Source organism: Lactuca sativa, chromosome 6 (assembly GCF_002870075.4).
Source record: "Lactuca sativa cultivar Salinas chromosome 6, Lsat_Salinas_v11, whole genome shotgun sequence".
NCBI lineage: Eukaryota > Viridiplantae > Streptophyta > Magnoliopsida > Asterales > Asteraceae > Lactuca > Lactuca sativa.
This window is the reverse complement of record NC_056628.2, coordinates 180604519-180676607: the sequence shown is the minus strand read 5'-3', so window position 1 is coordinate 180676607 and position 72089 is coordinate 180604519. Positions and strand designations below refer to the sequence as shown.

Below are 72089 nucleotides of genomic sequence, written 5' to 3'. Positions count from 1 at the left end.
ACTAGTGATTTGAGTTTGAGGTTATCCGGTTTCTTACGAGGTGAGTCTTCTCACTATACTTGCCTAGAGTGGTAACCTTTGTGTGACTGGAGGGTCTTATATGCTTATATTGAGTATTGTGATATCCTCCATTATGTTTTTGTGATTTATGTTGTGTGTTATTTTGAGCTTACTGAGTTAGGACCGGAGGGTCCACCCGAGTTATGGGACTGGAGGGTTCCACTGAGACACATTGACCGGAGGGTCTTATTCGAGTATAGCCATGAGAAGCTAATGAGATGTATATGGTATTTTGGGGAACTCACCAAGCTTCGTGCTTACCATGTTATGTGTTTCAGGTACTTCTCACGATCACGGAAAGGCACCAGCTTGATTGTACACACACGAGTTGGAGATATGTTTAGGAGGATGTTGTATTGTCTTTTAAACAATTAATGAACATGTATTTTTGATAACTCGATATTGGGGGATTTTTTTATGGTTGTGTTAATGAAATTAATGTGTTTTTTAAATGAAAATTTTGTTTGGAAATTTACGGTGTTACACAATTGAATATGATAACTGTTAGAGAAAGAAGAATGATTTATTAATTTATTACTTGGTTAATAAATTAATTAGAAATCAATATAAATGATTTATAAATGTATTATGAAAATAATATATTAATTAGAAATCATATTGTTTAATTAATATTTAATTAAAAATTAATTTGGAATTAATTTTGGGATTAAAGGAATTTTTTGAAATTGTAGGGGACTAAAGGTGACAATATTCAATAGTTAAACATTAGGCAATTCTAGAACCCCCTATATAGTAGGGGGAATGAATTCTAGAAGCTCCTAGGGTTTTCTTGGGCTTTAAGGGTGCCTTCGATGCCGTAAGGAGGAAGTTAGAGGATTAGGGTTATCTTCGATACATCTGCCTTTTTCAATACCTTCCTAACACCTATATAAACCCTCATTGGAGTTTAACTTTGACTATGACTCCTACAAGAGCCTAAGGGCCGATATTTCTCTTCCAATACTCTCTCTCTCTCTATAGTATTCCTTGGTAGCTTGAGTTTGTTTGTAAACCATTAGAGGCACAACACTTGTGGCGCTTGCTACCAAAGGTTTTTCAAGCAAGGGTTCAATATTGTTTACAAAAAATAATCTTAAAGGTATGCTTCATAACCCTTTATTATGCGAATTTTTATTATACACTAAGTATCTAGGGTTTACACTTTGTTGTTCATTATTATATGCTCAATTAGAGAAGACGTAGATCTATTAGGGCTGCATGCACACATAGGATTGTATGTTTTGCTTAAAACTCATCGATAGTATCAGATAAATTAAAAGTATCATTAACCAAGACATGGTGTACATTAAAAAATCTACGTGAAATATAATTATACTACTATTATATGACGGAATTTTAAGTACCTTGTTATCAATAAAAAAATATAACGAGTTACTCTTATTGGAATGGAATGAAAATAGATTGATAATAATGGTAAAGTAATAGAGATGCCAACTATATCAACAATCTACAACTTATGATTAATGCATTTCATGACTATGGATTAATTTAACTAGTTCCATACAACGGAAATAACAACCAAAAGACCATTACTTGACGATCCATAAAATGGACTTGATAATTCTTTATGGATTTGGAGAGTAGCCAACATTATCCCTGCGAAAAAACGCTCAATTTCAAATGTAACTCATGATTTGGGGACATACCAATAAAAAAACCCTTTAATCCTTAATCATTTTACTTGCACTTCCCAACATGGTATTTTAGTATATTAGTCAATCTCGGGAGTTGCAAACTTCATCGATGCATGCATCTTCATTAAGCCCATATCTAGAAAGAAAAATAAGAGGTTTCACAAAAAAATTTAGGAGTTTCACTAATAGAAAAAAACTTGTGTCCGACGGTAGTTTTTGCACTTTGCTAAACGGTTTTACCGACGGATTTACACTTGATTTAAATTTATGTGATGGATTTCCAACGGATTTGTGAGCAATTTTCTATGGATTCGTGACATATTTCTAACGGATTTGTAATGGATTTACACTTTTTACAATTTTAGGACTAAATTGAGTAGTTTTCTATGTCACCCCGTGACACTAACTGTGTCCGTCCATGAACCCATGCATATTTTTGATAAAAACTTTGTATCAAGCCATATGATGCAATAAAGTTATATCTCCTAAATTATTAAAATACTATATTTATGTGTGTGAAATCTGAATGTTATAAATATATACTTAAAACCATAACAAATATAAAAGTTATTAGGCTATTGACATTAACATTAAAGTGACATTTCTTATACTAAATTGTTGTATATATTTACAACTCTTTTGAACAATATTATTTAACACCTCTACATGAGGCTTGCACATGAAAAGAGTTATCTATAATTATTGATTATTTCTACTTTTAACTATTGTTAAAATGAATGGTAAATTACATGAATGGTTCTTGTGGTTTCGGAAAATCTGCGCGCTAAGTCCATAACTATTTTTTTATTGTTTGATTTTGTTGCACATTTGGTCCCTATTAATCTTAAAAACATTACTTTGTCATCTACGACAAGACTATCGCTCTGCCCCTCCATATTACTACAAATACATAAATCTTCATTTTACTAACAAATCATGAACAAGAATCCAAAACTCAATGAAAACAATATAAAACTTTTGTCAGAAGAAAAACCTAGATCATAGTATCATATATAGCTACTTGAAAATATATAACGTCCCAATTTAACAACTAATTTTTCATTTTTAAATTAGGTAAAAACATTGTTTAAATAAAACCAAGTCAAGAAAACAATAAGTATCAGAATACAATCATCCCAAAATCAGAGTATCATAATAATGCGGAATCGCAAAAATTACCGATGGGTGTGTACAGTCAAGCCTTTGCCTCCCCACGATCATCTGAAGTACCTGAAACATATAAATCTAAAAATATTCGCACAAAGCTTAGTGATTTCCCTAAAATATCACATAAAACACAACATAATAAACAACTATGGGTTATCAGCATCCTTAAGACTATCAGTAGTCTTGATGACTATCAACAGTCCTATTAGCTCACGACAACCCTATAGGTTAGCAAACCTATGGATTATCAGTAACCCTGCAGGCCATCAACAGTCTTAGAATTATCATCAACTCAATAAATACACATAACATCAATCAAAAAATAAGACTAAGCCAGTCTAGCATGCACACTCCTATGACATATGTAATATAGTAAAAAGACTCACCTCGAAAATAACAGACTAACACAAAAGCTCTTTGAAAATGAAGATTGTTACTAAGAATCACCTAATCATTAATATATAAATACCCTCTAAGCCTACACCCTAAAATCCTCAAGTTGACAAAAAGTTAATTTGGTCAAAAAGTCAACCCCAATTGACCTCCAAGTCATGGCCACCCATAGGCCACATCGTCGTAGGTACAATACAAAATAGTTGGGTGACACCAGCTACCATGTCGTGGAAAGCATACTATCACGTTTTGGGAACTGGTCATCCACAACTTAATAGATTAAGCTCTTAACCATTAACCCAATGAGCTAAAAATCTCATATATGAATCTTCCCAAGGCCTTGCTGGATAAAGTTTCCAACTTTATCCATTAAGACATCCCAATAAGCCAATATCTCAAATGCTAAGTTGTTAATCGTTACAACCGTTGAATGGACACCAAACTAATTCATGAAAATCCCATTCTAACCACTACCATGTGAAATATTTTTGTCCATTCCAGACTTGTTTTTCCCATATTAAAACTTATGGATTGCAGAACTGTTTATATGCAAGTATCTCAGATCTATACCTTTTCAGGAACTACCCACACATGTTCATACGATCTTTGTAGAATTTATTACGATTTTTACAAAATTACATATTATTGTACTCCTTTTCATACCAGTATGTAAAAACGGTTATTTTCACCTTAGTTAGGGTTCATATTAGGTCAAGGAAAAATTAAGGACAAATTAGACTCAATTTCCAAACCTTGAGAGATTATGGATCCTAACTCCGACTCCCGATGAGTTTTCTTGAAGTTGTCTAAACCATGGATAGAATCCACATTTTAGATTAATTTTCCCATTTTGTCTTTATATATATATATATATATATATATATATATATATATATATATATGTGTGTGTGTGTGTGTGTGTGTATGATATGTGACATTACCACCTTTGTAGTATTTCACGAATCAAACTCATTCAATGCATGTATATATATACACGCATACACACATGTATACAAGTTAAAAAATTTATAACATAGAACATATAAATGTACTTATGATCACTACTTTGAAACATACATCTTTTTAAAAGTGAGTAAATTACACTTTTACGTATATACCAAACATACTCGACTTTTATAAACTCTATGCAAATCATTTTGCCTAGTGACTTATCCATATATATGTTAGGGCTGAGAGCTATTCACATACCTTAGTTAAGGGCTTTATAGTGAGACACTATTCATTAACTAAGTCTAAGCACTTAGCATACCCACACTATTGTAATCGTTAATCTTTGGAGCGAGATATGTATGTATAGATCTTTACGTAGTTGATATCCCCACTTGCGGTTCCTAGCTACAACCTTGACCGATCAATCGAAGTATGTGATACGTATCTATAATAATTACTACGATGTATAATGAAGAACTGTAGGGGGGCTACATTCAGTCACATAGCTCGGGTAAAGGATTCACTATAAACATTAATTGGAATCTCTCTCTCACTACAAACCATGGACTTTGTTTCTCTCAAAACAGTTTTAAGTATGAATTTTGTTATGCAAAGACACCTTTTGGTTTTCAAAGACTCTTAAAAACATAGTTTTATGTATGGATTTACTTATGCAAAAACACATTTTGGTTATCAAAGCTTATTCAAAGACTCTTTACAAAACAGTTTTAAGTATGGATTAAATTATCCAAAGACACCTTTTAGTTTTCAAAGCTTATTCAAAGAATCTTTATAAACACAGTCTTAAGTATCGTTTTACTTACAAAAAAGTACTTTTTGAATGTTTATAAAAAGTATAATTATTGTCAATAGTAGAAAACTATAACTCTCACCAACCTTGTGTTAACCCTGAAAACTACATGTATTCTCAGGAAATCAATAATCAAACTTTTAGAAGACATAATGTAAGTCCCTAATTTGCATGTGTATCAATCAAATCCGTTTGATGGTGCGGAATCCCAATCAAACGGATGAGGTCAGATCAAGTAGAAGAGAAGGAGAAGAAGAATAATATGAATCTTGATTGAATAGATTAGAATGAAGTTCCCTTACAAGATTCACACACAACACACACTTGTTCTTCTCTGGACGTGAACTCTTTATTTTTCATCAATCTGTTCCTCACACCCTAACACCTATATTTATACAAGGGCACATGGGCTTGGTGAACATGGGCCGTAAATGGGTTTACGGCCGTAAGGTGTTTACGGCCGTAAACTCAACCGTAAACATGACCGTAAACTCCACAAATATTACAGAAAAATACAATTGCCCAGAAAAGCAAAGTATAAACCATATTTTGACCCAACAATCTCCCCCTTGGTTTATAGATTTCTTTTCTTTTCTTAAATGACCCAACAAGCTCCCCCTAAAAAGTAGCTGGCTTTTCTTGTTAATCTTCATCGAGAGCTTGGCTTCAACATTTATCTTCAATGAATGACTTCATCTTGAGCAGTTCGGCATTTCTTTAGAGTTTGGCCTTGAACGCACGTCAGGTGAGGAGGCTTGACGTACTGATTCTTGAAAGATAATGCTTTCAGCTTGAGAATCTTCAGAGATAACAAATCTTCTAGATCATTTCAGCAGGTTTAAGATAGCAGCAGACTGATTGACGAGGCTTCAATGCAATCCGTCACATATTCTTGAAGTCAGCTTGACCTTTCTTCTGGGGTTGAAGGATTGAATGTTGAAAGAATAATCTTCATTTCTTGCTCCTTCGAATGCGAATTCTTCGATGCTTACGGACGAGGCTTTGGCTCAGAAATCTCCAACACAAACTCCATGAGTCTTATCCATACCTGAAATCACTTTTCAAGACAAAACAAAACTAAAAGAAAACTTAGCACACAAATTAAAACAGAAACAAAAATATTTTTTGGATTTTTTTTATTTTTCTGAACAAGAAATAAAACACAAATAACACTATTTTTGGATTTTTAATTTTTCTAATTTTTCTTTGATTTTGATTTTTTTTTGAATTTTTTTTAATTCTCCCCTAATATTTAAATTAGCAGAAACTATGAAAAATTTAACAAAAATAAAAATGATATCTAACTTTAAGAATGATTTGGGATCAAAGTTTTTAGACAACCTTTATCCACTTGTCGGTGCCTTTCATATTCACATCTTTGTCTGGTCGATCGTCGGTATTGTGGTCCACTTAAACACGAAAAATTATGACAGATTTATGACATACTATTTGTTACAAGATAGGGTGAACTAAAAATCCTAAATTTTATATCTGATCCTAATTCCTTACATACTATATCTTAAGGTCCATTCATCTGACGACGACCAGGGATATTGTTGTCCACCTAAATTGAGCAGCGAGATCTATAGACAATATGTATGTGTTCAATTTTAAGTGTACTAGAACGTGTTTCCCGCTTCCTGATATGCCCCAGCCATCAAGAACTTCCAGAGTACTCCTTACACCGGGTGAGCAGACAACCATTCAGAGAGAGGATAGATTCAGAATTCTATTACTTATTACTTCAGAGGGGTTGAGAAGTAGAAGGTTGCATATGCTGTGTACCAGGTCGGATTAGAAGTCGCACAAAGGAGACAACATATGGCTAACAGATAAGAAGTATTTCACATATATAACATACAGAGAAATAGAGTTGCATATGTCGTGTACCAGGTCGGATTGGAAGTCACGCAAAGGAGACAACATATGGATAACAGACGGAAAGAAAGAAAATGATATTCTACAACCCCAATTTATCGGAATTTACCAGTCGCCCCATCCAGCCGGAATTAAGGACAGAATCCACACATCGAGGAAAAGTTAAACCACGGTTCTATGTACGGGTTCAATTGATGTGACGAGTAGATTTCCATATATATCTCCCTGCTCAACCTATCCGAGCGTCGTATTGTCAGGCTGAACGTATCTAACTAGGCCAAGACTTGTCAAGTCTATAAACTTCCTAAGTTCATCTCTCCCTAGTCAAGTCCATTTAAAATTTTTCATGCCTACCGACGCATCAAACCAGAGCATAGACCCTTCAACTTCGTGTACGTTACACAGACTCGGGTTGCCTGTTATCACTTGATAATATCATTTCCCAAAACATCTCCCTCAAGCACATTTCATAACCAACATAATTTTTTTTATTTTTTGATTTTCTAATGTTTTTATTTCTCCCCCTAAATTTGTGCATAGGAGAGAAACAAAGGTTAATGCACAAATTTAAACTATCCTAAAACAAAAATTTGTCTTTAAAGTGAATCAGCTTAAGAAAAACTCAGGAGTATAGAGAAGAAAACTCAAACCGTAAGTCACCGATTGAATTTGCCTCCAGAAGGTCTGAGAACAGCAAGCATTATCTCAGAACAGATCCGAAAATTCTTCATATCATTAAGCACTAACCCCATGAGTGATCCCTTCCTTTCTTCCCTTCCCGCAAAGGACACATACTCTCAAACAATGTTCTGAGTGTTATACAGTTGAGAGATGTCCCCAATCATATGCCAGGAGCAGCCACTACCAACGAACCGAAGTCTAATGATATGCCTCCATAGCTGCTCCAACACAGAGCGGGATCAGTTGGTCTTTGGAACCCAGTCCATTTTGAAACTGGGTCAACCTTTGTCATCAATGCACAATACTCTCTCCCATGACATATCCTGCTTATCACAAACAGAAGATGTAGAAATATTTGAGTCGTTAGTTGATTTGGGAGATTGAACCTTTGCAACCCATTTGTATTCGGGTTTAACCCATTTCTTGCTCGATCCGATGGGTGGCTCAGTACTTTCTTTTGATATTGATGTCGGCCGTTGAGATGACTTTGATTTTGGCTTCACGGGAGCATCTCTTGGATTTGGCTTCTTGGCCGACATTCTCTTCTTGCCCTTGGGATTTTGATTATTGTCCTTTGAGGTTTGATTCTTGGCCTTGGGAGTTGAATTCTTGGCCTTGGGAGTTACATTCTTGGCCTTCTTGGCATTCCGGTCATCAATGTCTGATCGTGATCTCGAGAGGTATCTTTTGGAGTATCTCCCTCTTGGCGCGTTCTGCCAGCCTTGTGCGTAGTAAGGAACGTATGTGCAATTTGGACAATTTCGGGCAATGTGACCAGGTGTTCCATAGTGAAAACAAGTCTTTTGAGTTTAAAAAGTTAAACTCAAAAGTCAAACTTGAAAAGTCAAACTTAAAAGTCAAATTTAAAAAGTTAAACTTAAAAGTCAAATTTAAAAAATTAAACTCAAAAGTCAAACTTAAAAGTGAAACCGAAAAGCTAAATTTGAAAGTTTAAAAGTCAAACGAGAAAGTCAAAGTTTAAAGTCAAAGGTCAAACTTGGAAGTCAAAGTCAAAATTTAAGGTCAAAAGTTTAAAATAAATAAATAAATAAATAAAAGTAAAAAATTAAAATATAATTTTATTTATTTATTTATTTATTTATTTATTTATTATTATTATTATTATTATTATTATTATTATTATTATTATTAATTTTTTTATGAAAAAGGAATTTAAAATAAAAAAAATTTAATTTTGGGCTAAAAATGACAATTGTGCGAAACTTGGAACCGAAAAGGAGTCTTTTTGAATTAAGTTTCGAAGGTTCATTCTATCTAGTAATCGAGATCAGCTGGTAAGTCACCTGGTATGGGAGCTGGAGGCCGCGGTTTCGATCCCCGGCACCTCCGATGCGCGTCTTATTTTTAATGCGAGGCGAGAAGTTGCTTGCGAGGACGAAGCTGCTGAGCGAGGCTGCTACTTGCGAGGCCGAGAACTCAGAAGCCGGAAACGTGTGAGACCAAGCCGCAAACTGCTGAGCCGTATACTCCGAGTCGAGGCCGCAAACTCCTTGCCGCAAACCTCGGGTCGTGAACTCCTCGGAAACCCTAGTTGCTGGTCGCCACCCCCTCGCAGGTTACGACCAAAAACAATGATTTTTGCCCTTTTTTGCTCCAAAACTCGATCAAAAACCATTTTTTATGAAAAACACGAAGAACAAACCCCCCTTATTTTTCAGAGATCTATCCAAAAACGCAAGAATATTTCGAAAATAAGATAAAATAATGCTCCAAATCTAACAAAATTGACTAATACAACTTGGCTCTGATACCAATTATAAGTCCCTAATTTGCCTGTATATCAATCAAATCCGTTTGATGGTGCGGAATCACAATCAAAAGGATGATGTCAGATCAAGTAGAAGAGAAGCAGAAGAAGAATAATATGAATCTTGATTGAATTAATTAGAATGAAGTTCCCTTACAAGATTCACACACAACACACACTTGTTCTTCTCTGGTCGTAAACTCTCTATTTTTCAACAATCTGTTCCTCACACCCTAACACCTATATTTATACAAGGGGACATGGGCTTGGTGAACATGAGTCGTAAATGGGTTTACGGCCGTAAACTCAACCATAAACATGACCATAAACTCCACAAATATTACAGAAAAATACAATTGCCCAGAAAAGCAAAGTATAAACCATATTTTGACCCAACACATAATAGTCATGGATTTCAGACAACCTAGTTTACTAGCTTTTGTTATATTTTCCTAGATGTTTAAGGCAGTTCATGTAGTATACTATTATCTATAAGAACCTTGTATTCAAACATCCAGATGGAATACAAATGTTGTTTTTTTTTATTTTGTACTTTTGCTATATATTTAGTTTACCCGTGATCCATGAACTAAGTCGCACAGCCCGGCATGTTTCCGTCGCCTCAGCCGTGAGTGTGACAGATTGGTATCAAAGCTAAATTGGCTACAAAGAGCTCGTATCCTCTAAAGTGGAATACAACTACAACAATAGTCTCCTAATAAAAGTATTATTATTAATTACCCTACTTGAATATTTATGAGAGAGGTAACTGATTTAAAGGGCCTCTTGGGTTGTTGGGTTTCAGAACAACTATATGCTAAGATGAACCTGCCCTCCAGTGCTTCTTTTCTGGTCCTTATATGTACTAGATAGTCTTGGAGTACAAAAGAAAAACTAATAATACTACAAACATCACAAACAGTAATATATAAGAGTTATGTATATACTCTGACCTACGATGAGAACACGTAATAAAATTCTAACATACCTTCAACTAAAACTACCAACTTTACCCTTTAGTTCAAATGCCTAGACTAAGGTTAGTACCATATATAATACATACCACAATTAAACTTGGAACGCACGCCTATGTTATTTATGGTTGGACCGGTGCATACAATGGTTGAAAGTTTTAGAGATTGAAGGATGTTCTCAAGATTCGTTGCAGATACGTATTACCCTCATTAGGATCCACATATCAACTCCAAAACAACACATACAATTTAAAAATAAAAAATAATACTTAAAAATCTGGGATAACGTACAGATTTTCCTAATTTACCTAAATCCATATAAGAACAATGAACCAATGGCTTAACTACCCTCATAAGCAGAGAAACCCATAGTTTCTAGTCGATCGTTTAATAGTCTCCAAACTTCTCTCCCCTATCTTCCAAAGATGACAAGGATACTTCCGATGACAAACCATCTAAAGAAGCCACTAAAGGGGAGGAATCTAAAGAAGAAAAAGGAATGGTCAAAGAGAAGAAACTAGTTAGAGAAATTAGAAGAATTTCCGGTATCTCCCTGTCATCTAAAAACAGCATGATTTCAGTTCTCTCCCTCTCATTTGAAATCAGTAGGATTTTAATTATCTCTCTATCATCTGTAATTAGAATGATTTTAGTTATGTTTCTATCATTTGAAATCAGTAGGATTTCAATTCTCTCCCTATCATTTGAAATTAGTAGAATTGTAATTCTCTCTCTCTCTCTATCATCTGTAATCATTAGGATTTCAATTCTCTTTCTATCATCTGTAATCAGTAGGATTTCAGTTCCCACTTTATCATCTATACGATTTGAAAAATCAATTGCTCTCTTTATAATTTGGAAATCTATAGGATTTTAGGAACAAGTTAAACTAATGCAGTATCATAGCATATGATTCATACTTCTTGTTTATGACTAAGTTGTTATGTGTACGTTTCCTATCAACAAAATTTATTCTTCTGTATTATCGATACTGGTGCCGATAGAAACTTTATTTTTCCTATAACTTTAGAAGTATCATAACCCATAAATCATTCAAACTTAGCAACGATTACATGGTAGAAATAACAAACGACCATTTAGAAAACACTTTATAAATACTCACCAATTACCTTCTCGCCCTAAATAACCATGTCTTTCATGTCAACCTAATGCCTATGACTATTGGAAGTTTCGATGTAATCATCAAAATGGACTAGTTATCATTCCATCGAGTGGATATTTTATGTTACAAAAAAAACCATTCGACTATCTTTACCCAACAACGAAGCTCTTCTAATTTACGGAGATAAATCAATAAATAATCTAAAAGTCATATATTGCATAAAGGCAATAAATTATTTTCAGAAGAGATGCTTTACTTTCATGGCCCACGTAGTGGATATGCAAGGCAAGGGTAAGGAAATCAAAGACATTCCGCAAGTATGTGACTACCCGGACATATTTCTAGAGGATCTACCTGGAGTACTTCCAGTCCGACAGGTCAAATTCCAAATTGACCTAATCCCGGGTGCAACACCAGTGGCAAGATCTGCTTATCGTTTGGCTCCATTAGAAATGAAATAATTATCCAATCAAATCCAAGAACTTCTTGATGAAGGGTTTATTCAGCCAATATTCTCTCCATGGGAGCTCCGATATTGGATGTTAAAAAGAAGGATGGATTGTTCAGAATGTGCATCGATTATCGAGAGTTGAACAAAATTACCCTCGAAAATCGATATCCACTCCCGAGGATCGATGGTGTGTTCGATCTGCTACAAGGATCATGCTACTACTTGATGATCAATATAAGATCTGACTATCATCAACTCATAGTCCAAGAAAAAGATATCCCAAGAAGGCTTTCAGGACTCAGTACGGTCACTATGAGTTTCTGGTTATGCCATTCAGACTCACCTATGCACCAACCATGTTCATGGACCTTATGAATCGGGTGTGTAAATGTTATTTGAATAAATTTATGATTGTGTTCATGGATGACATATTAATATATTCATGAACTAAGGAAGAAAATGGCCAACACTTGAAATTAATTCTATAACTATTAAGAAAGGAGAAACTGATGGGTTTTATGCATAAGAACAATCCTATGTGCTCATACAAACCCTAATGCTTGGATCTAGGTTTCTCTATTGTACATGCAATGAATCCAAGACTAATAAACTTAGATCTATCATATTATAAAATGAATTAGGGTTTAGAGAATTACCTTTGATTGTTATATAGCAATAACAATCAATTCCTTGCTTGGATTGGCTTCAAAAGCTTAGTGCCTCAAGTGTTGCACCTCTAATGGAGTCACAAACACCTTATGCAACTTAGATGAAGAGGAGAAGAAAGGAGGCTGCCCAAAAAACGACTAGAAACCATAGAGAATCATTTGTCCACATTTTTGGGGCCTAAGGGGTCCTTTATATACTTGTGTGGGCTGCTAGGGTTTCAGTCAAAACCCTAATGGACAGCTTAAACTCTAAGCAGCCCATGGAACCTTCTGGATAAGGCCATGGACGAAAATATGATGGGCTCCCATCATAATTTCGTTCACCCCTTGTTCCTTTAGCATTCCTTAGCCCAATAACTCAATTATCCAATAATTGCAGTCTACTCCCCTAAATTTAATTAATCTCTTTTAGCCACAAAATTAATTATCAATTAATTCTTGACTAATATTAATTAAACAATATGATTTCTCCTTTAATATATTATTCTCATAATATATTAATAAATCATATTTAAACCTTTCTCTCCTTAAATCATCCTACATATTGCTATGGTGAAGGCAACCCAAAAGGACCATGCTCATAATCGGTTCAAGTACATACCAAAATAGTTATGGACTTAGACACTAATCCAACAGTCTCCCACTTGGATAAGTCTAATAACTATTTTCCGTATGACTTCAGAACCTGATCAGCAATCGTAGCTTTTAAAAGCCGCCGTCAACTCTGATCTTATCAGATAGCATGTCCTCTAGATAAGGGATTATATATTCCTCCATTCTCAAGATATCGTATAGACAAAAGACATGAATTTTAATCATTCTCTCCATACTGTTTCCCGACTTCCGATTTATGACGACAGACAACAGACTACAATTGAACACATCAACTTAGTCCCGGCTTGGCCAAGCGCTTAGGTATCATCACTAAATCATCGAGAGGCCCATAAATATCGCTTTTATCCCACTTTCGATAAAATGAATGGATAAACTTTGACTCATATGCTTGCTTGCATTCACTGATCGAATTACAAACAACAATAAGTTTTATAACACCAAGTTACTAGTGCGTTTACTTATCATCAATGTGCAACCGACCAACAAATAATAAATCACACGTCTCGGTTTCAAGAATAGATAATATTATCGTCTCACTAATCACTTGTGATAAAACCATGAAGTGATCCAAGTGAGCGTGGGTTTAATCCAATACTCTAATCTTATCAAAGCACTCATGAACTCTGCAGCAAACTTGTGCTATGTCTAAACCTTTCAGATAATCTACAGACTCTTCATGACAGTCTTCCTTCATACTTACTTCCAACATATGACTGACTGTGGATGTTTGAATAACCTAGTTATTCTGGAAGTCAAAACATGCAAACTGAAACATAACAATAATACTTAATCCTATATGGCCCCAAACTTGTGAGAGTAAATAAAACACTTCTATTTATCCACCATATTGATCACTCATTATTTATCATTTAATGTTTCGGATAATCAACTCATTACTTGAATTACAACAACAATTGTCCCATGCTCTAAGCATGAACACTTTGTTTCCTATGGTCCATGCTTTGTGAAATAGATCAATTGAAAAACTTTTTCAACGATGCTCATTTCACAATTCCTTAATCCCTATTGTTAGTGTAAGAACACAAGGTTCTTGCCACTACTAGAATATGTTAGATTCTAACATTTTATGCAACGATCCTTTCGCAAAGTCATAGCACAAAAGTCACCAAGACTTGGCCAATGAAATTACAAAGTACTCTATCGGAAATTGTTACAAGACAATTCCATAGACGTGAAGTCTCACATTCAAAGTACATTCATTTGAACATCCTTCCTGCATAAAAGTTTCTAATCTAGGCATAGACTCACAATATCCAACTCCCAATATGGAAACATTTCCAGATTTGCCATATGACAACTCATTCTTAATAGAATCTTATTTATTCACAATAATGTCAATATGGTCCATCCAATACCATACTTCCAACTACTCACAAGCGACCAATCCTCAGCGAACTTTGGATCATCCTTTGATAGTTGTTTAATTATTTTAGTCAAAACCAATTCTAGTCCTTTTTCCCTCTTAATGCGCTAGACATTTGGAAAATTTTTAGAATGGTAAAATATTATAGCATTTGCAATCGATCCTATACCTGAAGCGTATGGGACACGATGCATAATGTCTTACATAAAGATATGATACTTTACCAACCTTTTGCCATAATATTTTATGTGTCATGTTCTCATAATTCGAACTATGAAGAGGGATGCCATAATCATAATCGAAATTTGAGAACACACAATGTATCCTTTGACTGAAGATATTAAAATTTCTCAATCTAAGCTTTAGATTTTGAAACGAAGTATAATATTCTCTCCCTTAATTATATCAAAACAACTTTTCAACCCATGCAACTTTGCAAATTGAATCTTTGTTTTTCTATAATTAATATTGCTAACTTGCAATACTTGTCATAATAATCATAACACTTATGATCCCACTATCATGATGATTATTATCATATAAGTATAACACTTATGTTCCCACTAGCTTTGACATGTATTCAGAAAACAAATGAGCTTCCAGAAAAACAATGCCTATTGAATTTCTGAAATTCATATTTTTAATACCAGATGCTTCGATAAGTCTTTATCTAAGCTTCTTAAACTTATACACCTTTTCCTTAGATAGCTCATATGTGTGCTTAAAGAATTTAGAACTTATGTTACTAAGTTCCAAATCTTCAAACTAATTGCCAAATCTCACAATTCGAACTATGGAAAGGGATGTCGTAACCATAATCGAATTTGAGAATACAATTTTCACAATTGCTATCTTCTTAAGATCTCTCTTAGTGAAAGCATTTCCTCACAGTCATTTTCATGAAGGAGGGAATCTTATGACACTTAGATTTTATGGTCTGTGAGTTCCTATCCATGTGAATTTGCCAAAACCAAGGTTTGCGACAAATCCAAACTCATATGGACTGAACTTTCTTAATCTTGATTTCTTGCCCTATGGTAACACGAGTTCCCACCATGTCTTCCAAGTAGTTTAGTAACTTGTCCTTACATATCAATGTACTTTCCATCGACTAAGGCTCTAGTATGCATTCAAATGAGAACTCATAGAACTCACATACACAATTAACTCAATTGGAATGGAACAGAAATGAAATAATGTCAGCACGATAGGTTGTAAACCTCAAGTCGTGTGCTAGTGATGATCGATAAGGTTTATTCTTGATTTGTTCTTGAAACCTTTCAAGACCATTAAGACTCCCACTGACTCCTTGACATATAAGATTCTCTCGTCAAGAAACATTTCTTGACAAAGGAAATACTCAAGAGTTAGTGTAGTTCTTATCAAGAGAAAACACTTCACATAATTGGTCCTAGTTGGTCTTTGTCTTATCCAAGACAGCACAACTTACCAATTTCAAATGTGCAAGAATAAGAAAACTTTTCTAAATTCCACATTTGATGAGTGTTCTAAACCTACTTAAGACTTTTCACTCGATGTCACAATCTTGACTCTAAGACTTGATATTGGCACGAAGTATGATTGACTTATTGATTTAACCATTTCTACAATACTCGATTCCTCTTCTTAGACATGAAATTGCACTAAGACTCACTTAGAGGATCTATTGAGACATGGTTCTTAATCTTTAAGACTTATCATAAAACACAATAAAAGGTACTCTCCCTTCTTCTTAGAAAAGAGAAACTTTTATCTTTCTGCCTACTTAATTCTTCTTTATTCGTTCTACTATTCATTGAAACTCTTTCAATCAACTCAGAATTACACTTAATCTTATAAGTATAATCATATTTACTAAACTTTAGTAAATCATGACGAATATCTTTGTCATTGTTGTGGTGGACTTGATCAACGCACAACCTTGTGTACTTGATCTCCTTGTCCTTCAATTGACACTTTGCCAAAGAATTAGTCTAAGTTTCCCAAATGTGAAAGTTTTTCATTCATCATACAATACACATTGCATGATTCCAAGTTTCTGTCCAATTGAAACTTGGGCGATGAGAAACTCTCCCTATTTGGTACACTTTTGACATTTCCACAAATAACATAATTAAGAATCAAATCCATTTTGCTAATAATAGATGTACACTAACATCAATTTTTTTTTTCATATATTTCATTGTAAGGATAAATAAATAAGACAAAATCAAAATTTATTTTATTGCGGAAAAAACTTGTCCTTACAATGCAATTCAACTGAAAAACTATGTTATTACATATTTCTTAACAATTTATTCTAACTCCAAGTAGTAGCTCAAGAGTCTAATCCTCAAGCAATGCGATCGAAATCCATTTCTTTACGATTAGATTCAGCTCACTTCTTCCCTTAAGGTTCCTCTTTTTTCTTCGATCCTACAAAACATCAAAATGTAATCTTATCACATCATGTATTAAGAATCTAGAATAGGAACTTAAAAAAAGTTAGATAATGGATTTTACCTGAAGTAGAGCCATACGTCTTGACTCTCCCATCTCTTAGATCTCTTAGGTAAATAGAGCAGCTTCGTCTCCAATTCCCCTTCTCTTGGCAATAAAAGCAAATGGACTCCTATGGCACAGCACATCGGACAATCACAGACTTAGTTCTTTCTGGACTTCCAATGTTGCCAGTGTCCATTGAAGTTTGGGAGTTTAATTCACTAGACAAATTTGCTTGACCAGCACGCCAATTCATTGCTGATTCAGCAGCTATAAGCAAATAGGTGAGATTAATGAGGGTCACGTCATGGTCCATCATATAGTACTCTCTAACGAACTCACTATATGATTCAGGAAGTGACTGAAGAACCCAGTCAACAGCCAACTCACTTGTAATCTTGACACCCAACATCTTTTAACCTATCAATGCGTGACTTCATCTCTAAGACGTGTGCACACACAGGTTTCCCATCTTCATGTTTACTAGCCAAAAGGGTTTGAGTGAGCTTGAACTTTTCAAGCCTTTGAACTTGTGGGTCAGGGAGAATATTTGGAGGAGGTGGAGGAAGTGAAGCATGACTCTAATTTCCTTGATCGTATCTCGGAACGTCATCTTCATTTGGAAAGCTTGTTCCAAAGGATTTGGGAAGACCATTGAAAGATTCACACATCTACAAAACGGGAGAAAACTAAGTTAAGTTGATTGAGTCCTTAATAAAACACCCAAAAGAGTTATTAAGGCTAGGATCCAACACAAAATTCTACAACTTAGAAGAGGGATGCCGTAATCTAGTTGTAGAATATTTGAAGGTAGGTAAATGACGATTTACCAATTTCCACCATGAAAAACGAAAAGGAAGATTAAGTTTTAAATGAATTGAAACTCCTAGATCTTTTGAGATTCATTGAACTTTTCAATGGCATGTTTAATCTCGATTATGCCCTACTATTTGTGACTAGGATGCCGAGGATCACAAATAAGGTGTGAATAACCATACGAATCACGTGGTGCACCCAATGCTACTATCACCTAATCAATGTGCCGGTTAGCTACACACGCTCCATTGATCTATGATAAGCATCGAGCCACCCTTCGCCACCAATGTCATCCCCAAATTAGTGTGCCGGTTAAACACACATGCTCCATTAACGTTTGACAAGGGTACGAAGTGTAATTCCATGGGTTAGCATACAATTTCACATTTTGCCTAAAGTAACTATGATTTGGGAATTTGTATAAGCATTTAGTTACTTTGTACTTCATTATACTTATAATGGAAGGTTTCTGTCCTATCCTACCCGTTTGGCTAACGACCCTCCACTAGTCAAGAGTGCGGTGGGTAAGAGTGGATACCCATTCAATCGCCATTTTATAGGCAATTTCCTTAAACACCCCTTATAGACCAGCTTCGTGAATGAGGCCTAATAACGGTAAGACTGACTGTTTACTCATACATATATAATATTAGACTTTTAATATTATATATAGTATATGGTGTATTTTACACTTTTAAAATACTAGGTGGTTTAATTTAGTAAATTATACTTTTAATTTAATTAAATGTAAACCAAAACTTTATGGGTTTATTAAATCACTTTAATTATACACTTTAATTAATTAACAAAACCATAAGGGCGTGATTTGAACTTTTCAAATTACTAGGGTTTTAGAATTTAACATTTCAAAATTAAGCTTTTAATCAACTTTTAAATTCCAAAACTTGAGGGCAAGTTTTGAAACATTTCAAAACATTAGGGATCAAATAACAAATAATTCAAATTAAACATTTAATTTCATAATTATCTATATTTGACCTAATCTTATTTTAGTCACTAGATAATTACCAAATAATTTGAAATAATCCATATTTATCATATAAACAACCAATATTTAAAAGATTTGAAATTATCTATTGTTTTGGCAAGGGTAATCATTAATTTAAGATAAAAATCGGATTTTAACTTCAAAAAACGAATTAAGCATCAAATCCAAGTCAAAACAGCAGCTAAATCCCGAAATACCCTCTGCCTGACGAACTGACTCGCCGAGTCAGACCTAGACTCGCCGAGTAGGGCCAACTCGCCGAGTCCAGATACTGACTCGCCGAGTTGTGTCGGGCAGAGGCAAAAAACCGATTTTTAGCAAACAGAATAGTTAAGCATCACACACAACTAAAACCAATCAAGGCTCTGATACCACAGATGGGTTTTATGCATGAGAACAATCCTATGTGCTCATACAAACCCTAATGCTTGGATCTAGGTTTCTCTATTATACATGCAATGAATCCAAGACTAATAAACTTAGATCTATCATATTATAAACTGAATTAGGGTTTAGAGAATTACCTTTGATTGTTATATAACAATAACAATCAATTCCTTGTTTGGATTGGCTTCAAAAGCTTACTGCCTCAAGTGCTGGACCTCTAATGGAGTCACAAACACCTTATGCAACTTGGATGAAGAGGAGAAGAAAGGAGGCTGCCCAAAAAACAACTAGAAACCCTAGAGAATCAGTTGTCCACGTTTTTGGGGCCTAAGGGGTCCTTTATATACTTGTGTGGGCTGCTAGGGTTTCAGTCAAAACCCTAATGGACAGCTTAAACTCTAAGCAGCCCATGGAACCTTCTGGATAAGGCCATGGACGAAAATATGATGGGCTCCCATCATAATTTCGTTCACCCCTTGTTCCTTTAGCATTCCTTAGCCCAATAACTCAATTATCCAATAATTACAGTCCAGTCCCCTAAATTTAATTAATCTCTTTTATCCACAAAATTAATTATCAATTAATTCTTGACTAATATTAATTAAACAATACGATTTCTCCTTTAATATATTATTCTCATAATATATGAATAAATCATATTTAAACCTTTCTCTCCTTAAATCATCCTACATATTGCTATGGTGAAGGCAACCCAAAAGGACCATGCTCATAATCGGGCCAAGTACATACCAAAATAGTTATGGACTTAGACACTAATCCAACAGAAACTTTATGCAAAGTTCTCTAAATGTGAGTTCTATATTAACGAAGTGCATTTCCTCGGCCATGTGGTCAGTAGCATAGGATTCATGTTGATCCCACGAAGATTAAAGCGATTAGGGATTGGAAGACAACAACAACGCCAACTGAAGTACGCTAATACCTAGGGCTTGCAGGCTATTATCGGAGATTCATGGATAACTTCTCCAAAATAGCCAAGCCAATCATCGATCTAAACCAGAAGGACAAGAAGTTTCATTGGGGAGACAGACAAGAGTCTGCCTTCCAGAAATTGAAACAATTGGTGTGCAGTGCACCAACTTTGTCTCTTTTAGAAGGAATAAAAGACTTTGTAGTATTCTAAGACACCTCTCACCAAGGGTTGAGATGTGTATTGATGCAAATGAATAAATTCATTGCATACACATCTAGAAAACTTAAGCCAAAATAGGCCAACTACAACACCCATGACTTAGAGTTGGGAGCGATAGTGTTAGCCTTAAAACTTTGGAGGCACTACCTATACGGGATGAAGTGTGTCGTGTTTACCGACCACAAAAGTCTTTAACACATCTTCGATTAGAAGCAGCTCAACATGGGACAACGAAGGCGGGTCAAATTGCTAAATGACTATGAATGCGAAATTTGTTATCATCCTAGTAAAACAAATGTCCTAGCAGATGCTTTAAGCATGGAAGAATGAGAAAAACCACTTCATGTAAAGGCTCTAACCCTAACAATCCACTCTAATATCACCACCCAAATTCGGGATACTTAGCTAGAATCACTCAAACACAAAAATATCATAGAAGAGAATTTGCGAGGAATGGACAAACATTTCGACCTCAAGGAAGATGGAACATGATATTTCATGAACTGAATTTGGACTCCAAAGTTTGATGAAGTCAAGAGTCTAGTGTTCAACAAAGCTCATAAGTCGAGATATTCGATACATCCCGGATCAAATAAGATGTATATCGATCTTAAGAGATTTATTTGTGGCCCAACATGAAGGTAGAGATTGCCACATATGTCAGTAAATGCTTGACTTACTCAAACAACAAAGAGTAGTACCAGAAGTCATCTAGTCTATTACAACAACCGTCAATCCTAGAATAGAAGTGGGAATAGATAACCATGGACTTCATAACAAAGTTTCCAAAAACATCAAGCGGTTATGGTACCATTTGGGTAGTGGTCGACCTTTTTAACAAGTCTGCCCACTTCCTAGCCATCAAAGAAATTGCCGAGAAGGAGAAACTCACCAAGATCAACCTCAAGGAAATAATCAGATTGCACGGTGTGCCATTACATATTATCTCGAATCGAGATAGTAGATTCACTTCCATATTTTTGAAATCGTTGCAGAGGTCCCAAGGAACCAAACTCAACATGAGTACTACATACCATCCTCAAAATAGATGGACAAAGTGAAAGAACGATACAAACTCTGGAATACATGCTCCGAGCATGTGTGATCGAGTTCGGTAATGGATGGGATACTCACTTGTTGTTATCTGATTTTTCATACAATAATAGTTATCAAACAATTATCAAGGCTACTCCATTCGAGGCCTTATACGGACACATATTTCATTCTTCGATATGTTGGGCAGAATTTGGGGATACTCAACTAACTAAAAAGCATGCTGGAGATACTCTACTCACAGGTCCTAAGATAATTCATGAAATAATAGAGAAGATTGTTTAGATAAAGCAAAGATAAAAGGTCGCACGTAGTCTTTAGAAAAGTGATGCTGAACTAAGAAGAAAACCCCTAGAATTAAAAATAGGTGACCGTGTCCTACTAAACGCCGCACCATGAAAATGTGTCATTAGATTTGGAAAACGAGCTAAACTAAATCCACATTACATCGGATCTTTTGAAATCTTGGCAAAGGTTGGTCCAGCGGCTAGCAAACACAAGTTACCTCAAGAACTCAACAAATTTCATGATACCTTCCACATGTGAATCATAAGAAGTGTCTCTCTAATGAGAATCTTTTCATTCCTCTTGGTGAGATCCAAGTCAACACTAAACTTCACTTCATGGAGGAATCGATGAAGATCATGGATCAAGAAATCAAAAGCCTCAAACAATGCCGTATACCATAGTAAAATTCCAATGGAATTCTTGTAGAGGGATGGAGTTTACTTTCGAACGCATGGATCAGATGAAATAGAAGTACCTACAACTGTTCAGTGATGCTCCCTCCACTACTGGAAAAAAATACTCTAGTACGAAATAATTTCGCAATGAAATTCCATTAACAAAGAGGTAATATGACATCTCGGAATTTAGGTCTAAAATTGTAGATAGTCAGTTAACCATGAACTTTTTTGTAATCAGACCTATTGAGCTTTAATGCATATTTAGAAAAACATATAGTGTCATTACAACTATTATACGATACTAGATGGTATCTTAATTCCAATTATGGAATATATCGAACGAATTAAACAGCTCAAACTGCAACCCTAGTTAATACGTCTGAAAACTGAACATTCGTATTAACCAGTTGTGAGCAAACCAAACACTCTAGTTTTGTTTATGCAAAAACACTCTTGAAAAACATACTAAAAATGCTATGATTTTATGTGAAAAATTATTGTCTATTCAAGACCTGTTTTTCCCATTTAAACCCTATGGTTTGCATAAATGTTTTGTATGAAAGTAGATCATATCGATACCTCCACAGGGATCACTCACACACGTTCATACAATATTTATACAATTTATTATGATTTTAGTAAAACTGCATATCATTGCAGTCCTTTTTGGACCAGACTGTAAAAACAGTGATTTTCACCTTAGTTACATTTCATAACAGGTCAGGGAAAAAATTAGGGACAAAGTAGAGTCAATTTGTAAACCTTAAGAGTTTACGGATCCTAATTCCTACTCTTCATGATTTTTCTAGCATTTTTCTAAAATAGGGACAGAATCGACATTTTAGATTAATTTTCCTATTTTGTCTTTCATATATATATATATATATATATATATATACACACACACACACACACACATATATATATATATATATATATATATATATATATATATATATATATACACACACATACATACATACATATACATGTACTTATGATCACTACATTGAAACATACCTCTTTTTAAATGTGAGTACATTACACTTTTACATATATATATATACCAAACATACTCGACTTTTATAAAATCTATGCAAATAATTATGCCTAGTGACTTATCCACATATAAGTTATGGTTGAGAGCTATTCACATACCTTAGTTAAGGGATTTATAGCGAGATATTATTCATTAACTATGTATAAATATTTAGAATACCCACACTACTATAGCTGTTAATCTTCACAGCGAGATACATATGTATGGATCTATATGGGGTTGACATCCCCACCTACGGTTCCTATCTACAACCTCGACCAATCAACCGAAGCGGGTGATGAGTATCTACAATCATTCCTACGACGTACAATGAAGCGTTGTATCGGGTACATTCATTAACATAGCTCGGTTATAGGTTAACTGGAATCTCTCTCTCTCTCTCTCTCTTTCTCTCACACTACAAACCATGGACTTGGTATCTCTCAAAACGATATTAACTAGGGATTTACTTATGCAAAGACACATTTTGGTTTTGAAAGCTTATTCAAAGACTCTTTCCAAACACGGTTTTAAGTACGGATTTACTTATACAAAGACAGATTTTGGTTTTCAAAGTTTATTCAAAGACTCTTTACAAACACACTTTTAAGTATGGATATGCAAAGACATCTTTTGGTTTTCAAAGCTTATTCAAAGAATCTTTAAAAACACAGTTATAAGTATGGTTTTACTTACAAAAGAAATTTCTTTTTGAACGTTTTAAAAAAGGATCATTATTGTTGTTAGCTGAAAACCTGTAACTCTTACTAACCTTGTCTTGACCCTTAAAACTACATGTATTCTTAAGAAATCAGTAATCAAGCATTCCAGACGATGGAATAGTCATGGATTTCAGGCAACCTACTTTATTAGATTTTGTTATATTTGCCTACATCTTTAAGGCAATTCATATACCATACTATTATCTGTAAGAACCTTTGTTTTCAAAAATCAAGATGGAAATACAAATGTTATTTTGTTTATTAATGTACTAGTGCTATATTTTCAGTTTACATGTGATACATGAACTAAGTCGCACAATGCGGCATGTTCTGCCGCCTCAACCGAGGGTGTGACATAATGAAGTTGGGGATTCTAATGATGTATGTGGATCATTTCTTTTTCGTAAATCATCGACTAGTGTTTTAAATCAATCTATTGCCAATATAGAACTTTTGACATTCTTCTCGGTGGTAATTCTTTTACTTGGATAAAAGGGGGCCCGAGGTAAGAAAATTGGATTGACTTTTAGAGAGGAAATGATTGGATCATTGAATATTTTCTTAAAATATTTGGCTACCGATTATGTTCAAATATATTTTAGATTTTTTCACTATTGGTTTATTATAGATGATTTTGATGAGGTCGTGTGGTCATCTTGGTAAAATCAATGTGTCGATGTGGATAACTACACAATTAAGTTTAAGAAAAAAAATCTCCAAAACCTTAAATGTAATCCTAGATTCTGATATGTGTGATAAACAAAAAAAATAAATAGATAAAAAAAAAAGATTACTTACAAATGATAGTTAAAGACATCGATGACCATATTGGCATGTGTGTTGCGTCTCCATTAGAGTTCGAAACCTATATTGATTAAATCATAGATTTCGGTGATATTGAGTGCCTAAAATTTTATATATTTAGCTCAAAAGGGAAATGTAACATGGAGAATTGAAAGGTATGAAAACTCTAAAAATTTTCATGAAGTTATCAATCCAAAAAAGAAGACAATTTGCTCTTCGTTGGATCATTGTTGATGAATAGTAGGTGATAGATGTACCCTGAGTAAAAAAAATGCATTATGTTCTTATTTTGATGAAAATTTCAAAAAAAAAATACTCCGAATCATCTTCCATCTATTGAAAGCCCGTTCTCCAAAATTAAAATTAGAAAAATGATGTGGGATTGTGTGAATGAGAATGTTATGGGTTCTAATGGTTACACTTTTGAGCTTTTCTACATATTTTAGGACATTCACGAGGAGGGCTAGATAAAAAAAATGGTAATGTGCTTGTAACACTCCAAATCTGGTAAACCTTTCTAACCATTTTAAATGATTTAGTTGGAAAATATGGTCCCTTTTGTACGTTGGGCGTACCTAAGGGTACGCTTAACGTACTATGGAGGAAGGATTGTGGAAGAGTATTGCGTACGTCGGGCGTACATATAAGTACGCGAGGCGTACGCAACAAAGGACCAAAACCCTAATTTTCGGACTTGAAACTTATGTAAGCATCCTTAAGTCATCGGGACTAAACCCTAATCCATCTCTTGAGCCTCATTTCGTGCCTTTACCTCAGTTTTCCTTTGAGAGTGTGATTGTGGAGCATAGAAGTTTGTTGGTGGCCATTTTGGAGCTTATTTGACAAGAAGAAGTTAGTGAGCAATCTTAGGAGTGGTATTGTATTCCCAGAATTTGCATCTAGATCACCTTGAAGAGCTTCTGGAGGTATAAAGTCTTGATCTTGCCATGTTATTCATTAGATCTAGCTAGGGTTTTCCATATTGTCCCTTTATTTGGTTTTTGGACCTTCTCTTGAGAGTTGAGCAACTCCAGAGACTAAAATGGTTAGATTTGAGCTTTGTGAGCATGCTAGATGCATAAAGGTTCTAGCTTGAAGGGTATCTAGACTCCATGCATGATATTGAAGCTTTATATTAAGTCCTAATGTGAAGAATGAAGTTTTGAAGTCCCATATACCATGCAAGGGCATAAAGTTGCCAACTTTATCCACTAGGACGTCTTAATGAACTCAGATATGATATTGGACTTTAGAACATCAAGTATTAAGTAATTAATGGAAGTAGGTGCTTAATTTATTTGTACGCTCGGTGTAATTTAGTGTACGCAGCGCGTACAGCTCAGGGACCCAGTACGTTGTGCATACAAGGGTGGTACGCAAGGCGTACACACTCAGATGGGTTTGGGCTTGTTTTGGGCTTTTAAGCCCTTTGGGCCTTAATCATTCATTGGGCATGCTCATGTTTTAAGTTAGTGGGTCAATTTATCCGTTTTAGGCCGTGGTTGCTATGGTTGGGCTTTATTGCGCCATGAGGCCCATTAATGATTTTTAGACATGGACTTCGGGCCCATTAGCAATGGGGGACTTTTGGGCCATTATGAAAGGACTTGGTGCTTGGGTTCTTTAATTGGATTATATTCAACCCTAACCTTGGGTTAATGGTATTATTGTTCAGCACGGGTGGTTATGGACTGTTAGGAGAGCAACTTTTGGATTCAGCAGACAGAGGTGAGTCTCCTAACCATACCAATGGGTCGAAGGCACTAAGGCCGACCCATTTAGTTAGTTGTAGTGTTTATTGTGGATTCACTACTGATATATCTAGTATGCATGTATGTGAGAATGTGCTAGTACTTATTGACTGGATATGTGAAGACCCCGGGGGAGCCCGTGGCAGTTGGATATAAGACCATGTGGGGGAGCCCATTTCATTCCTACGTAAAGACCGTGTAGGGGAGCCTATGGCAAGTAGTTAAGACTATGTGGGGGAGCCAATGGCACATAGGAGTAAAACCCTGGAGGGAGTCCACAACATCCCTATATGTTTATGTATAAGTTATGTAGTATTATAGATATTTCTATGATATATGATATGCTAGTTGACTATTATGTTATTTGCATGGAAGACCTTGGGGGAGCCCGTGATAGTTGGATATAAGCCCATGAGGGGGAACCTATGGCATTCCTAGGTAAAGACCATGTGGGGGAGCCCATGGCAAGTAGTAAAGACCATGGGGGAGCCCATGACATGTAAGTATAAGACTTTGGGAGTAGCCCACGGCACCCTTATATTTTTGTATACATGAATTATGTGGTTTATGTAGCTTATATAGCTAATACAGATTATTTGATTATGTGGATTGTGTGAGGGTATGCTTTGGGGAACTCACTAAGAATTAGCTTATAGTTTGTTGATTCGTTTCAGGTACTTCAGAGCCTAATGGCAAGGATAAGGTTTGATGGCGCGGTATGCACTCTTCGACATATTATATGGGAACACTCTGATATTTGAAATTATGTAACACCATAAATTTTCGAACAAAATTTTCATTTAAAAATCACATTAATCTCATTAACATAAATCACAAAATCTCAAAAATCTCAATTTACCAACCGCATGTCTATAATAACAAAAACCAGGATCCACAAAATATAACTCAGTCTCGTGTGTACAATCAAGTTGGCGCCTTCCCGTGATCTGGAGAAGTACCTTAAACACATAACACATAACACCGTAAGCACGAAGCTTAGTGGGTTCCCCAAAATACCACACATATCTCAATAGTCTCTCATGGCTATGCTCAAATAAGACCCTTCGGTTAATGTATCTTAGTGGGACCCTCCAGTCCTATAGCTCGGGTGGACCCTCTGGTCCTAACTCAGTAAAGCTCAGAATAATATACAACATAAATCATAAAGACATAATACAGCATATCACAATACTCAATATAAACACATAAGACCCTCTGGTCACATAAAGATTACCACTCTAGGTAAAGTATAGTGAGAAGACTCACCTCGCAAGTAGAGTAAGCAACTCCTACACCCGACCTGCTTATCTAATCTCCGCCTCAGAATGATGCTCTGCTCACATGGAAACTCATATCCAAAAGTTTGAACGTCAAATCTTTCTTCCTTCAAAGTTCCTTCTTCACAAAATAATCCCACAAGATCACTCCATAGGCCTCCATTGCTCACACAAGCTAAGAAACGAGATTTAGGGTTTTGAGAGAAATAGGATGCTGGAAATGGTGGCTGGATTTGAACACATAATGTTCCTTAAATAAGGATACTTGAACACATTAGGGTTTCTTTCAGGACCTAGTATGCCCAACGTACCCTCTTGTACGCCCAGCTTACTAGGCGACCATTGCGTTCCGTCCATTCACATGAGTACGCTGAGCGTACACATAATTATGCCCCGCGTACTCAATTGCCACACATTTCACAATGAGGACTAAACTTGCAAAAACTTCAAACTATCGTAGCTTCTTCGTTACAAGTTCGTTTCCAATGAACCTTATATCCCCGGAAAGGTGGTGAGAAGCCTTACACTTCTAGCGATACATCACAACCTCAAAGCTCCATGAATATAACTCAAAATTCACAAATGATCAATCAGGATGTTACAATTCTCCCCCACTTCATTTGATTTCGCCCACGAAATCGCTCCTTAACAACACATAGATCGAACCGAATAACCCGAGAAGCACCCCCGAAAGGATCTCATATCAAACAACTATCCCCCTCCAAAGACACTTGTACCCAAACAAGAACTCCCAATCCCGAAAAGGCGGACCCTCTGCCGCTACGGTACCCGTTCTGACTCTCCAAAACTCGAAAAATCTAGTGGTCTTTCTTCCTGCCAGACCGCCCTTGTAAGATATCATCATGTTAATCGCTCATCGAGTAACAAATCGTGAGAACACACTGCTAACTATGATTCTCTTGTTGCGATTGATGGAAACAAGTCGTTGCCCATCAATTGGCTACCGATCACTCATACTGGATATACCAATCGATTCAGATCACAACTCAAAAGGAAGGGAAAGGTCACATCCCACCAAGGACCCACCGCCTGAACAACTATCAGAACTCATCTGAAAGAATGAACCTCAAAACTCTATCCTCCGACACAACAAAATGATCATGCTCACTTAGAAGTATCCTGTGACATCTATAGACATAAGCCCCAACTTCCTCTCAAATATCCCCTTCAACACTGAGCACCAGGTCAGCTCCCGACCCAATAGTTGAACCTCCAAAGGTTACTTATTACATACCAAAAACGTCTTAATGGCTTCCTTCTCACAATAACTATCTCGACCCATTGTGACACATAAGTCACGCAGTTCACTCTATCCCAAGCGAATACTACAATCTCAACTGAAGTTGCCTCACCTCCGACTCTGTCGTCTACTACTCACTAGTTCAATGTGTCTTGCGGTCCGTTCCCATGCCAATGAACTGACCCACTCAGGTCTAAGACATCAGATGGAAATCAATACCCCTCAAAATGAAACCCATCTATAAATCCAGAATCTCATCTCGCCTACTCAATACACACATGGATCCAAACTCAAGCTCGAGAGTCGGATTCAAAAACAGAATTTGAACCACTCATCTCCAATCTAATATTCCACTCATGACCCGTGATTCGTGAACTCATGTGCGCAGCATCTCTCCAATTCCTTCCGATTGCGAAAATCCTTCCTCGACTTGGGATATAACGATTTCCGACCCTTATGGAGACCCCAGTCTCTCCCCTAGTCCAGCAACCAGGTTCCCAAAGACTCGATGGGTAAGGCTACCCAAGCCTAAGAATTCCTTTGCGCCATGCTCTGACTAGTGATCATTACGGGTCCCCATAGAAAGCTATGGCTAGTGAAAGATATGGCTCCCCGCAGTTTCACAATACTCTCTCGCATGCCAGTGAAAGCTATGGCTCCATACAGTTTCACAATACTCTCTTGCTCGCCAGTGAAAGGAACGGCTCCCCGCAGTTTCACAATACTCTCTCACTCGCCAGTGAAAGCCGTGACACCTGGAAGTTCGTTTCATCATTTGTAACCCTTTCCGTTAATAAATTCGTCGTTTTCAAATTCGTTTCCGTTTACGTTATTAAATTAAGTCATAAATTTGAGATTTCTATTATGACTTAATGGGTGTCCAAACACATTAGAAACTCATGATAACACCCCATTTTAGTAATCGGTAAAATTCTAGCATCGACCATATCGTGTTACGGCAACTTGATCGGGTGCGACCAAAAGCCACGTCAAACGTCGGTATCGGGTAGAATTCCACCGTGTCCCGAACTTAGAACATATTTAAAGCCCAAAGGACTTCATTTTGAAGCTTTTTCACTCTCTCACTACTCTCTCTCTCTCTCTCTCTCTAACCTCTCTCCTTAAATCCAAGCTTTAGGTCCAAAATCATCAAATTAAAGCTCCAAATCATCAAGGTAACCTTCCTAACTTGTTGTACAACCTTTCTAGCTTCCAAATCCATGATCAATCTAAGATTTAGGAGCATAAACATGTGTTTACATCCCTGGAATGCTCTTGGGCCGTGAACACATATAAGTTGGGTTTTAGAGCCTAAAACCCCTCCCAAATCACTTATGGAGCTTGGATTCGACTTAAGGACTTAATGGATTTAACTTAGAACACCTTGAACTTAACTTTTGGGGAGTAAACATGAGTTTACTACCCAAGAACAAACTTGGGCCATAAACTCATTATCATGGGTAGTAAACTCAATTTCAAGTGGTTAAATGTCACTTAAACACACCAATAGCCTTGGATTAAAGTCTAGAAGCAACCACAATTGATTTAGGGGCCTTAAACATGATGAAAACCTTCTCTATAAGATTTCACATCCGTAAACCCCCCAAGGATGGGTTCCTGGGCCGTAAACTCATATACACTAGTCAAATGATGCCCTAAATCCATTCCAAGGCTGGTAAAATTAGTTTGAATTACATGTGATTAATTTAAGGCCACCAAATCATTTAGAGAAGGAAGGTATAGGAGCTTACGGCCATAAACTCCTAGTTTAGGGCCACAAACTCCCTTTGATGGTTCCTTTGGTGGTTTAACTTCTTCCTATGCCTTAGATTAAATCCTAACACCTTTCCCCAAGTGATATTTGACCCTTTAGCACCTTAAAACCCAGCAACCATCAGTTCACGGCCGTGAACTCATGTGGTCATAGTCTTAGGGCCGTAAACTCCCTAAGGAGTTTACTCTTGAAGAGAAAACTCATTATCTAAATCCTTTACGTCCGTAGATGTCACCCGGGTCACTCCAAACACTTGATTTGAAGTGTTTTCGCGTCTTGGAGTGTAAAATCATATCTAATTAGTGATTTAAAGTCTAATTAGATGCATTTGTATATCATTTCATATTACATAGGAACCTCACGCGTTATCAAGCCCCGAACCGACACTTAGCATCCAATTTGTCACGTTTTCTCGCCTGGTGAGTTCATACCCCTACCATTTTTCAATGTTTTTCACTGTTTTTAGGGGGGAAGACAAGAAAAGTACAAGGAATACTTGTACTCAAAACTTGTTTTACATGTTTTATATTTCATGCTTCATATGCTTTTAACACTGAGAGTCGTAACAAACAACCGTTTGAATTTGCAGAACACATTATCCTATTATTTGTGAAAAACATTATAAAATGTTGTATTTTATATTTTCTCAAATGGTTTTCCACATTATAACAGTTAAAAGCATAACCTTTGAACTTTGAACATGAAATCTAGTACATTGTTTTGTCCTCGGTAACACTCCATAGAGATACGCGAGTGGGTGATCATCGTTTGTAACGGGATCTTTCTGTATTATTACTAGTAAATTTGTTATTCCTATAAATTGGAGACACGTCCTCGGGAACAATCCACAGAGATACGCGAGTGGAGGACCGCTTCTGTAACCAAAATCTCTTAGATAGGGAGCGTGACTTGAGTGTATAGATCTATACGGGGCTGACTACCCCGCACTTGGCTGCTAGCTACAGCCGAACCGAAAGGTTCAAGGGTGACGAAAGTCATAAAGTGATTTGGACTACTTATTGCCATATCTACTCTATCGTATGGTTATGGAACTCGCAATTTGGATAACAGAGATTTACTTGTTAGTAATAATGGATTCATTAACTAGTTTACTTTGTACTTATTAGTTTTATATACGTGTTAAAACTAATACTTTTCACAAGGATAATCAGGTGTTCAGTATACATCTTTTACATTACATTTCAGATTGGTAACCAACTTTTAGGAAAATATGGGCTTTTCCTGGGATAACAGTTGTTCATAACCAGAATCATGTAACAAAATAGATAACTAAACTTTACATATAAGAAAATATGGGATTTTCTTGGATACATAACTTTTTTCAGAAACTGAAAGGAAAACTTAGACATTTTCAGAAAACAAACCACTTATGAACTCACCAGCTTTATGCTGATTTTCAAACTGCTTGTATTCTCAGGTCCACATTAGACAGGTACCCGACGATCCTTTTGGCGAAAACGAAGTACGTAGAAGTCACGTCTTACTTTTGTTCATATATATACATATGTATCACACTTGTAACACTTGGTTTATCAAACAATTGTAAAATTTCATATGTAATGCAATGGTTGTTTACGTTGCTTACTATGTACATTGGTTATGATATTCAACAAGAAGTGACCTCCGCCTCGGAACGATTCCGCCTTCGGTTTCGGGGTGTGACAGATTGGTATCAGAGCCCTTGTTTATAGTGAACTAAGTATACCAAACCTTACATGGTATAAGACTATAAACACTAAGGGGCCTAAGTGCTCTGAACTAAAAGTATACTTTAAAATATAAGTATTTTCAAAAAGTATATAAGTATACCTAACCGTCGAGATCCATAACTATAAGTAGAACAAAACATAAGTAAATGGGTGTTGTATGCTACAGTTAAACCTGGGCAGTAATGTAGTCATGTCTAGGATCAATATAGCCTAGCAAACTACATTCACTCGAGACACGGCCAACATGTGCTTGGGGGTGACTGTGGTATGCGGCATGCCTAAAACTTACCCAATACCAAACAATGAGTCGTCGTCGCAGCGAATCACGAAATACTATGGGAGTATTTCTAGAGCCAACTTCGTTATAGAAATCCTCATTCCAACGTTGCTCCTCGATCATTCTTTTAGCAATAATTTATCTGCTTTGATAACTCGTTCCTGCCTTATCGCTTAATAGAATTTAATATCTGTCATATCTCTTGATCCAATTCAGAGGACTTACCATCCTCTCTTTCCTGATCTTTATAGATCAAGATGCCTCCAAGAAAGAGACCTAGCTCAAAGAACAACAATCCCCCTCCGCCACCACCTCCTCCTAAATTATGCTTGAAATGTTCCAGACAACTGTTACTGCCGCAGTAGCAGCTGCCATGTCTCAAATGAACCCCGGTGGTTCAGGAGGTGGTCCCCAGCCTCAAAACCAGGAAGGTAGCCAGGGACACTGAAAGGAGTGTTCTTATAAAGATTTCATGAACGCAAAACCCACGTCCTTTGATGGCACTGGAGGTGTCATTTCCCTCACCCAATGGTTCGAGAAAATCGAATCTATCTTTGAAATTTGCGCCTGTTCGGAATTTGACAAAGTAAAGTTTGCCGCCTGCACCTTTATCGATAAAGCGCTGACTTGGTGGAACGGTCGAGTCAAATCCTTGACCCTACCTTTAGCCAATGCTACGGGATGGGAAGCCATGAAAGAACTTCTTCTAGCTGAGTACTGCCCTCGGGGTGAAATACAGAAGTTAGAGCACGAGCTCTGGAACCTGAAGATGAAGGGTTCCGATATTGTCGCATACACTTCGAGATTTGATGACCTGGCGCTGACCCAACCGACCAAAGGAAATGTCTTAGCTGCGAGACCGGATACATATGACAGTGCCAAAAGTTTAGCCCAGACCCTGATTTACCACAGTGATGATGTTGAGGAAACAACCACCACTCCTGAACCGACCAAGAGGAGTGGTGAGAAAAGAAAGTTTTGGAAGAAGAAGAAAGGCCAACCTTCTCAAGGATCCTCAAAGAAACAACAAATTATAGTTGTCCATGCTGCTACTACCCTTATTGATGCTACTTCTATTGTGGGATCCACAGCTCAAACACCTACTAGTAGGTATGCTGGTAATCTTCCTCAGTGTGAAAAGTGTAAATACCACCATAACCCCGACCCTGTCGTGAGCTATCATGCACCAACTATGGTAAAAAGGGGCATACGGTCCGATTCTACAAAGCACCAGCCCAATCCGCAAATCAATCTTCTGGAGCAGGTGTTGGTCAAGCCTGCTATCATTGTGGAGACGTTGGGCATTTCAAGAGAAACTGCCCCAAGAAGACGACAGCTGACAATACCGGGAGAGTCCTAGCCATGGGACGGGAGGAGGCAGTCGCCGATCCCACCGTTGTTTTGGGTACATTCCTTCTCGACAACTCTTATGCTAGTATTCTTTTCGATTCCGGTGCTGAAAGAAGCTTTGTTAGTCATTCGTTCAAACATAACCTTAAACATAATCCTCAATCATTAACCGAAACATTTACCGTCGAGATGGCTAATGGTGAGAAAGAAAGCGATCGCGATATATTCATAGGCTGCACCCTTACCCTGAAGGATCATTCATTTCCCATCGATCTTATGCCAGTCTCCATAAAGAGTTTTGATGTCATCATTGGCATGGATTGGTTGAGTCCCAATCATGCTGATATCCTTTGTTACGAAAAAGCCATCCGTCCCAACCTTCCTTCTGGTCAGACTCTCATGATCTATGGAGATAAGCTTAGCTCCAATCTTCGTATAATTTCCTACATCAAAGCTCAAAGGCTTTTGCGAAAGGAGTGCCATGCATTCCTAGCTCATGTCATTAATGAGAAGCAGGAAGTTAAAGATCTTGCGAGCATCCCCGAAGTCTGCAACTTTCCTGACGTCTTTCCCGAAGAGCTCCCAGGAATTCCTCCTGAACGTCAAGTTGAGTTTCGCATCGACCTAATCCCTGGATCTACCTCCGTAGCCAAGTCTCCATATCGTTTAGCTCCAGCAGAAATGCAGGAGTTATCCATTCAACTCAACGAACTATGCAGAAAAGGGTTCATCAAACCGAGTTCCTCACCGTGGGGAGCTCCGGTTTTGTTTGTAAAGAAGAAAGATGGATCCTTCCGAATGTGCATCGACTATCGTGAACTAAGTAAGTTGACCGTCAAGAGTCGATATCCCCTTCCGCGAATAGATGACCTCTTCGATCAACTTCAGGGAGCCAGCTACTTCTCAAAGATAGACCTTAGGTCAGGGTACCATCAGCTACGAGTTCATGAGAGTGATGTTTCCAAAACAGCTTTCAGGACTCGGTATGGACACTACGAGTTCATAGTGATGCCCTTCGATCTAACCAACGCACCGGTAGTGTTCATGGACCTGATGAACCGGGTGTCTCGCCCTTTTCTGGACAAGTTCGCCATTGTATTCATTGATGACATACTTGTCTACTCCAGAAGCGAAGAAGATCACAAACAACACTTGAAGTTAGTGTTGGAAACCCTCAGATCTGAAAAGCTGTACGCAAAATTTTCCAAGTGTGAATTATGGATCCGGAAGGTGACTTTCCTCGGTCATGTCTTAAGCGAGGAGGGTATTCATGTGGATCCTTCCAAGATTAAAGCGATAGAGAATTGGTCGGCACCGAAGACACCCATAGAAATCTGTCAATTCTTGGGTCTCGCTGACTATTATCGGAGATTCATCCAGAATTTTTTGAGAATCGCCAAACCTCTAACCACTCTAACATAGAAAGGTGTACCCTTTTATTGGAGTGAAAAGAAAGAATCTGCATTCCAAACATTAAAGCAAGCCTTGTGCAGCGCGCCTGTTCTGTCCCTGCCCGAAGGAACGAAGGACTTCATTGTCTATTGTGATGCGTCAAATCAGGGCTTAGGCTGTGTGCTTATGCAAAGAGGAAAAGCAATTGCATATACCTCGAGACAACTGAAGTCACACGAGGTCAACTATACCACTCATGACTTGGAACTAGGAGCCGTAGTCTTTGCACTGAAGATTTGGAGACATTATCTCTATGGGACCAAGTGTACGATTTTCACTTACCATAAGAGCCTGAAGCACATCTTCAATCAGAAGGACTTAAACATGAGGCAACGGTGATGGGTAGAGCTACTCAGCGACTATGAGTGTGAAATCCGCTACCATCTCGGCACGGCCAATGTGGTGGCAGATGCCCTTAGCCTAAAGGATAGTTCAAGCCGAAAAGTGAAGACGCCGAAGATGACTATCCATTCCCATTTATCCATGCAAATCCGAGAAGCCCAATTAGAAGCTCTCAAATCCGAGAACGTGTCAAGCGAAGCCTTGAGGGGAATAGACAAGAAACTTCAGATTAGAGGTGACGTAGTCTACTGTTTCATGGACCGAATATGTATCCCAAAGTTCGGAGGATTCATGTAGATTGTCATGGAAGAAGCGCACAAGACAAAATACTCTGCTCACCCAGGTTCAGATAAGATGTACCTGGATCTCAAGAGACTATTGGTGGCCAAACATGAAAGCCGAGATCGCTATTTTCATGGGCAAGTGCTTAACTTGCGCCAAGGTGAAATTCGAGTATCAGAAACCCTCGGGTCTACTCCAGCAGTCCGAAATACCTGAGTGGAAATGGGAGATGATTACCATGGATTTCATCACCAAGTTACCCAAATCTCCGAGTGGGTACGATACCATTTGAGTAATTGTCAATCGTTTGACAAAATCCGCTCACTTCATTCCGATCAAAGAATCATTCAAGATGGAAAGACTCACGCGAATCTACATCCAAGAGGTAGTCCGACTGCACGGTGTACCTGCATCCATTATATCTGATCGAGATAGCAGGTTTACCTCCAAATTTTGGCAGTCTCTTCAGAAGGCTCTTGCAACCAAACTAGACATGAGTACGGCCTATGATCCTCAGACCGATGGACAGAGTGAAAGAACTATCCAAACCCTGGAAGACATGCTGAGAGCATGTGTCATTGATTTTGGAAAGTCGTGGGACACACATTTGCCTTTCATAGAGTTCTCGTATAACAACAGTTACCACACCAGTATCAAGGCTGCCCCATTCGAGGCCCTCTACGGTCGAAAGTGCAGATCCCCTTTGTGTTGGGCCGAGGTAGGGGACACGCAACTAGCCAAGAGTCAATTCCCCGACAGTGCTCTCACTGGTCCTGAACTCATTCGTGAAACCACTGAAAAGATCATCCAAATCCGGGAACGACTGAAAACCTCACGAGATCAACAGAAGAGTTATGCTGATACACGACGGAGACCTCTAGAGTTCCAGGTTGGAGACCATGTCCTGTTGAAGGTCTCGCCTTGGAAAGGCATGGTACGCTTCGGAAAGCGTGGGAAACTTAACCCTAGGTATATTGGAACATTTGAGATCCTCTCCAGGGTCGGTCCTGTAGCCTATAAACTTCAATTACCTCAAGAGCTTAGTAACATCCACCCCGTCTTTCACGTCTCGAACCGTAAAAATGTTTTTTCGATGAAACCCTCGTGATTCCCTTAGACGAGATCGAGATCAACGAAAACTTGAGCTTCGTGGAGGAACCGATCGAAATCATGGATCGAGAGATCAAACGCACGAAACAAAGTCGCATCCCGATAGTGAATGTTCGCTGGAATGCCAAGCGGGGACCGGAATTCACTTGGGAGCGTGAATATTCGATGAAACAGAAGTATCTGCATCTCTTTCCAGATCCAAGATTTGTACGTTAATTCTGAATTTCGGGACGAAATTCCCTCTAACGGGGGGATAATGTGACAACCCGAAGTTCGTTTCATCATTTGTAACCCTTTCCATTAATAAATTCGTCGTTTTCAAATTGGTTTCCGTTTACGTTATTGAATTAAGTCATAGATTTGAGATTTCTATTATGACTTAATGGGTGTCCAAACACATTAGAAACTCATGATAACACCCCATTTTAGTAATCGGAAAAATTTGTAACGCCCCGGGTTTTCTCGGTACGTTTGGTTATTTTAATTTAATTATCCTTGTAACCTTGGGTTAATTTATTTAACCAATGTCTAATTTCTTATGTTATTGGACTCTTTTGATCATCTTGTAAACTCCTTTTATTGAAGTCCATGGGCTATGAGCCTATTTGCAAAGTCCATCTAGTTAATAGTACTTAATGTGTAAATTGAATCATTTGGAACACACACAAGGAAAACACTCTAAACCCTCCCTCTCTCTCAAAAATCGTCCCTCTCTCTCTCTTTGGGATCAAGAGCAGCCAAGGGGCTGTTTGGAGCTTAATTCTTGTTCATTTCCAGCCTTGATTCGTATTGGTATGAACCTCCTTATCCTTTCTTACGACTTGATTCATAACCTTGTTCTAGTTTTATGATTTCATCTTCACCTCTTCTCTTTCTTATTTTATTGTAATTGTATGTTATACATCATCTCAAGATCCTATCTTCACCCCATATATGGTGGATGATGGATCTAGGGGATTACATGTGGCAAAAGATCATGGAAACCCTAAAAGGGAGAATGATGATTTTATGTGCTTATGTTTATTTTCATGTTGATTATTATTACATCCTTGTGGCTAAATGAAATCCTAATGATCCCTAACCCTTTTTAGTACCACCATTATCATGGGGACTGAATTGGGATGATGAACACATCTTAAAATGTGTTTCAAAAGGAGAAGGATGGATAAGCCAAAAAGGAATCACGGGTGGCTACGATTCTGTTTTCCATCAGATCTGTAGTCATTTTGTAAAAATCATATCTGGAGATCTAGAACTCAAAAGGACCCCAAACCAGTTCCAAAAGTTCAAAAATTGAGTTGTCTAACTTTATTAACAAGGCCAACCTCACTTATAAGGGCTTTATCTATGTGAAAGAATGGAATCTTTTCTGTTAGGTCTGATCCGGGTCTGTTCTGATATGTCATTTTGTTTTCATCATTTCTAAGGCTTGGAAAAGGATCCAGAGTGATTCCAAGTTTCTATATGTTCCTTATATTATGAATTTAAGATCTGGAGAATATGGGGTGTTATTTCCAATTATAAATTGGTTAGAATGGATCCACACTCCAGGTCAGTGGGCAGTCACCAGCTTTTTCTAGTGCTGTGATTGTCCACAATGTGAATTTTATATCTGGAGTTTGAGAGATGCTTTTCATTCAATTCCAACTCTGAGACTTTCACTTGTATGTCCTTTACTTCTATTAATTTTCTTTTGGACGAATTCTACTCACAAGTTGGGTAGAATTGGCCAACATCACTTGACTGTATTGTTGGAGACAGAAGTGATACACCATTTTGTAAAATTCATATTTAATTCATCTTTTGGATTTAGAATGAGTTCTTTATAGTTATGGAATCCTGAGCAATCATAGTTTCCTATAAAATTTTGTTAAAACTATGTTTCTGTTTTAGATTTTGGAGTAAATCCGTTTTGAACAGCAGGTCTGTTTTAGAGACCTTGCTGTGATTACTCTTTTCTCAACTCATAGCTTCATTACTTCTCGTTTCTAACCTTTAGTCCTTCTTAGGCGAGGTTTTGAAGTTTGCTCAAGCTTGGTAGCATTATTTGATTGTTAGCCATCCTTAATACTCACTCAAGGTGAGTTCTCTCACACCTTTGTATTGATGATTGTGTTTGCTAGTTAGCTCGTGTGTGATTATTTGAATTGATACTATATAAGTATTGTTTTAATTCGTACATGTGCACTGTATGTAACTAATTATGGATATGGGGACACCACCAAAGGATACGGATTTACCGGTGCGGTGGGTAGGTAAGATCACCAACGTAATACTCTTCGTGAGGTGCGGTGATTAGGGCCAAATGATACGGGATCTTCCCGGTGCGGTTCAAACCTACAAGTCCTTCTCGTAATATAGACATTGATTCGTTCTTTGTCTTTATCATTATAATTGGAAAATGGATTAGGGCTAGTAAATATGAATGTTAGTACAATGTCTGTGTTTGAATTCACTAAGCTTCGTGCTTACGTTTTTCCCTTATAACTTTTCAGGTGTTAAGATTAAAGAGGCTAAGGCTTGACATGGAGCATCGGGACATCGCTACTAGTTATTTTGTTGGGACCTTATTATTATTATTACTTCCGCACTTATTTTATATGGTTATTAAGTTGATGGATTATGTTATGACTATTTCAGTTGTTTTAATTTAATTTAAGATGGGTTTTAAAAGTTTAAAATTTTTGCAAAAAAAATTGGGTGTCACAAGTTGGTATCAGAGCCACAGTTTGAGGGAACTAGGCATTCTTGTGGATGTTCTAGACTCAAATTTGAGGCTCTATAAGAGTTTATTTTCTTTTTAAAATATTTTTCAAACTTTCTGAAGACTAGTAGTGAAAGATGTCGCGGTGTACCAGTCAGCCAGCCAAGTAAGCCTTATTTCTTATGTTAAATGTTTATGTTAAATTGTTGACTATGAATTGGATTCTACTAGCCTTAAAATATTAGATTACACACTTAGTTAGTGTTAACATGTGAGAGAGTTGTAAAATTAACGGCTAGAGCGAACTGGAAATTTTGAAACTAGACCCGAATGCGAAATTGGAACTTGTGTGGAAGGTAGTAGAAGGGCCCCTACTATTTGAAACATTGGTGCCGGTTTCGAGTCGGGGCAAGGTTGAAAAATTTTCGGCAAGCTGAGTGTTTTGTCTTCCTAGAAATATCTAGGCTGAATTGTTTCTAAGATTTTCCTTCTTCTGTGGATACCAATGGCTCCGCCTGCTCGACTTAATCAGCTCCAAATGGAGCAAGTTAGGGATATTGTCGTTGAGGAATTCAATAACGGTTTCAACGAACTAATCCCGGGTGTGACCAACGACATAATCAACCAATTCGGTGCTCTTCTGGATGAGCGGCGTTACTGTCTCTGCCTGTTCAGGATTCGGCATACTGCTTCGAGAAGTTCAACAAGTGTAGCTCTCCTCTTTGGAATGGTGAATCCGACCCAGTTGCTACTAAGCCCTGGGTGTCAGATGTTGAGGGCGCCTTCATAAGTGTTGGGTGTCCGAACTAGTACAAAGCAGTGATCGCCATGAATCAGCTGTGAAAAAGGGGAAAGACATAGTGGAACACCATCACCGCTCTATTGAACGAAGACTAAGTGAGGGCCATGTCTTGGGCCCAATTTGTGGAGAGGTTCGAGGCACAATATGTGCCTAAGGTGGAGCAGCAGCGGATGCAGCAAGAGTTCATGGCCTTACAGCAGACTACTGAATCCGTTAGTGACCTGAACGCCAAGTTCTTGGAGATGCTATCTTTTTTCCCCTCGTTTGCTGGGAACGCGGCCTGGTTAGTCAGCCGGTACACGGCCATCCTACATATCGAGATTCGGGAATTCGTTAGCATGCAGGAGTTCTCGACTTTATCTGCAATCATGAATGTAGCGAGGAGGAGGGAAATCGAGTTGCAGACCCAGTCCAAGAGGAAGGCCAATGACACCTCTTCCAAGACATCCAGAGATGCCCAGAAAACGCAAAAGCAGGGTAGTAAGTCAAGGTATGAGTATAGGACGTCTTCAGGGCGAGAAAAATATGTTGATATGCTACAACTGCAAAAAGCCAGGGCATCATTGGAAGAATTGTAGGGATCCCCCTGCGAGTGCAGTACCTCATATTACTTCTGCAGTTCCCGTCTGCTATCACTGCAACGAGACGGGACACAAGAAGCCTGAATGCCCGAAGTTGAAGACTGGTAAAGGAGACAGGGGTACAAATCCTGCAATTGCATCATCCTCTAAGGGAACCACTATGGTGACACGAGGTCGTGCTCACCAGATGACTGTGGAGGAGCCGGTGATTACAACGACACTGGCAGACACTTATTTGCTAGATTCCAAGCCCGATGTTGTTATGTTTGATAGCGGTGCTACCCATTCTTTTGTATCTCACACGTTTATTAATCGTTTGGGGCGTAGTATCGGAAAATTGGCTCACCCAATGGTTGTCGATGTTGTCGACAACCGCACTATTTATGTCACCGATGTTTATCGAGGTTACACTCTCGAGTTTTCTGGAGTTGAATTCCCCATTGATCTTATCCCTATTGCGATGCGAGAGCTCTACGTTATCGTAGGCATGGATTGGCTTGATGCGTTTGATGCGGAAATCCACTGTCGTAAGAAGCAAGTTCGTGTTCGAAACCCTAGAGGTGGAGAACTTATTATTCAGGGGGACATTCCCCGCCTGGCTATGGCTTCTTGCTCTTCTGCTATAGCACTAGACGACGTTCCTATCATTTCCGACTTCAGCGATGTCTTTCTGGAGGAACTCCCTGGCTTTCCACCTATTCGGCAAGTGGAGTTTCGCATTGATTTGGTGCCAGGTGCGACTCCGGTAGCGAAATCTCCTTACCGCTTGGCACCACCTGAAATGAAAGAGCTCCAAGATCAACTTCAAGAACTAAGTGATAAAGGGTTTATACGGATAAGTTGCTCGCCTTGGGGTGCTCCTATTCTCTTTGTGAAGAAGAAAGATGGATCCCAGTGAATGTGTATTGATTATAGGGAGCTAAACAAGCGCACGATAAAGAATAGGTACCCGTTGGCACGTATTGACGATCTTTTCAATCAGCTTCAGGGAGCATCTTGGTTTTCCAAGATTGATTTACGTTACGGTTACCATCAGATGCGGGTTCGTGAAGAAGACATTGAGAAAACATCATTCCGTACTCACCCTCTGACATTGAGAAAACGGTATTAAGGACGATCAAGCCAAGGTTAATGCGGTTAAACAATGGAAGATTCCAAAAACACCTTCTGAAATTCGCAGTTTCTTGGGTTTAGCCGGTTATTACCGGAGGTTCATTGAAAATTTCTCTAAAATCGCCTTACCACTCACCCGATTGACCAAGAAATCAATGAATTTCGTTTGGGGCCCGGAGCAGCAGCTGGCGTTTGATGAGCTAAGGAAACGATTGTGTGATGCTCCGATTTTGGCCTTACCTGATGGGGTTGAGGATATGGTGGTTTACTGTGATGCATCGCTTCAAGGTCTTGGTGCCGTGTTAATGCAACGAGATAGGGTGATAGCCTATGCCTCCCGACAGCTAAAACCCCACGAACGAAACTACCCCACTCATGATTTGGAGCTTGGGGCTGTTGTTTTCGCTCTTAAGATTTGGAGACACTATCTCTATGGAGTGAAGTTTATCATATACACTAACCATAAGAGTCTAAAATATTTGTTCGAGCAGCGGGATTTGAATATGAGGCAGATCCGAGGGTTGGATGTGGTAAAAGATTATGGTTGTGAAATTCACTACCACCCCGGTAAAGCTAATGTGGTAGCTGATGCTCTCAGTCGTAAACAATCTGCCGAACCGATTCGAGCTAAGTGTCTCCGGATCACGATGGTGTCGTCTTTGTTAGATCTAATCCAGGACGCCCAAAAGACGGCAATACTGGAGGAAAACATCAGGCGTGAGAAGATTGGGAAAGAGTTGCCTAAGATGGAACGAGACGGGCGTGGTTTGCTGACTCGCTACGGTAGGATTTGGGTTCCATATACCGGGGGAAATCGGAAAACCCTAATGGATGAGTCTCATAAGTCAAAATTTTCTATCCATCCTGGTGCTACTAAAATGTATCAGGACCTTCATGAGGCTTACTGGTGGCATGGAATGAAGAATGATGTGGCTCGATTTGTGGAAGAATGTATGACCTGTCGAAAGGTCAAGGCGGAACACCAGAAACCGCATGGGAAGTTGCAACCATTGGAGATTCCTGAATGGAAATGGGAGCATCTAACCATGGACTTCATTACAAAACTTCCTAGAACTGCCTGAGGATCAGATACGATATGGGTGATTGTTGATCGTTTGACTAAGAGTGCTCACTTTCTGGCTATAAAGGAGAGCTCATCGGCGGAGAAATTAGCCGAGATCTTTGTTCGGGAGATTGTCTCATTACATGGGGTGCCCGTTTCTATCGTCTCCGATCGAGACACCCGATTTACCTCTCGGTTCTGGAGGAAGTTTCAAGAGGAATTGGGCACACGATTACATTTTAGTACCGCCTTCCATCCGCAGACAGACGGGCAGAGTGAGCGGACGATTCAGACCTTGGAGGACATGCTTAGGGCGTGCGCGATTGATTTTGGGGGTAGTTGGGATGACCATCTACATCTAGCTGAGTTTTCTTATAACAACAGCTATCACTCGAGCATTAAAATGCCTCCGTATGAAGCCTTGTACGGGAGGAAGTGCAGGACGCCCGTTTGTTGGGGCGAGGTTGGGCAGAGGGTACTTGGGAGTACCGATATCGTGCTACAGACTACGGAGAAAATCCAAGTGATTCGGGATCATTTGGTCACAGCGAGCAGTCGTCAGAAAAGTTATGCCGACAAAAGACGCTCCAATCTTGAGTTCCAGGTGGGAGATTATGTGTTGCTTAAAGTTTCCCCCTGGAAAGGTGTGATTCGATTTCGGAAGCGGGGAAAGCTCAAACCCCGATTCATTGGACCCTACAAGGTCATAGCTCGTGTGGGGAAGGTGGGTTACCATTTAGAGCTTCCTGACGAGCTTAGTCTAATTCATAATACGTTCCACGTGTCTCAGTTACGAAAATGTGTTGTTGATGAGACCGTTGTGATACCACTGGAGGACATACAAATTGACGAGCGTCTCAATTATGTTGAGAAACCAATCGCTATTTTAGAACGAAAGACGAAAGCTCTTCGCAACAAGACTATAAACCTGGTTAAAGTGCAGTGGCAACATAGGAAGGGTTCGAAATGGAATTGGGAACCGGAATGCGAGATGCGGGCTCATTATCCGGATCTGTTTCTAGGTGTTGACTTCGAGGACGAAGTCCGTTCTTAGTGGGGGAGAGTTGTAACGCCCCGGGTTTTCTCGGTACGTTTGGTTATTTTAATTTAATTATCCTTGTAACCTTGGGTTAATTTATTTAACCAATGTCTAATTTCTTATGTTATTGGACTCTTTTGATCATCTTGTAAACTCCTTTTATTGAAGTCCATGGGCTATGAGCCTATTTGCAAAGTCCATCTAGTTAATAGTACTTAATGTGTAAATTGAATCATTTGGAACACACACAAGGAAAACACTCTAAACCCTCCCTCTCTCTCAAAAATCGTCCCTCTCTCTCTCTTTGGGATCAAGAGCAGCCAAGTGGCTGTTTGGAGCTTAATTCTTGTTCATTTCCAGCCTTGATTCGTATTGGTATGAACCTCCTTATCCTTTCTTACGACTTGATTCATAACCTTGTTCTAGTTTTATGATTTCATCTTCACCTCTTCTCTTTCTTATTTTATTGTAATTGTATGTTATACATCATCTCAAGATCCTATCTTCACCCCATATATGGTGGATGATGGATCTAGGGGATTACATGTGGCAAAAGATCATGGAAACCCTAAAAGGGAGAATGATGATTTTATGTGCTTATGTTTATTTTCATGTTGATTATTATTACATCCTTGTGGCTAAATGAAATCCTAATGATCCCTAACCCTTTTTAGTACCACCATTATCATGGGGACTGAATTGGGATGATGAACACATCTTAAAATGTGTTTCAAAAGGAGAAGGATGGATAAGCCAAAAAGGAATCACGGGTGGCTACGATTCTGTTTTCCATCAGATCTGTAGTCATTTTGTAAAAATCATATCTGGAGATCTAGAACTCAAAAGGACCCCAAACCAGTTCCAAAAGTTCAAAAATTGAGTTGTCTAACTTTATTAACAAGGCCAACCTCACTTATAAGGGCTTTATCTATGTGAAAGAATGGAATCTTTTCTGTTAGGTCTGATCCGGGTCTGTTCTGATATGTCATTTTGTTTTCATCATTTCTAAGGCTTGGAAAAGGATCCAGAGTGATTCCAAGTTTCTATATGTTCCTTATATTATGAATTTAAGATCTGGAGAATATGGGGTGTTATTTCCAATTATAAATTGGTTAGAATGGATCCACACTCCAGGTCAGTGGGCAGTCACCAGCTTTTTCTAGTGCTGTGATTGTCCACAATGTGAATTTTATATCTGGAGTTTGAGAGATGCTTTTCATTCAATTCCAACTCTGAGACTTTCACTTGTATGTCCTTTACTTCTATTAATTTTCTTTTGGACGAATTCTACTCACAAGTTGGGTAGAATTGGCCAACATCACTTGACTGTATTGTTGGAGACAGAAGTGATACACCATTTTGTAAAATTCATATTTAATTCATCTTTTGGATTTAGAATGAGTTCTTTATAGTTATGGAATCCTGAGCAATCATAGTTTCCTATAAAATTTAGTTAAAACTATGTTTCTGTTTTAGATTTTGGAGTAAATCCGTTTTGAACAGCAGGTCTGTTTTAGAGACCTTGCTGTGATTACTCTTTTCTCAACTCATAGCTTCATTACTTCTCGTTTCTAACCTTTAGTCCTTCTTAGGCGAGGTTTTGAAGTTTGCTCAAGCTTGGTAGCATTATTTGATTGTTAGCCATCCTTAATACTCACTCAAGGTGAGTTCTCTCACACCTTTGTATTGATGATTGTGTTTGCTAGTTAGCTCGTGTGTGATTATTTGAATTGATACTATATAAGTATTGTTTTAATTCGTACATGTGCACTGTATGTAACTAATTATGGATATGGGGACACCACCAAAGGATACGGATTTACCGGTGCGGTGGGTAGGTAAGATCACCAACGTAATACTCTTCGTGAGGTGCGGTGATTAGGGCCAAATGATACGGGATCTTCCCGGTGCGGTTCAAACCTACAAGTCCTTCTCGTAATATAGACATTGATTCGTTCTTTGTATTTATCATTATAATTGGAAAATGGATTAGGGCTAGTAAATATGAATGTTAGTACAATGTCTGTTTTTGAAATCACTAAGCTTCGTGCTTACGTTTTTCCCTTATAACTTTTCAGGTGTTAAGATTAAAGAGGCTAAGGCTTGACATGGAGCATCGGGACATCGCTACTAGTTATTTTGTTGGGACCTTATTATTATTATTACTTCCGCACTTATTTTATATGGTTATTAAGTTGATGGATTATGTTATGACTATTTCAGTTGTTTTAATTTAATTTAAGATGGGTTTTAAAAGTTTAAAATTTTTGCAAAAAAAATTGGGTGTCACAAAATTCTAGCATCGACCATATCGGGTTACGGCAACTTGATCGGGTGCGACCAAAAGCCACGTCAAACGTCGGTATCGGGTAGAATTCCACTGTGTCCCGAACTTAGAACATATTTAAAGCCCAAACGACTTCATTTTGAATCTTTTTCACTCTCTCACTACTCTCTCTCTAACCTCTCTCCTCAAATCCAAGCTTTAGGTCCAAAATCATCAAATTAAAGCTCCAAATCATCAAGGTAACCTTCCTAACTTGTTGTACAACCTTTCTAGCTTCCAAATCCATGATCAATCTATGATTTAGGACCATAACAATGTGTTTACGGCCCTGGAATGCTCTTGGTCCGTGAACACATATAAGTTGGGTTTTAGAGCCTAAAAACCCTCCTAAATCACTTATGCAGCTTGGATTCGAATTAAGGACTTAATGGATTTGACTTAGAACAACTTGAACTAAAATTTGGGGAGTAAACATGAGTTTACTACCCAAGAACATGCTTGGGCCGTAAACTAATTATCATGGGTAGTAAACTCAATTTCAAGTGTTTAAATGCCACTTAAACACACCAATAGCCTTGGATTAAAGTCTAGAACCAACCACAATTGATTTAGGGGCCTTAAATAAGATGAAAACCTTCTCTATAGGATTTCACGGCTGTAAACCCCCTAAGGATGGGTTCTTGGGCCGTAAACTCATATACACTACTCAAATGATGCCCTAAATCCATTCTAAGGCTTGTAAAATTAGTTTGAATCACATGTGATTAATCTAAGGCCACCAAATCATTTAGAGAAGAAAGGTATAGGAGCTTACAGCCTTAAACTCCTAGTTTAGGGCCGTAAACTCCCTTTTATGGTTCCTTTGGTGGTTTAACTTCTTCCTATGCCTTAGATTAAATCCTAGCAACTTTCCCCAAGTGATATTTGACCATTTAGCACCTTAAAACACACCAACCATGAGTTCACGGCCGTGAACTCATGTGGTCATAGTCTTAGGGCCGTAAACTCCCTAAGGAGTTTATTCTTGAAGAGCAAACTCATTATCTAAACCCTTTACGTCCGTAGATGTCACCCGGGTCACTCCAAACACTTGATTTGAAGTGTTTTTGCGTCTTGGAGTGTAAAATCATATATAATTAGTGATTTAAAGTCTAATTAGATGCATTTTTATATCATTTCATATTACATAGGAACCTCGCGCGTTATCAAGCCCCGAACCGACACTTAGCATCCAATCCGTCACGTTTTCTCGCCTGGTGAGTTCATACCCCTACCCTTTTTCAATGTTTTTCACTGTTTTTAGGGGGAATACAAGCAAAGTCCAAGGAATACTTGTACTCAAAACTTGTTTTACATATGTTATCTTTCATGCTTCATATGCTTTTAACACTGACAGTCGTAACAAACAACCGTTTGAATTTGCATAACACATTATCCTATTATTCGTGAAAAACGTTATAAAATGTTGTATTTTATATTTTCACAAATGGTTTTCCACATTATAACAGTTAAAAGCATAACCTTTGAACTTTGAACATGAAACCTAGTACATTTTTTTGTCCTCTGTAACACTCCATAGAGATACGCGAGTGGGGGATCATCGTTTGTAACAGGATATTTCTGTATTATTACTAGTAAATTTGTTATTCCTATAAATTGGAGACACATCCTCGGGAACACTCCACAGAGATACGCGAGTGGAGGACCGCTTCTGTAACCAGAATCTCTTAGATAGGGAGCGTGACTTGAGTGTATAGATCTATACGGGGCTGACTACCCCGCACCTGGCTGCTAGCTACAGCCGAACCGAAAGGTTCAAGGGTGATGAAAGTCATAAAGTGATTTGGACTACTTATTGCCATATCTACTCTATCGTATGGTTATGGAACCCGCAATTTGGATAACAGAGATTTACTTGTTAGTAATAATGGATTCAGTAACTAGTTTACTTTGTACTTATTAATTTTATATACGTGTTAAAACTAATACTTTTCACAAGGATAATCAGGTTTTCAGTATACATCTTTTACATTACATTTCAGATTGGTAACCAACTTTTAGGAAAATATGGGATTTTCCTAGGATAACAGTTGTTCATAACCAGAATCGTGTAACAAAACAGATGACTAAACTTTACATATAAGAAAATATGGGATTTTCTTGGATACATAACTTTTTCAGAAACCGAAAGGAAAACTTATACATTTTCAGAAAACAAACCACTTATGAACTCACCAGCTTTATGCTGATTTTCAAACTGCTTGTATTCTCAGGTCCGCATTAGACAGGTACCCGATGATCCTTTTGGCAAAAACGGAATACGTAGAAGACACGTCTTACTTTTGTTCATATATATACATATGTATCATACTTGTAACACTTGGTTTATCAAACAATTGTAATATTTCATATGTAATGTAATGGTTGTTTACTTTGCTTACTATGTACATTGGTTATGATATTCAACATGAAGTCACCTCCGCCCCGGAACGATTCTGCCTTCGGTTTCGAGGTGTGACAAAAGCTACGGCTCCCCGCAGTTTCACAATACTCTCTCACTCGCCAGTGAAAGCTATGGCTCCCTGCAGTTTCATAATACTCTCTCGCTCGCCAGTGAAAGCTACGACTCCCCGCAGTCTCAAAATACTCTCTTGCTCGCCAGTGAAAGCTATGGCTCCCCGCAATTTCAGAATACTCTCTCGCTAGCCAGTTAAAGCTACGGCTCCCTGCAGTTTCACAATACTCTCTTGCTCGCCAGGGGCTCACCCCATGGTTTTTCCCTGATAGACTCAAGTGATTACTCCCACTCGGATCTACTCACTCTCTTAACACCCCCATAATCTCATCCTCGATTCATCACCCTACTGAGTTCACTATCGAATACTCCACGATCCAACATAGATAGGTACACACACCCACCCAGGTTAAGCATCACTACTCCTGATGATAACCATCGTGACAAAACACTTTCTCTCGCTGCAAATCACATTCTTGGATAATCTCGTTTGATGACAAATAGCTGATGGGCTCCTACTGGAACCATAGTCACTTGGTACCCCACTTGCGATCTCATAACTCAAGTCTCAAAATAATCCGAAAATTTAGGGCATCATGCTCAGATACCTCGGTACACTATCACAGAACCTCACGATGTCTTGGCTCAACCACTGATCCCCCACTCACGACATCATACTCGGATACCGCTATGCACCCTCTCAGAATCTCACAATGTCTTGCCTCGACCACTGATCTTCCTCTCACACAACTCGTAACTTCGAAATACTCCAACCCTCAATTTGAAACACAGAGTAATCGTCACTGAATCAAAATACGTTGACGACAATCCGAAACCCCATCCAATATTGCTCAAAAACCCATGCAAGTATACTCACACCGACTCTGAAGTTGGTTGCCAATCAACTTCTACCCTTCCCAAAGTGCACATAACAACCCGTACATCAAACTAGAAATTCTCAACCGTTGAAACTATCCTTAACGAGCCAACCACCTTGAACTCAACCATTACAACCTCGAAGTGTTCTTAACCACCATAAGGTCCCTGACCAACGGGTACTCGTCATGAATACACCCATCCTTTCCTGAACATGTGCAACATGCATTTTCTTGCTCCGCACCTTGCCTTATCCCTCAATAACCCAAGTCTCATGAATCCATACCGTAGATCTCCATAACAAGTTCTTTAACCGCAATTGAACAAATCTCTGATCCTTTCAATAAAATACCTAGTTCTCCCCCACTCAGGGTCGAACCATCACCAATTGCCATACCAACAGTCTACTCCACAGACTGTTTCACTTGACTCTTGGAACGTACTACGTAACACTTGATGACCTTACCGATAGAGACCAAGCGACTCCAAATATCCCGAATCTCAGATGAAATCCTTAGAAACTACCCAACGTGACTGCCATTAGTCATCTAAAATCTCATAACGACACACTGCCAGACATCTCAATTGTCTCGCAGTAGCCATGACTCTCAGTCTGAAAATAAGAACTATCACACTCCTCATCTTCGACCCCTCATCCAAATTTCCATCATGAGAATTATCATGGAAGTAAGAGACCTCACTCCCCTTCTCGATGTCCGATATAACCCACGAGGGCCACCCCCCGCTACGTTCCCCTTGAACCTGGAGCTACTACTGATTATACCTTACTATACTCAATGAAGGTATAACCTTGTCCTCATCCATTTTAGTCCCTACTGATGACTCTCTCATGGTATAAGAAATGCCTCGCAATAGACATACTGCCTAAATACTCTAGTGAAAAGGTCGCAACCATATGCTACCCCATGGGGTTTACCTCCAAACTCAGAAATCGGAAGCTCAATATATCTTCTGCTTCTCATAGGAAACAGAAATAGCGCAACTCTGGTCACAGAAAGTGACATCTCAACTATCGTCTGATTGCTTAACTCAGACCGCAATCCTCCATAAGCACCATTTCTACTCATCCATGAGTCTTGCGACTCCATCCGGCATCTCACTAGTAAAATATCTTGGAAACTAACTCAATTTCCCCCTCAAGGTACGATCTAATTAAAGCTTGCTCGACATGGACCTCTGGCCCCACACTCTATCATATCAGTTCTCAGTCTAAACAATCACAACGGGACAACTAGTAAAGTCAGAAGCACTATCTGCTACGAATCATGGTACTCAAACCATGTTATCTCCCCTCAATCTGCTACCTAGAACTCCTGGAATTCTCTCTGAGTATGGGTCCTCTGCTTTCAGTAGTACAGTCCCATATTACCTGCCACATCTACCCATACTCTCCACACGGATCGTCCCAGATTTCCTAAGTAGCTGCTCAACATTCTCAATAACCAATCCTGTTATACCTGGTCTCTCTCCAGTGATTACTCTCCTCTATCAGCGTACTCATCTGACTAAGGTCACTCCCTAGGCTCTTCCTAGGTTCTCACACTTCTCTTTCATCAGCTACTAAAGAACTCCTTATGATGCCAGCCATCTACCTCTTGAATATCGTCATATTTACTTAGTAGCTGACTCCCATCATTAAGAGTTCCACAAACCATGAAGCAAGCAACATTCGAGCATCGAATGACCTCCACCAGCACAAAACACTACTCGAGCACACAACTCCACTTGTTGTATTCACAACTCCAAAGGCATCACCGAACTCAGGTTATCTTACCTCTCATGTTATCTAATCACACATCTTAGTAGACTCCTCAAATGCTCATCTAGGTATATTTCCTAGATTACCCCACTACTTAAAGCTCTCTCTCTCTCTCTCAAAGATTCCTGCTAGGTACTCTTACTCAACACATTCATAGAGAAAATAATAGATAGCAACATCTCCTAGGCTAAGGCATTACAAATCGGGCAACTCTAGCCCTAGAATCTGAAATACCTAGCCTATGCTCTAGCATGCAATTCTAATTTCTCATAAACATCTCATAAATATCTCATAAAGTACACAGTTTAGGTATTTTTGGAAATCACCGTTCGGGCTCTGGCTGATTGTACACATAGTTGCTTCTCATTTTTCTCATAGAAAATCTTACTCGTTTTAGAAAATCATTTCTTTAAAACTTTTCTCAAATTGCAACACCCATAAAATTTATGCCAAATTTAAACTTTTAATATTAACAAAAGAGTCAAATAGTAATTGTTTTTACAAAGCATTTCCAATTCATTTATCATCAGAGTGTCCCAAAATAGATCATCAGGATGTGGAGCGGTACGGTCATGCCTTCGGCTTCCCTCGGTCTCCTGAAGTACCTAAAACAATAAACTGAAAACTGTAAGCCCGAGGGCTTAGTGAGCTACCCCCAAAATACCAATACCACTCTGGCAGAAACCATAGCCATAACAATCAATCAAACAACATACATACTGGGCCATCGGTCGGACTGGTCCGCCCTACTGGGCCTATAGTCCATCTGAATCCATCTCAAGCCTTCGACATGACTGGTCCACCGCGTGGGCCTACAGTCTCCCGGACCGCTTAGAGGGTGTGTTGGCCTTCAGCACAAACCAAGACCGCCTCAACCCAACCAACAATCCACTAACCATGTATGCATACTATCATATACTGGCACATACACATAGCAAACATATATGTCTCATTAACCATCAATCATAGGGTCTCACTCGTAACTAGAGCATCGACCTAACAGGTCACTAACATACCAATCCTTACGGATCATATAAGCATAACATACTATCTATCCTGATTCCGATCTTAACAGATCAGTATCATATGTAGCATACCATGACAACCGATCTAACCGATCTCTAGCATAACAACCATCCTAAACATGATGAATTCTATCATAGCAATAACATAACACCCATCCTAAACCAGGATGAAATCTAACATGGCAATAACAAAGCAACCATCCTAAACCAGGACGTAAATCATAAAGGGCCGGCCTTGGTGTCGTAGACTCTATCAATATAGTGAGGATAACTCACCTTACAGATGTCGATTTGAATGCAAACTCCAACTATCGGATCACTCGACACCGGTTCTACCACCTATAACCATAGCATAATATACTCATAAGTTCTTACTCTTATGAGACACCCCATAACCTCTTAGCAATTCCTGATCAAGGTCAAAGTCCTCAGTCAAGGTCAATAGTCCATGTTGACCTCAACTCGCCAAGTGCACTCTGCCACTCGCCGAGTCCATGGAGCACATTCCAACTCGCCGAGTCATCGGAGTGACTCGTCGAGTTCCTTCGAATCCCGATCAATCCTTAAGGCCACCCGTCGAGTTTCCTCCTTGCAACTCGACGGGTACACACGCATGCCTATCCTAGGAAAAAGCCATCCGACTCGCCGAGTTGTTCTTCAACTCATCGAGTTTTATGGTGATCTTCATCGGACTCACCGAGTTGTTCATCCAACTCGCCGAGTTCAATGACCATCTTCATGTGACTCGTCGAGTCATCCTTGCGACTCGCCGAGTCCATCCAGTTCTCTTTCCATACATACTTGTTTTGAGCCATGCAACGGCTCCAAATCACAAATCCAAGCTTCTAGGGCATACTTACCACGTAAAGTTGCAAACTTTACGTGCATGCATGGTTATAAAGGCTCCAAATGTCTATTTTAAGTTCTTAATGGAGCTCCAAGTCCAAGAGGGACTTCTACCACAATTAATACAACAACTTTATGACTCTAGTATCCAAGGAGGGTCCAGATCTAAAGTTACAACTTCAGATCTAGCCCATAGCTCATCATCCTAACTTGAAAATCCATAAAAAGCCCAAGAACTTAACAAAAGGGAAGAAAAGGAAGTAAGAATGTCACTTTGATACCTTCAAAAGATGCTAGCTGAAGCAAAACCCGCTTCCCACTCCTTTCTTGCTCCAATTTCCTTTGCACTCTTAGCTTCCTTCTTCCAAGATCCTTTTTTCCAAGCTTCAAACCCACACCAAGGCACACACACACGAATTAGGGTTTTAAGGGCTCTCAAAGACTATAAGGAGGCCCAAAGGAGGCTGAGGCTCCTTTAAATAGGGGTGCAAACCCCGAGATTTAGGGTTTCATCTGCCAGCTCCTACTCGCCGAGTCCCAAAATGGACTCGCCGAGTAGGTCGCTAAACACGTGTTCTCACCCCGCTGCTACTCGACGAGTGGGTCGACCAACTCGTCGAGTAGAGCTTCATCCACAAATTCTTAATTAATTAATACGTGAGGATCGGGGCGTTACACAAATCCTCAGTTTGAGTCCAGACATACGCGAAGGTGCATCCGAATCCCTCAAACCAAGGCTCTAATACCAACTTGTAACTTCGTAAATTTTCAAACAAAATTTTCATTTAAAAATCACATTAATATCATTAGCATAAATCACAAAATCTCAATTTATCAACCACATGTCAATAATAAAAAAAATCCAAGATCCACAAAATACAACTCAGTCTTGTGTGTACAATCAAGACGACACCTTCCCGTGATTCTGAGAAGTACTTGAAACACATAACACATAACACAGTAAGCACGAAGCTTAGTGAGTCCCCAAAATACCACACATATCTCATTAGCCTCTTATAGCTATGCTCAAATAAGACCCTCCGGTCAATGTGTCTTAGTGGGACCCTTGGGTCCCACAACTCGGGTCGACCCTCCGATCCTAACTAAATAAATCTCAGAATAATATACAACATAAATCACAAACACATGATGCAGGATATCACAATACTCAATATAAACACATAAGGCCCTCCGGTCACACAAAGATTACCATTCTAAGTAAAGTACAGTAAGAAGACTCACCTTGCAAGTAGAGTAAGCAACTCCTGTACCTGACCCGCTTGTCTATTCCCAGTCTCATAATGTTGCTCTACCCACAAGTAAACTCATATCCAAAAGCTAGAATGTCAACTCTTTCTTCCTTCAAAGTTCCTTCTTCACAAAAGAATCCCACAAGATTACTCCATAGGCCTCCATTGCTCACACAAGCTAAGAAACGAGATTTAGGGGTTTTCATAGAAGTAGGATGCTAGAAATGGTGGCTGGATATGAACACATAATGTTCCTTAAATAGGGATACTCGAAAACATTAGGGTTTCTTTCAGGACCTAGTATATCCAGCGTACCCTCTGGTACGCCCAACGTACTAGGCGGCCTCCGCGTTCCTTCCACGCACATGAGTACGCTGATCGTACACATAATTACGCCCCGCGTACTCAATTGCCACACATTTCACAATGAGGACTAAACTTGCCAAAACTTCAAACTATCGTAGCTTCTTCGTTACAAGTCTGTTTCCAATGAACCTTATATCCCCGAAAAGGTGGTGAGAAGCCCTACGCTTCTAGCGACACATCACAACCTCAAAGCTCCACGAATAAAACTCAAAATTCATAAATGATCAATCAGGATGTTACAAATTAAATGTTGACGTTATGGGTTTTGAAAACGGTTGTCATTGATATTTCATATTTTATGGTAATGTTTTGATTAATTAAAAACAAAAATTTTATTTGGAAATTTAGGTTGTTACAGTGCTTGCATGAATACATTTTGTTATATATTAGGTTTAATCCGTCATTCATTTATCACATTCCTAAAAGCTAATTTTCTAAGTAATTAAAGATTATAGGTTAATCAACCTTATTAGATGTCAATAAAAAACTATATGTAAAGTTTTTGCTAACAGTTTCTCTAGTGTTCTAACATAAGTAGTTAGTATTGAGCAATCCATGTTCATCAATGGACGTAAATTATGGAGGGTGTCTTTGTATTTCTTGGATGAAATGTAACAAAAATGGGTTTTGGTTTGATATGGAGAGTATGTAATTGAGCTTATCTTGAATCCTTAATGACTTCATTTCTTCTTAAAGGATCCTTAGTAAGAGAGTTGAAAATTCAAAAGGTCTTCTCAAAGATACCCTATATCACATTTATTTCTATTATTACCATGGAAGGTCTTTATATTGCTTTTTGCAAGAAGTGATTTTTTATAGGATTTTTTTTTGAGGTGCTAAAGTGGGGTATGCAAAGTTACTTATTTACCCTTACTTTTACACAGACGGTGTGATTTTTCTTGGAACGTGGAATGTTGACAATTTCAGGAGCATTATAAGAATTCTTAGGTGTTTTCAATTAGCATATATTCTAAATCTATATCTATATCTATATTTATATCCATATTATATTATAAAGCATATTCATCATATCTTGAATTTTAAGAGGTATAAGTTACAAACTCTTTCGTACAAATCAATTATGCATAAATAAATCATTACTAGTTGCCAAAAATATGAAAGACATGAATAAGTAATGTTATTAATAAATTCAATTCGTAACAAAAAAGAAAGTCATATATATATAAATTAATTTATATTTGTTAAATTAAATATTGTTATTAATTAATTTATGTCCATAGTATAAATAAACAATATATATAAGGTATACAAATAGATATTTTATTTAAAAGTGGTAATTTTTTTATGACTTAATAACTAATAATAAAATTTAATAATTATTTTTCTGTAAGAAATTATTCACCAGAAGAATTATTTGTCATCGTAGCTTTACGCGAGAATACATCTACTATTAAGTTACAGAAAAGTAAGTTAACAGGAGTTGGATTGAATGTTGATGAATTCTACCACCTCACATGATTAATTGGTTCCGTTGGGTTTGAGTTAAATTTGATGAAGCAAGTGAAGTTGTTTTTTATATCTTGGATTACACATTTACATGCGGGTACGAGTATGTGTTGTTTTGACATGTGGAAGGTGGTTATTAAGAAGTTCACGAAAAAAACTTTCTAATTGGAATGCCAAAACTCTTTCCGTGGGTGGTGGTCGATTGACACTTCTCAAGTTAATTTTGGGAAGTATGGAGATTTATTATATGTCCCTTTTTAACGATCCGTTAGTGTCATTATATTTCTGGAGTCTCTTAGAAGTAGCTTCTTTTATAAAGGTGGTTTCGGTGAAAAGAAGTTATTGTGGCTTAGTTGGAAAAAGTCTTGGCAAGAAAAGATTGGCATTTTCAGTTGTTTGCTTTTGATAGATATTTTCTTTTTAGATGGACATGACGCTTCATTGAAGGCAGCGATGCATCATGAAGTCGAGTTACTAAAGCTGTTTACGGTGATAATGGTCATTTTGAGCACTAGAATTTTATAAGTTCATATAATTTCCGTACGGTGATATTATACGATCTTCTAAAGACCTCCAGGTTAACATTTTAAATCTTTATTCACGTTCTTCTAAAAAAAGTGGGTAACGGTCAAAATATTAATTTTAGACGGATATTTATATGGGCAATTTGGTTTTTTAATATTGCTTCCTAAGATTTATGTGTTAAGTTTTAACAAAGAGTGGTTCATGATCGCTTTTTGATTCCTTCTTTGTCTTCTTGATTGCCTTGAAGTCCAAGGGTTGGGGTCGAGACTCTGCCATTGGGCAATGTGGTCTTGTTACCATTCTGTAGTAATTTTATTGTTTGATGTCCTAAATGATATTCTTCCATTGAGCATTTTGTAGTGTGTTTTTTGCATAGCTTCTAGGTAGCATATAAAATTTAGTGTAGTTCCATGAATATTCTTGAATTAGTTTAATTTAGATATACAAGCCAATGAAATGTCTTATTATATAACTAATGATATATAAAATGAACCTGCCGTTTCATTGAAAGACATAATGGAATAACAAGTTTATATAAAATAATTAAAAACCTAATTTATTATTATTTAAAAAGACAACATATGGCCACACGTCTACTTATAGTCCATTTGTCGAAAAAAATATAATATTTAACTCAAAAGTTTATATATACAGCAATGAAGCAACATCGACAAGACATTACAATCTAAACTTGGGTTTTAAAATGATAATAATTAAAAGGACATAATTATTAATATTAAAAAAATGCACAAGTAAAACCCTAATACACCTCAAAAGACTACTTTGGTGATACCATTCATAACACCACAAGCACAAAATGACAATTCGGCTTGAATAACAGCATTAAATATTTAAAGGTAATAAGATTTCACATATTGCTATATTTGTAAATCTATATGAAATCCTAAAACTGTTACTCATTTAAGATGCATCTCGAAAAATATAGTTTTAATGGAAGGTAATTCTTCTACTTAAAAACTTAATTTTCCACATAAAATGTATGTTTCATTGACTTTTAGGATAGTTGCAAAGGTGTGAACATTATATGGATGAATCAATTTTTGAAATGAAAGAATCACTGTCTAATACCATTTGTACCTCTTTATGTCTACATCCGCTTGCTTATTATGAGGCTCGACCTTAACTAGGTGTCGGGTATGCAATTGCATAGAGCCCGTGTCGTGAGTGGCCCCAAAATTTGAATCAGTCACGACTCTGTCGCTAGTCTGTCACTCTTCATGTCACAAATTTGTATCCGTCGCTATTCGTTGGTAATCAAAAATTTTAGTAGCCTATTTTTACTATTAGTATTAGCGCCTTCAAAATCATCATAACAATCGTGCTTATTATCGTCAAAATAAACTAATACCATCATCAAAAGTTTTTTGGAACCGTTGTGAGAAACTTATAAAAACCTCAAAATTTCTCAATTTTTGTTATATAATAAATGAGATTCATTCTAATTTTCTCTTATCCTCCGTATTCTATATTATATGAACCACGTTCTTGTTTTGACAACGAAAATTCCAACCATCTCCATTCATAGTGGCATCTAACTATATAACATATTTTTTTAGTAACAAGATAAAACTCACTCAAAAAAGTATTCCAACAAAATCCTAAAAAAAAGTTCCAACTACCACCTAACTTGAAAAACTACCCCAATGATTATTAATAAGTTTTCATTTGGTTATAAAGCTATATATGGCCCACGGGCACACTAATAGTTTATTTTACAAAAACTTTTAAGTTATATTGATTGGGATATGAAAGATGAAAAATTAACACATAATGTTTGCCTGGATCCGATTCATCCGGGCCCATTAAAGCCCAAAGTGCTATGCCCACTTTCTCCACCACCCAACAAATCTCCTTTGTGCACACAACCCCCTACTTTTCAAGTTTTTCTTTCTTCTTAGATCTTCATGGCATTATTAAAGGTGGATACGTTGATAACTTCATTTGGTTCTCACAAATATGAAGGACCATTTGACATATATTTTTTTCTACTTCTAGGAAAGTGACAATAAACAATTTGCATATCTTGGGTTTAATTTATTTCATTGTCAATCAACGTGTGTATTGTTGATGTTTAATAGATGCTTTTTGTTTTAATTGTCCCCTTGTAAATGTGAAAAAAAAGTTTAGAATGGACTCATCTCCACATACGCATAAAGTGTTGAAAATGAAATTGATTATCATTTTAGTTATCCTAAGTTTTTAATATGATATCTTATGCTAGTTTTATCATTTTCAAATGTCAATCGTTTCAATAGTTTTAAGTGCATGATGTATTCCATTCTTACACGTAATTAAGTATGCTCTATCAACTGAAAAGCCCTTAGAGATTATTTTAGGTAATATGATATATCAGTTTAAACCCTGGTTCTAAATAACGTAAGGCTTGACTTGGCGGCAATGTCAAGTCTCAAGCTTTTTCGAGCCTTGGCGAGCCACGTCGTTTGTAAGGTGATTTAAGGCGGCAATTTTGTATATAATTGATATTTTTATATGTATTTTCAACTATTATTCTATTTTATACGCATATATGAGTTAATGCGGCATTTTAGAAAAGCTTGGCGGCAAGCACAAGCCTTGGAGCCATGACAAGCTTTTTAGAACATTTGTTTAAACAATGCAACTAGAAGATCTTTTATTTCTAACAAATATAAATCATCTATTATTTCCTTGCTTATGCAGCGCCCCGAGGTTCCCACCAGAACTACGAGACCAGCCTACCCAAATATACGTGCCACCTAGTTTCACCCTACCATGGGCTCATCTTGTAGAGGACATTAGCCCTTGACCAGTTGTGTCTAACCTACGACAATCCCTTTCATAGTCAAGATTTCTAGCATTTAAGACTTAGCCAGACGGAAGCAAATAGACTAACAACGCCCTCACGGGCTAATACGACCCTCATAGATCCCAACGACAAGCTAACAATTAATGTTGTCTTCTTTCTCTTTGGTCTTCACGGTTACACCAACTTTTGGTCATGACATTCTCTCATTGCAAAATATAGCGCATCCTCATGCAGCTGAAGAAGAATGTTTGTCCCCTTCAATCTTGATTAATATCACATACAGCTATGCATCGCACTCCCTAATCCCAACAACACACACATATGGATGGGATCCTACACATGTGGCCCCCCAAGTCGACTGTAAGACTTTCGCGAGGAGGTGGATCAATCATTAGCAGGTCACCCCTCTAGGCATCCCACCCACCAGTGCGTCTCCACGGACAAAACAAAAGCCCACATTTGACTTAAAGTATGTGCCCTTTTACTTGAACGCGACTCTGATCTTACTTGTTACAGACTTATATTCGACACTCTTTCTTGCTTGTGTGGCATCTCGAGGTTCTCGGTAGAACCACGAGACCAACCTGCCCAGATACACATGCCAACTCGTTTCGCCCGACTCATCATGAATGTGACATCAGCCCCCGGCCAACTGTGTCTAACCTACGACAGCCCCATTCACAGTCAAGTCCTCTAGCATTTACGTCTCGGCCAGACGGAAACGACTAGACTAACAAAGCCCTCACTGGCTAATATGGCACCCACAGATCTTAACGACAAGCTAACCAACAACATGGTCTTCACGGTTACTCCAAATTTTGGTTATGGCATAAGGGTGGTGTTGAATGTGACGCAAACAACGACAATAAAGATTTTGAGGTTGTGAAGCGGAGATGTAATTTAAAAGGAAAATATTGTGCATGTATAACATCTTAAAATAATATGTTCATATATTCTAGACTCGTTAGCTTATGGAATTTGTATATAGTGATTTTTTTACTTGTATAATTCAAAGTATATTCACAACGAATACATCAAAAGTCTTTTTGGTAATCATGCGAGGATGGTTTACTATAAAAAATCTCATAAGATGTTGTATTCTCGATTAATGTGAGGTGAAGCGTGTATCTCTCACATATTTAATGAGTATGTTAACCTGAAAGAACAACTCTCTAGAAATAGTGTTATAAACAAACCGATCAAACATAAATGAAGGTTTGCTAATATTTATTAATTTATGTTTAATCGAACAAACGAATGAACACAAGAAAATAGGCGAATATATTTTTTGTTTGTGTCAATTCGTTAAAAAATTATCTTGCACATATTTAATTAAAAAATTAATTTGATCATGTTCGTTAAGATGCTAAACGAACATAAACATATTTAAATGAACATAAAAAATTATATAAAAAAAATATATAAATAAACATAAGCAATGATAAATATATAAAATAAAACATTAACATCCAAACAAATAACTATACATACAAAAAAACATATATAAATTCTAAAATACAAACCATCCAAAAACAATTCAAACCCCAAATATCTCTCCAAAAATGAAAACTTGACTACATGTCCCTTTAGCTTGCCTGATCAAAATAAATTCTCCAAAATGCAAACTTTACAATCTTCGGTATTTAACCTCGTCATACTCGGCATCACCATGAGATCATTATAAAACATTTATATAACAATATAAATTGAAAAATGAAAAACAATCTTCTAAAATAAAATTTTACCCTGGAGATATTCAAATCATCTATTGTAATCTCACACGATATGATATGATGAGTCAAACACTTTACACATTGACCACCAGTGTCGGGGCCATCGTCAGCACCAACGTTAGCGTGAACACACAATCTTATCAGCGTCAGCATGAACCAATGCTCTCGGTGATCTTTTGTATATTAGGAAGTTATATATATATATATATATATATATATATATATATATATATATATATATATATATATATATATATATATATATATATATATATATATATGATCCGTAATCTTGGTGATTAAGATTAGACCGTTACTTAGATAGGTATTTATCCCTTAATTAGTGGGATTTCAGTTATTGTAAACGTATATATTCAACATTAGGGAAAAACTCTAATGTAACGTCTTGGCGACCGTCTTTCTGACTTTCATTCTCTTTGTGAGAAAATTCTTTCTTAGTAAAAGCATTTTTGTGATTACGTATGTTCTTTCGTTTTTCTTTTTAGTCTTTTGCTTAGTTTATTTATTCATTGTCATTCATACTTGAGTATATCCGATCTATATAAACCTTCAATTGGTATCAGATCGGGTTTTTGATACATCAAGTTGTCATGTCGACCTCCTATAATCCTAAATCGTCTACTCTCAACAAGACCCCTCCTTTCGATGAGCACAACTTTACAATGTGGAAAACGAAGATTGATATGGTGCAAACTATACCTTATTTAGCTTTAAATTTATAACCTAACTTCTTATCTATTATTGCACATATAGGCGGTGTACATAGTCAGTGTATAACATAGTAAAGTAAGTTAGGGTCGAACACAATGAACATATTTAATTTACTAATTTGAGTACTAAAAATTAACCTAAAACAAACAAAACTTAGTTGGTTTTTTTATCTGATTTTGCAAGTTCAAACAAACTTAATCACTTTACTATCAAATTCAATCAATTACTAAAAACACTTTTATTGAGTTCGAATCCACTTCTCGACTATGGTTAGGTACTAATTATGGATTATTAAAGATGTTTACCAATTTTTATATTATTAGTAATTTAAGTCCAAATTTACTAATGTTTCACTAATTCATGTAAAACTATGTATTGTCACACACAATCAAACACAAAATCAGTTATGGATTATGAATGGGGCTATGTAAGATTTATTTAACAAACACAATTATGATCATAATTTATGTTATCCAGCACAACAAAATTTAATTACTTATCTAAGATTGGGTCGATCCTAGCTCTAGCAATTTAATGGTCACTAAATCACTAGGTGTAAAGTTCATGTAATTTAATAGTCACTAAGCTATGCAATACACAAATTCAAGCAATTAAAGTATCGATAATTAACATGCTAGGTAGTAACAATCAAACATAAGCACATAACCAAGTATTAAAATTAATAATTAATTAAACTAATCCATATAGTTTAGGCTTCATCTAGCTAAACAGAAGCATCTAGATTTAGTTATCCATGGCTGAAAACACACACTCAAATTCAATAAATAAAGACATGAATAAATGTACCAAAGTAAGTGATGATTGTAATCTTGAATCTCTAGATCTTTAATCTGCTTCCTCCTTGAATGCTTTTGATTCGGTTGCTCTGAACTATTTTCCTCCAGAATTCTCTCTCAAAAACCCTCTAACCTCCTTGAATCGTGAAAGTGAATGAATATATATAGTTTTGGGAATTATTGTAATTCAAGTTGTGAATAAGGATTTCACGATGTGATTTAAGATAAATCCTTATAGTGCAAGGACTGTGACTTCCCATGCATTTATGTTCTAGAACACTCACTCCACGTCGAGTAAGTCATGGCTACGTGATTTGGGCTTTTCACATGGATTTTGTTCCTTTAATTCTTCAATCCTCCAAAGTTATGTTTCTTGTTGCTTTTGGCCCTTTATCTTTAAGAATGTTCCTTTTGGCTACAAGGTATAATTTAATCTCATAAGTATCGTAATCTTTGCAAATAACAAAAATATTAATCAAACGCATTAAAATATTGCCTAAATTGTGTATAAATATGGTAATATCAAATGTCCCACACTCATCTTTTACTTGCCCTCAAGAAAAGCTAATTTATTTTAAATCAAACTTCCAACACCAACATCACATAAGACCACCATTTGAACTCAACCATTATATTAAGACCTCAATGAGTATATTTGTGTCTAAAATCCTAAAAAAAACTTCACAATCCTAAATACTCACAATCCTTATGAACTTTCACCCCTTAGCTTATACGACAGTCATTTCTGCAACCTTACGAATCAATCCTCAGAAATCTTTTTTAACCTCAATGTATTTTTGGTTAAGCTACCCAATCATACATAATCTAGAAAAATTACAACTTTAGATACCACAATGGAGCTCTTGGAATTCTTCACTTCTTTGAATAATTTATCTTTGATTTCTTTGAATTCACCACTTTTTTTGTTTGATTTTTGGTATCTTCAACTTTTTTGATCCTCCAGAATTTTGATCTTTTGATCTTCATACTATGATAGCTCCAAAATTCTTAAAACTTTTTTTTTATATAAGACTTTTTTTTTCTCTCAAATCCTACATGCTTAAGCAAGGGAGCTTAACTTCAACCTTTATTGGTTAGAGGTATTAGTCTGAGTGCAATGACTACATGAGCTCCTCTGGATAAAATTCAGGTGCAGCTTGCAAAACTTATTATATCATATAAACTACCACATTACCTTTCATATCTCATAACTTTTCACTAAAACTTGGGAAGCCACAAATATACAATAACATATGTTGGCTCAATTAAACATTTGAGCTCATATCAGATCACCCCATATAATAATAGAAATTTGAGTTTAAACTATTACTATTAATTTTTTTAGATTATTATTTCAAATTTATTTCTAAAATTTCTTCATTTTCTAGCAATTTACTTTTTTTGACCCCATACCGCACACTTATTAAATACAATGCCCTCATAGTATGCATAAAATAATTTCAAATGAAACGTCCAAAAAATAATAACATTTGTTTTTTGTTTTTAAATTAATAAATCATTAATACATATCATTTCCACAAACCAAGTTAATCGAGATTTATCAATACACCATTAAATCAGAGTAATTCACGAAATCCAGAAGCATGTGGTGTGTGCCCTACAATCATCCCGAGCTCTTCCATTTGAAAACCGAAGTACCTGAAACATAACTGAAAACCGTAAGCACAAACCTTAGTGAGTTCCCCAACATACCATATAAAAATACCATAAACCAAGTTAATCGGGCCCTACCTGGCATCGGCCTTAGCCCGGAAAACATATAAACATAAGCACATCCAAGAGTCACAAAGACAACTAGCATACTAACAACATAACATAAACATGGGCTGACATTGGTTCCTTCGACCCGCTAAACCCGGTGAAGAACTCACCTCGCATTGCTGAAGTCCCGCGGACAAAACTCTAGCTGTTGGTTGATAGATCCCCAAACTATAAACATTAAAATAACACCCAATTAATAATTGGGTTCCAATGCATAACCATAAATCCATAATTGGCTTAAAAAGACCATTTTACCCCAACCTAGCTTGATCCAAGCCTAAGGCCCAAACTCACACTCTGAAGGCCCAAAAGCCAAACAATCAACCAGGGCTCAATATATGACCCAATTTTCCATATTAGGCTCAACCCCTTACATGGGCCTTACCCTAAAGCCTATCCAAATATTCTATTCCATACACTTGTTCTCAGATAGCTCAACAAGAACCCAAACACCTGAGCCCAAAAGAATGGCCCAACTCGAAGCTTAAACAAAATTAGGGCTTTCACATAAGATGACGATTAGGGTTAATTAATATCCCATTAAGGAATTAATCCAATAAGCTCATCACACTACTAGGTCAATCATACACTATGGTCGGGCATAATTCATAATTCAATTCCAACAGTCCGAAACGCGGGTCCAGGAAAGTCTTAAAAAAAAATCTCAAAGATTAGGGTTTCCTAAACCCTAATTAGGGTTTCCAACCCAAACACAATCGAATTAGTCCAATGGTTAAGTTTTTATATTAATTAGCGTCTAATAAACCCTAATTAGGGTTTCCAACCCAAAAACAAGCCAATTAGGGTTACCAATCGTAAGTCCAAACACATACACAAGCCCACAACCACCGAAGATGGTGGCTAGTCGCGACAGAAGAAAGAAATATGGCGGTAGCCACCATTGTTGGCTGCCATGGTGGTTATTTGCGGTTTACAGACATCTAAACACACACAATGAATGAACACACACTCCCTCGTTGTCCTAAACTGAACAACACCATACACACATATATAACAGAAAACACACCCAACTCAACAACCCACGAGATGGCAGGTGACGGAGAACACCAGCGATACAGAGCAGCCGCATGGCGGCGAAGGTGACAACGAAACACGATGGGAACATGAAGAGCGTGGGGAGGGGACTACATCATCGAAGGAGAGAGACATTACAGTTCGTACAGTCTCCCTACATTCACATCGTGGGGCTCAGACTCTCGCCCACGTCTTCGTCGGTCAATGAGAGCAGCGACCGCAACGCTCGTCGGTCCTTGCGTGATTTAGGGTTAGGATTTTGAATTGTGTAAGGGACGAGGGAAGGAAGGCTGATGGATCTTAAGGCCCCGTCCAATTCTATCATTTGAAAATTTAAACACTTTCAACCCCTCCTTCTCTTTTCTTTTCAATTTAAATCTAGTAATTACCCAATTGCCCCTTCTCTACAAAATATTTTTCAAACTAAGCCCACAAATTACCAAACAGTCTCTGGCTTCCAAAATTTATTACAATTCAAGTCGAAATGATTCAATACATGTCCTCAAAATTCCAAAAATTATATCATTTAACTTCCATGGCTAACAATGATAAATTATTACGGCTTTAGGGTTGTTATTCAATTATTAATTTTATCTATGTATTTCTTTATTAAACAAAATGTTACATAAACACAATAAAAGGGAGAAAAATGAGCAGACTCACCTGAGGTATTAGTGGCGAGATCGATTCAAAAAGCGTGGATAACTTGAACATCTTGCGTATGTAATTGGAACATGGATCTTCTGAGATAAATAAATGTGTCGGTCAAAATGTGAATCCGGAACTTGCATCTTCAACAAGTGTGGTGTTTATGGTCTTCAAAGCATAGTGCATCAATGTGGAAAAGCATACGCCACAGTTTAATTTTGAAAGAGAAAAGTAATAAGACAATTATGTTGACCACGTCGTGGTATTGTAATCCACGACATGTTGTCGAAGTAAATTTTCTGTCGAAATCGCGATGGCTTCCAAAGTCATGACGTGGAGTGAAGGTCCACGTTGTGTAAACTGGTCTTCACAGAATGCAGTTACACAGTGATTCTTTTATGCAAGCAAAATGCAACTAAATGTATAAATGTTTTGAGACCCTTTCAAGACTCTATTATTTCTTTGACTCTTCTCTCATCTCTATTTTCTTATGAAATTAACCCCAAACTTATTAAAAATTTAAGGGTTTCGACTCATCACTTCGAATTACTCGACTTTATTCGAACGTGCCTTTCTCTTTTCTCTCAATATTCTACTCACAATAGCTCACCAAATCTGCAATATAGTAAACGGATTGTGGAAAGAAGAAAACATCCATCTCTTAGTTTGTTACATGTTCGAAACAAACCAAATAAAAACTTCAAAACAAAACAAACTTAAAAACGAAATAAAAACAAAATAAAAGATTATTAATCATCCTCGCCCTCCTGCGCTCCACTTGGTCCAGCTCCGTATCCTTGCCTTGTCCACAACTCCTCCCAAGTTGGAATTTACGAGTAATAAGGTGGCATTGTTGGAGGTCGCTCCACATTAAGATTTGTAAAAAAGATATTAATAGCTTGATTGTGGTAATTGACACGCACGCAGAGATTGTCTAAATAAGCACCAACCCGAATTTGAAATGGTTCGGTTGGTACCCAACCCTCAAATGTTTGAGGTGGTTGTTGCGGTTGGCCCCTTTTCCCACGTGCTCTACCATTTCGCCTTCCCCTTTCTCATGGTTTTTCTTCTTGTTGATGAATGGGCTGTTCAACATCTTCTGGTCATATTACAAATCCCCCACCCATATTCACCACCACCCGCATAACACTCAAGACTTGAATTTATAATTCATTATCCTTCAACCGTGTAAGGTTCCTAATAAAATTAGGACTCAAAATACCATAAGAACAGGGGGGCCAGGTGACCAAATGTCCACCCATAATGGGACTACTGGGCCGAGAACTAGCCGCCTTCTTCCCCAAAAATCGTGCAAGCATGTACGGTAGGTCACAGAAAACTCCGGGTGTAATAATGCTCCAAAGATAAAACATATTTTGTGTTGGCACCTTATCCCCGTGTTTCTTATGGTTAATGGAGAAAGTGATAAGACGATGTAGAAACAGGTAAATGGGAGACCGAATTTAGCCACCACAAGCATCACAAGAATTATACTCATGATTTGAAATGCTCTTCCAAAATTTTACATCTAGCAATCCTGATGTAAAGTCCCGAACACAGCCTTGTAGGAACAAAATAAAATGGGGGTGATTGCGTCTCTTCTTCAGTATATAGCCCTATTCTCCACACAAACTCACGAAGGCTACATTCGCGATATATATACCCCCTATACGAAAAGAAAGAATCCGGTTATAAGTTGGATCGATAGTTCTTTCTTCAAAGTTCATTGTGGCAAAGAATCCGACCGACAATTCCCATTAAACGGGTCCTTGAATAGATAAAAGATTCTTCCACCCGTTGCATGAAAATGTAAACACCTCTCCAATAAATAATTTCCTCCAATCTCTCCACTTCTGCGACCATACCAACCCCATGTAACCATGCCCAATCGACCAATCAACAATTGCAAACTCACGGTTGTACGACCACCCTAATCTGTTCGTATAATTGTTGAGCATTGCTTGTGAAATGTTTTGTGGAAATTGGTAGAGCGGATGGATACTCGATACATCTATGTATTCCTGCTCTTCTGAAATAGCACGTCGAGGCCCTATATTACCTGAAGAATAATAAACAGCAAGAAAAACAACAAACCACCAAGTAATTAGATCATTAAGAAAAACAGTAAACTTTGTGCCTAGTTTTCACGTCGTGGTCTTGAAGTCTACGTAAGGGACCCAGTTTGTGTCGTGATTTTCAGTCGGTCATCCTAGGTTCAATATGAACTAAAATTAACACTTGGGGTTTGTAGAAACTATTATTCTAAGGCCTTATAACACACATGCAACCATGATTTATTAACTAATTGACTCAATTTCGGCATTGTAACTCCAAGAACAAACCCTAATAAAAAATGTCTAAATCTAGATGATATTAGTACAACTAAAGTAGGGAGATCTTACAAAAGCTAGAGATTATGAACCAATCAAGAAAAAATGTTGAGAAATCCGATAGAAAATCAAAATGTGGGGCTGATGAAATTTTATGCGTGAGTGGTGCTTGAAAAGTATAGTCAAAGAAAATGAAGTCATCTGAGTTAAAATGGTCCCCCCGGTGAACTTTTATTCCACGTCATGAGTTTATCAATTCACGTCGTGAATTGTAAATCTCCAAGATATACATAGTGAAATAATTTGTGACCACGACGTGGGGCACAAAACCACGATGTGATGTCAAGGACTTTATTGATTTAATTGAAAATTCAGTTTTCTTCTAGACATTTTATCACTCGATCAATTCTAAACCCCACACTTGATTTTATTACACCAAGATGACATTGATGATTAGTTATCCTATAACTAAACCATAAGTGCAAAAATAAAATAAAAAAATGAAAAGGAAAACGCAAACCGAGCTCGGGTTACCTCCCAAGAAGCGCATCTTTTTATAGGAGTCATGAGCCGGACTCTATGCCGCTTCATGTTGAATCGCTCGGAGTCACAGTCACCAACTGCACCTTCTATTCTCTCCATTTTCTTCTGTATGCTTGAACCCTCCTAATATACACCTTCTTCGAATTTTCTTTTCTAAATTTCTAGTCTCCTTCTTCCAACTTTCGTTTCATTACCTTATTGACAATAAGTGTAAGGCCTTTTCCTTCTTCATCTTGGAGCGCCTTAACCTCAAAATCCTCCTTATCCATAGTTAGTTGTTCCAATTCTGGGGTAACTCCGCCTTCTTCATCACTTGACATCAAATCTTCTTCACTCTCCTCACTTGCTAAATACCTTGAAGTTTTGTAAGCAAAAATTTCTAAATCCATTGGAATCAATGTTCTAGGCTTCGTATGCTTTACTTCCTTAATGGCTTGAATCTCTTCTTCCATTAATTTCTCCAATTCGTCGAGCTCATTTCATCATCCAAATTGAACACTTCATTTGAAGCATAATCTTCTTTGAATCCGTTTTCTAATCCAAAGGTCATCTCCTCATCTCCTACTCACAATATATGTTTAGACTCACGAATGTCTACCAAAGAGTGAGTGGTATTGAGTAAAGGATGCCCAAGGATAATAGGGACACTTTTATCTTCTTTCATAACCAATACGACAAAATCAATTGGAAAATCAAATTTTCCAATTTTTACCAAGATGTCCTTAACTATGCCTCATGGACGGATCACCGAACGAGTAGCCATGTGAATAGCCATTCGAGTAGCCTTCAAATCTGGAAGTGCAAGCTTTTGATAGAACAAATAAGGAATTAAACTTATGCTTGCTCTAGAATCGACTAAACTGTAAGTTTTCATATTATTCCCAAATTTACAAGGAAATGTAAGGCATCCAGGATCTCCCATCTTTTTCAGTATTTCTCCTATTATCACATTAGAACTCAGCTCACTAAGCACCACCTTGGAAGTCTTCCCTAGTTGTTCGTGAGTGTCGAGTATATCTTGCAAAAACTTCGCGTATTTAGGAACATGTACTTGCGATTCAATAAAAGGAGTATTAATAGGAATCCCTTGACTTCCAATGGATGAACTGCTGCTTGAGAAGGAAACGATAATGGAGGGTGAAAAGCTTGAACACAAGATTGATCTTTCTTTTCAGTCTCAGTCCACATTGTGGAGATTGAATCTCCACGTCGTGATGACGAGGATTCAACATAACTTTTCTTTTCAACTTTCAGCTTGTGGTTCGGGAAAACGTGGTGCTACCTCTAAAGCTTCTTGCAACTCATATATAGTGCCATCTTTAGTTTCGATCACCATGACTTGCAGTTGTGGCTTCTTATCGGGAATTTATGGAGAAAGTATTTCATTAACCAATGTAGTTAATTGACCAAGTTGGGTTCAATGTTTTGGATCGATGCTTAATGATTTCTCAATAAAGCTTGCTGGTCTCTCATTAGAATTTGAAGATCTCTTATCGCCGCATCGGTCTCATCATGCTGTTTTTTCGAAGCTTCCATGAATCTAGTTACCATGGACTCTAAATCGATGTTCTTTTAGGTGGTGGTTGCTCTTTTTGATAAAAACCTCGGTCAGTTTGCCTAAATTTTTTTCTTTTTGCTTTTTATATTCATCATATGGCAACCATTATTTACTCGGCTTCCTCTAATCTTCATCGTATTTGTCTCCACTTGAGTAGAAGACTTGAGCTTTCTTATTCGTGTTATCATCAAAATTGCAATCTTTTGTTAAATGTGGACCATTGCACCGTTCATAACCCATATGAATAGCATGTATGGATTGATCCATCTTAGGCATACGTTAGTCCATATTATTCAACATAACCAACAAAACCGTCATGTCCTCAGAAGTACCATTCCAAATTCCCTTTGCTCCATCATTTCGAGGGTTGTGATAATCATGCGAATTATTTGAAAATTCTTCAATTAATTCCTTGATCTCACCAGTGTTTTTCTTCATTAAAGGTCCTTTAAAATCAAGGATTTGCCTTGTTATTACATTTAAACTATAATAGAAGATTGATGCTTCTTATTGCTCATTAAATCGTTTTGGGGACAATTGCTTATTAATCA

At 37.5% G+C, this 72089-nt stretch overlaps 1 protein-coding gene and 1 non-coding gene across 2 annotated transcripts in view; both read left to right on the top strand.

Moving 5' to 3' along the window:
• Positions 1-41366: 41366 nt before the first annotated feature.
• LOC111883722 (uncharacterized) lies at positions 41367-57061 on the top strand. The gene is made up of 2 exons (XM_052765120.1): positions 41367-42124; positions 56935-57061. Exons 1-2 carry the CDS (start codon positions 41367-41369, stop codon positions 57059-57061), a joined length of 885 nt encoding a protein of 294 aa, XP_052621080.1.
• Positions 57062-72057: 14996 nt separating this feature from the next.
• LOC111904986 (small nucleolar RNA R71) overlaps positions 72058-72089 on the top strand; it is a 107-nt gene continuing 75 nt past the window's right edge. Inside the window, exon 1 of the small nucleolar RNA XR_002854701.1 lies at positions 72058-72089. This exon is cut by the window's right edge and continues 75 nt beyond it. This is a non-coding gene — a small nucleolar RNA (small nucleolar RNA R71).

Bases quoted from the DNA above. Each gene is read 5' to 3' on its own strand.
- LOC111883722 (XM_052765120.1), top strand. From the start codon at position 41,367: ATGTTGATATGCTACAACTGCAAAAAGCCAGGGCATCATTGGAAGAAT. The intron at 42,125-56,934 runs GCAAGTGGAGTT...TTTTTCTGTAAG, and splicing joins CCTGGCTTTCCACCTATTCG to AAATTATTCACCAGAAGAAT.